This window comes from Bubalus kerabau, chromosome 16, assembly GCF_029407905.1.
Source record: "Bubalus kerabau isolate K-KA32 ecotype Philippines breed swamp buffalo chromosome 16, PCC_UOA_SB_1v2, whole genome shotgun sequence".
In the NCBI taxonomy this organism is placed as follows: Eukaryota; Metazoa; Chordata; class Mammalia; order Artiodactyla; family Bovidae; genus Bubalus; species Bubalus kerabau.
In genome coordinates this window covers 37,961,554-38,033,642 of record NC_073639.1, presented here as the reverse complement: position 1 = coordinate 38,033,642, position 72,089 = coordinate 37,961,554, and the positions used below count along the sequence as shown (strand labels likewise).

Below are 72,089 nucleotides of genomic sequence, written 5' to 3'. Positions count from 1 at the left end.
CTAAAATGAAAATGTGGCATTTTAGAAACATTTGCCAAAGAAAACTTGAGATTTAAAGAAGCATGGAGGAAACACACTTGAATCATGCTTCAAAAAATTATTTGGACTATTTCTGGAAACCGGTTTTAATAAATTTTTTTTTTAACTTGGCAAAGACATTTTATTTTAGATGTTAAAAAGTGAATAGTTTGGTAAATATCTAAACCTAAATGGGTTTAAAGGAAAAATGCTGTTCTAAAATACTTAACTCTGTTGTAAGTTTATGACCCCTTGTTTCCATTCAGTTACCTCCATGTGAATGGTCTAGAAGATAATTAAACTCATATGTCCAACATTTAAAAACAAAATAAAACATCGGGGTCTCCACTAAAAGAACTTCCAATATTGTAGAGAGAGAATGAAGATAATTCGATCAGTTCATTAGATGCCAGAAAAGGAGAACCAACCAACAAACAAAAATGACACAGCACAAAATGGTGTAGTAATTCAAGAATATGAAACATCTCAATGGATGCAAACCAATTAATCATATGACCAGTTAAAGCACAGATTTTCTTATTTTAAATGTATGTACTTTGTGAGAAATGGCAAAACAGTGACACAGGAAGGCTGAAAGTAAACAAATGGAAGAATATGTTAGACATGCTATAGTAATATCACACCAAATAGATTTGAAACCAAAAATAGATTACTAGAGATAAAGAGAATCGTATTTTAATGATAAATCTATTCCCTGAGAATATGTAACAGTTTCAACCTGTGTGCAACTAACAACACATCCTCAAATCCATGAGGCAAAGTTGAAATAATTTCAAGAAGAAGTTAGCAAATTCATGTGGAAGATTTTCACACAACTCTGTGTAGTACTGGTATCAAGCATATAAATTTAATACATGTGCAGACAGAGTGAATAACACAACACATTTGGTCTAATGTATATCTAGAAAATTTCTCACCCAACAGTACAGAGTACTGTTTTTCAAACACTCATGAAACTTATACAGATATTGACCCTAGGAACAGGCTACAAAGTCACAACAAATACCAGGAAATCAATAGGATATTGTCTGATCATTGGCAATAACATTACATAGCAATATATTTTGAATAGATGGATATAACATGTATTTTGAATTTTAGAACAACATTCTCCAATGTATTTCTTGGACATAATAATGATGACATTTAGATGATGATGCAGGTAGCAGCAAAATTTAGCAGAGTGCTTGACATGGGTCATGTACTGTGCCGTGTACACTACATATACAGCATAAAACTCTAGCAGTACAAATATTATTAATAAGAAGGACCATTAAAAATAAATATTAAAATTTTTATATAAACACTTGAGTGAACTGGCCAATTTTCCAAAAGACTGTATGACACCAAAATTAACAGAAAAGAAATTTAAAAAGGAATTAATCTAAAACCATTGTCACTTACTTGGTAGTCAGGGATCTACTCACAAAATGGGCACAAAATGAGACAGTTTAAAAGTATCAGATCAGATCAGTCGCTCAGTCGTGTCCGACTCTTTGCGACCCCATGAATCGCAGCACACCAGGCCTCCCTGTCCATCACCAACTCCCGGAGTTCACTGAGACTCATGTCCATCAAGTCAGTGATGCCATCCAGCCATCTTATCCTCTGTCGTCCCCTTCTCCTCCTGCCCCCAATCCCTCCCAGCATCAGAGTCTTTTCCAATGAGTCAACTCTTCGCATGAGGTGGCCAAAGTACTGGAGTTTCAGCTTTAGCATCATTCCTTCCAAAGAAATCCCAGGGCTGATCTCCTTCAGAATGGACTGGTTGGATCTCCTTGCAGTCCAAGGGACTCTCAAGAGTCTTCTCCAACACCACAGTTCAAAAGCATCAATTCTTTGGCGCTCAGCCTTCTTCACAGTCCAACTCTCCAAGCCAGGCTTCAGCAATATGTGAACCGTGAACTTCCTGATGTTCAAGCTGGTTTTAGAAAAGGCAGAGGAACCAGAGATCAAATTGCCAACATCCGCTGGATGATAGAAAAAGCAAGAGACTTCCAGAAAAACATATATTTCTGCTTTATTGACTATGCCAAAGCCTTTGACTGTGTGGATCACAATAAACTGTGGAAAATTCTTCAAGGGATGGGAATACCAGACCATCTGACCTGCCTCTTGAGAAATTTGTATGCCGGTCAGGAAGCAACAGTTAGAACTGGACCTGGAACAACAGACTGGTTCCAAATAGGAAAAGGAGTTCGTCCAGGCTGTATATTGTTTTAAAGTATAGGTTTCACTAAATTTTCAAAGGATAGATAACATCTATTTAGGACATAATTTCAAAAATTGGGAATCCGAGTTTCCCAACTTACCAAAGCCAGAGAGAGAGAGAGGAAGAAGTAAATACAATATGGGCCAATGCCTTTTGTAAGCAGAGATGCAAAAACTCTAAAGTAGTAACACAGATTAACAAATATTATCTATTTCTATAAAATGTATAACATCTAATTTTCAAAACGTGCAGATAAGTGTTTTATAGTCGACATACGTAACTTGTTTTCAGTAACAAAGTTGCATAATGATGAAAACTTTGCCAAACATCTGTTTTCAAAAATTTCTCTTAATAGCAGGAATTGTTTTCCAAAACAATAATTTTCTCACTTCTTATTCAAAATGCCTCTTTTACATTGGGACATATTAAGGATGTGAGTGTGTTTAAATACTGCTAAGCAGGCATTTTTAATCACAGGAAAGTTAAGAAATTTGGAATAGCTTTTTTTTTTTTTAATAAGAGAAAAACATGTAACTCATCTTCAGATACTCCAACGTTTTAAAAGACTTTACCATGAGACAACCAGTCTCCTTACAGTACTTGAGATTTTTATGTTAGCTTCTCATTTTAGTGCTGCTGCTGCTGCTGCTAAGTCACTTCAGTAGTGTCCGACTCTGTGTGACCCCATAGATGGCAGCCCACCAGGCTCCCTCGTCCCTGGGATTCTCTAGGCAAGAACACTGGAGTGGGTTGCCATTTCCTTCTTCAATGCATGAAAGTGAAAAGTGAAAGTGAAGTCACTCAGTGGTATCCGACCCTCAGCGACCCCTTGGACCGCAGCCTTCCAGGCTCCTCCATCCATGGGATTTTCCAGGCAAGAGTACTAGAGTGGGTTGCCATTGCCTTCTCCTCATTTTAGTACAGATTGTGGCAAATATTTTTCCACTCAATGTAATACAATCTCAAAATTTACTATGATAGAATCCCTAAAGCCCTCTGACCTATAGGCTTAATGATCGAATCTGTTTCAATCTGTATTTTAAATGCTAGTAAACTTGGTTGCTTTCCTATTTTTAAATTAAAAGTAAGTATAAAAGGATGACCTGATGATCCTCTGGAATGCAAGCACCCCTTATTAGGAACTGCTTTGAGGAGGTAGGGGAGTCAGAAATCTTTCTACATCAGGTAAGGCCCAGAGTGGCTAGCTATCAAATGAGGTTTTAGGATTACTGACTCCTGAAAGATGGGAGTGAGAATTCGACCTCTGTTATCAGGAATCCCCATTTCAACCAGAAGATTCAGCACTGCCACCGTCTATAGCACGTAATCAATACTAGTTCAGTGTTCTGGTCTCATGATAGATTCTTTTTTTTTTAATTATTGGAAGATAATTGCTTTACATTATTGTGTTGCTTTCTGCCATACATCAACATGAATCAGTCACAGGTATAAACATGTCCCCTCCTTGCTGAGCCTCCCTCCCATCTCCATTCCATTACACCCCTCTAGGTTGTCACAGAGCACTGGGCTGAGCTCGCTGGGGCACAGAGCAAATTCCCACTGGCTATCTGTTTTCCATAAGGGAAAGTATATATTTCCATGCTACTCTGTCAGTTCATCCCACCCGCTCCTTCTCCCACTGTGTCCACAAGTCTGTTTTCTATATCTGCGTCTCCATTGCTCCCCTGCAAGTAGGTTTATCTGTGCCATCTTTCAAGTCATGATAGATTCTTAAAATACATTCTGAAATATTAGATTTTGAGGCTTTTCTTGAAATATTTCTAGACACAGAAATGTATTATATTCATTCCCACTAATTTAAACACCAATGATAGATTCATTATGAAAAATATAACATACAGCCTTGATTATAGGGCCATATTTTACATAGTAAGGCTGAAACACAGCTTAAGGAAACTGCCTTATTCAAGTTTCTGAGATCTAGCTTAGGGCTAGTTGGAACAGCATGGTCTTTATATACACTAATAGAAATTTCAACTGCTGTAGCCTCAAGCCCCTCAAAGGACTTTCTGAAAGAAACATCTTTTTCTATTTTAATAGTAGACTCCCTGAAAATGAGTTATATGTTAGAATGTCAATTACTTTTATTTGCCTTCATTAGTACTGGTATTGCAAACAATTTGTCTGAGTGGAAGAAAAGAAAGGACTAAAGTCCTTCAATAACCCCTCTCATTAATTCTTTGTGCAAACAAACCCTAGTTTGGGATAAAGCAAGATAACCTAATGGATGTTTTGTAGAGGATGTGCAGTCCCTTTGTTTACCAGTTAAGTTTTATCAAATAAAATGGACCAAGAAAAGCCAAGAAAAGTTTGCAGTTCTATAAATCTCAAGCTATATTTTGAACATTCCTGAAACACCCCATCTCCAGACCTCAGCTTTGAATAGATTTATGAGAGTCAAAGGTCACAGTTCTTGCAAACAGAGGAAACAGCACATAGAGTTTTTGTTTATTTTCTGTCTCTTAAAAAATCAAATATGGCCATCAAGGACATAAAACACTAATACTCAACTACTAGTAGCAGAAGAAGAGCCTGTGGGTGTTTTTGTCTCCTTGGTTACCATGTGTAGCAAAAACAGATGCAGAATAACTTGCAGGTTTCCTCTGTCTTGTTGTAACCAAGGTTTTAATACATTTGTTTTAAATAATAGAGGAATTCCACGGAACATCTGCATGGAGGAAGCAAGTCAATTCAGTTGCTTATGAACTTAGGAATATGGACAGGATGGCTTGTGGCCTGTATAGCAGGAAGATTTCTTTGGCTTCAGACTGAAGGACATTTGTTTTAGTTCTAAAATTTCTATTTATTAGGTCTTGGAACTCTGGAAAAACCTATGCAAGTCTGTGGAGGCTTTTCTTCCTCATCTGTAACGTAATTGATTTCCTCTATCTTAGAGTGTTATTGACATGATTATGAGAAATTATCAGGAAACTTTCTTTTCCACTTTATTTATTTTTGCATTTTAAAGTTCAAGAATAATACAGATTTAAGGCCTTGCAATGGTGTTCTCTAGCTGTGAGTGCGCCTCTCAGAATCTCCTCACCTATATCCCTGCTCTGGGCTGGTTTACCTGCTTTGGCTGGGTGAAATGGGGAAAAGTCTGCTGCTAAGTCACTTCAGTCGTGTCCAACTGTGTGCGACCCCATAGATGGCAGCCCACCAGGCTCCCCCATCCCTGGGATTCTCCAGGCAAGAACACTGGAGTGGGTTGCCATTTCCTTCTCCAATGCATGAAAGTGAAAAGTGAAAGTGAAGTCGCTCAGTTGTGTCCGATTCTTAGTGACCCCATGGACTGCAGCCTACCAGGCTCCTCCGCCCATGGGATTTTCCAGGCAAGAACACTGGAGTGGGTTGCCATTTCCTTCTCCAGGAGATCTTCCCGACCCAGGGATTGAACCAGGGTCCCCCGCATTATAGGCAGACGCTTTACCATCTGATAACTTTAAATTCTCTCTAATTCTTCCCAGTAAGTTGATTCACAAATGTTGCTTGCGAATCAGTTATTTATAACTAATTTTTTTCATGTATTTCAGAAAGAGTAATTGATTTTAGGTTCATGTAGCTTTTTATTTTTTTAAACTCAGAACATTAGTATTTGCTAGAGCTTCTGCCTAGAGTTAAAACAACTTTTGGTTATAGGTAATTCATTGAAATGTCCTACTTTCTCTTTAAATCATCTCCATTTGCCTCTTCCTATTTTTAAGCTATGTATATAGAAACCTTCTGTTATTAGTACCCTTAATTAGGGAACTCTAGCTTCCATAGTAGCTCAGACCGTAAAGCATCTGCTTGCAATGCAGGAGACCCTGGTTCGATACCTGGGTCAGGAAGATCCCCTGGAGAAGGAAATGGCAACCCACTCCAGTATTCTTGCCTGGAGAATTCCATGGACAGAGGAGCCTGGTGGGCTATAGTCCATTGGGTCTTAAAGAGTCCCCGACACAACCAAGTGATTTTCGTCCATTTCCTTTGGATCTTACTTAATTGCCAACCAGCCTGGGAGATGGAGGCTTGGAAAGTCTGGACTCTGACTGTAGAGTGGTCCAGGTTGCAAAAATCCCACTCACCCTGTTAAGAGAAACGAACTGCTTTAGGACAGAGGTCCTAGAGCAGATTTCTAAGACTTGCAGCCAAATGCTTAAATCAGTGAGTCCTAGAATGACTTTAATCTTCCTGAACTACAAGTTTCCCAGGTTTAGACTGGCTCTAAGCTGAAATACATAGTACAAAGTTCATTGATAATTAATTTCTCTAAGATTATCTCCTATATCATTTTAGTTAGACAACTTCCTGATTATGGGCCACCTTAGTTGGTATGGACTCTCGCCCCATCATAATATCTTAAGATATATCAATGCCTCTTGATTTCTATAGCTCAAGAAATAAAAATCAATATCTTCATGTAACATTGGATTTAGCACTTAACAGAATTTAAATAATATAATGGCATCATGCTTACATGTGTGTGTAGTGGCTTCAGATGTGTCTGTCACTGTGTGACCCTATGGTCTGTAGTCCACCAGGCCCCTCTGTCCATGGGATTCTCTAGGCAAGAATATAGGAGTGGGTCACCATGCCTTCCTCCAGGGGATCTTCCCAACCCAGAGATTGAACCCATGTCTCCTGCACTGCAGGCAGATTCTTTTAACCACTGAGAAGCCCATAATGACAACAACCATCACCATAAGTCATTAAGAAAATGGATGTTAATTTTGGGAAAAAGCCTAACTCTCTCAAAATTAACAAACTGTACAAGAACGAGGGGCCAACAAAACTGAAGACTATTTTATTCATCAAATGCCACTAGTTGGTGGTGGAATGCCTTGATCCCAGAGGAGGTATCTTCCTAAAACAAGGATTTGTTCCCTAAAAGCCAGAGGTAGTTCTGACTGGTAGGGATTAACTTCTGGACTCAGGGAACATGCCATAAAACTGAGGGAATTCTGGTTTCTGACCAAGAGACCAGCTCTTTTAAGTGGTCTACAACAATTTTTGTTTTATGTGCCAAAGAACACAAAGTTGAATAAGAAATGGTTCGTGCTCTAAATAGTTTTTAAACTGTGTGGAGGCAGCAAAGCATTAACTTTTCCCTGGAAATTCCTTCTGGATAGTCAAATAGTCATGGTGATGGTGGGATGTGGGACACGTTTTTTCCCATCATTTGGGTAATTCTTGTTGTGGGAGCAATCAGCCATATATTTGGTTATGTTCCTAGCATACAAACGGATGTTCATTCAAGACATTCAGGATTTATTTTTCTCCTGGCCTGAGTCATCTTTTACTATGGCATCCTCCTCATCCTTGGACTCTTTACTCTGGAAGCTTTGAAACATCTTTGTCATAGCTCTTGTGAGTCAGTAGCACAATTATTTATGCATGCCCTTTTTCGTCTACTAGATTCTAAACTCTTCGGGTGTTAAGACCACATATTATTTGTCTTTGTTTCACTTTGATAGGTTTCATTATATTGTCAAATATACATGCAGAGTTGAATATTTGTAATAAATGAAGTCTGACTTTATTTTATCCAGGAAAAATTTATGAAGAAGCTATAATTTGTTATTCTTTCTTCAAATGCATAGTTATAATAAAACAACCGAGTCCTACTGTGTAGTACAGGGAACTATATTCAATATCCTGTGATCAACCATAATGGAAAAGAATATGAAAAAGAATGTCTATGTATATATAACTGAATCACTTTGCTGTACAGCAGAAATCAGCACAACATTGTAAATTAACTATACTTCAGTAAAATAAATTTTAAGAATGTGTAGCTTTTGATAGTTCATTAGGTGAGGTGGCATTTTCTTAGTGGGAGAAGGTATGGCTTTTGTCTTTTAAGACTGTCTATAATATTGAGGTTTTTATCATGTAAAATATAAGCCCATGCTCCTTGGAACTTTTCCAAATTAAGTAACTTATTTTTGAATTCTTGTTTTGAATAGTAAAAGATCAATGTGCAACTTTGTATTTGCATTTTATTTTGAAGTCTTGGTTTCCTGATGGTTTTTAGTGAGCATTCCAGGCAGGATTGTAATGATTGCATACCAGTCCTTGCTTTACATAGATTTTCGTGCTGACTTTATGACGTAGATACAGTTTTAATTCTAATTTTATGGGTGAAGAAACTTTGACAGATTAAATAATTTGTTGGTCATAGAGCTGGTAAGTGGCCTGGGTGGATGCTAACTAACCCAACCCACTCTTTTTGAAACAATGAACTCTGTCACTTTTTTTTTTTTTTTGCTTCTCTCATTGCTCCCTGCACCCCCTAATCTCTTGACCTCAAATGTTGTTCTACCTTGTGACAGAGAGGAGTGAAGGCCTTAGGAGATGTGGGGACACGTGGAGTGCACCAGAGGTTAGCATCACAGACCGCGTTTACTGCCGCACTCAGCCAGGAGTTGTTGGCAGTTTTCAGAACCGTGAAGGCCTCCTCTCAACACGGGAGCCAGTGTATACACAGTCAAGGGACCACACCTGAGGAGGGTTTTCTGTCTATTTAAGCGACTTTGTTCATGGCTCTGGGCCACTGGTGATCCTTCTCATCAGTCAGATATTAAATTTCTCTTTCCGAAACTTCCTGTAAGGCTGTTTGAGGTTCCCCCTCCCCCTCCCCCCATGTTTTACAGGGTCATAAAGATTTCAAGCTCTTCAAAGACAAAGCTGATATGTACTTTAAAAATGATATTGTCATCCTAATTATATTTGTTGTGCTAATTAGAATTTCCTTTGAAAGATTAAGTTACCACTGCAGTTCCTACCCTACCCGCCAATTGTCAAAGGATAAGATAAATTCAGTACTGGCACTTTGACTTTCATGATCTATGTAACAAGAGGTGGATCATAAATTAGATTACTTTTTAAAATTGAAATATAGTTGATTTATAGTTGATTTATTATCCTGTAGTTTTAGGTGTATATAGCACAGTAATCCAGTTATATATACATATTCCTTTTCAGATGCTTTTCCCCTATAGGTTATTACACAAAGTTGAGTTCCCTGTGCTATACAGCAGGTTGTTGTTGGTTCTATTTTATATATATTTGTGTGTATGTGATTTTTGTTATACGATGCAAGTTGTATGGTAAGCCTGCTTCCGATTGAACAAAGATCTTTTCTTCCTGGTTCCATGTTGCATGACTATCAGTAAATATTGTTGGATGCCACCCAGTACTCATGCTTTGAAGGGTACAAGAAATGAATGACAAGATCTATGTATACAAGGCATTTAGCATTATTAAGAAAGGATTCCAACAAATTCTGGGTCATCAATAATTTGGAAGCACATTTTTACTTTTGAAAACTGACTATGAAAAGCTAACAAGAAATAATAGATGGTTGAAGTTTGCACTGAGTAGTGATACTTGAAAGATGAAAGCTTGGGACATTTTTACTTTGGTGGACCTACAAAATGCAAATGGGCTTAGCAGAATTGCAAAAATCAAATATGAAACTTGGTTCTCAGAGAACACACTGCAGGGCTTGAAGATCTGAGATAATTAATAGAAATTAATCTTAAACTTGCTGACAACAGTTTGCAGAGAGGCTGCTGACATGAGTTGGTGCCGTGGAAGACAAAGTTGACATGTAATAAAACTGAACTTAATTCTACCTGCCAAAACATTAGAAAAGTATGCTTATCAAATAGAGAAACATTACTGAAGTATGTATATAAAAATACCCATAATGGGTTTTTACAAAGAATAAAAGCAAATTAAATAGTGAACATTTCATAGATGCCCCTTTAAAAAGTACTCGTTAAATATAGATGAAATTCTTTTGTATGCTACCCTGTCTTACCTATTTAATTTGGAGATTCACCTACCATATTATGTAGCTTGATTTTGTATTTGACATATGAGAAGATGGATCAACTTTTCTATATCGCAACATTTTTTGGTTCACATTTTCAACATGTAATTTCAGTTTAGCTAATTTTTAATTACAGTTTTATTACTTTATTGCAGTGTTTTATTCCTAATATCATGCATTTGTATATTGAAAGCTGAGACAGTGCACAAATGTTGTTAAACATATAAACTGATGGCATAATTTGCCCTTGACCTTGGATCTTGGTAGTTGCTAGAACACTGAGGGGGAGAGAATTTTTTTCTGGCCACTTGGGAGACTACCAAAGGCATTAATTTTAAAACTAGACTGGAGTAATTACCATTACATTTATGTTAGAGGTTAACATTTGTGTTATTTCCTCTTATTGCCTGGCTTTACAGAATGTTATGCCCCACTGCTTTTATTAAATCCAGGTAATAGAGGAAATAACAGTGTTATTAACCTCTAACACTGATGAAAAATTAGTCTTAAGTAAAACATGGTTTAAAATCAGAGCAATTGTGTTAGTCATCTAGCTGGTTCCCCAGTGAAGCACAGTAAGGCTTTGTGTACTTACTGTATTCATATTTATTATTATAAAAGTAAAAACAAAATATAATAAGAAATAAATCTCTGGGGCAATAGGAATTAGATTTTAACACATACTATACTCCTACTAATAAATGTTATTGGTTTGCATGACACTAAACAACTAAGTATAGATTTTTAAAAGTATCACTTTTCTATACTTGAAAAAAGAGTTTTTGATAACTTGACTACTTTCATAGAAAGTACTTTGAAATTTAATATATAATAATCGACCCTATTGGAAGTCTTCAGTGCGATGCTTCTAAACATAAATGTGTTTAAGCTGAGTATTGCTGAGAAAAATTCTCTTTTCCATGAATGTTTGCATTTAAAATATTAATTTTTAAAGTGATTTTTAATATTTAGGCAGAGGAATATTTTGCTTCTCTGGTTGTATTATATATATATATGTATGTATGTATTTATAGTACATGGTCTTGTGGGGATGTTTACTCCATGTGAGATCACAAAGTAACTGTCTCAAATAATTTTATTTTCATAAAATTATGGAAATGTAGACTTAGGTAATAATTTATGAAGCAAAATATTTTTTACAGAAGAGTTTGATATCATAGCTCATTTAGTTATAACCCTAAATGTAATTTATATGTTTTGATTCATAAATATTGTGGTTAAATTTAATATTAAAGCAACAAATAAACTATCAAATACAACATATCTGTATCTATGTGAGTAACTTTAAAGGGTTTTTGATAGTTTGGCTTTTAAATACACCCTTCTTTTTAACTGTTACTAGGGAATTGCCAAATTATTTGAAGGTAATTTTTTTTTCTCTTGGGAAATAAAATGTGTCTTTTAATTGTAAGCATATTGTGTCCTAAACTACACAATATATTTTTAAAATAATGAAGTATTAAGAGATTTAAAAAAATCTATTATTTCCAGCTTAAATAGTTAACAAAATTTATTAGAACAAGTATCATTTTTGAGAGAGGTCATTTTGTTTTATGTATTTATTCAAAGGTTTATGCTGGAGAACATTAATATATTTGAAAGCATTTTGTGAATTAAATGAAATCATACATATAAATATGTAATAACTATGCAAATATGAAATATAATAATACTATTGTCATGACTTACAGTGGAAAAGATATATAAACATCATAAAATTCATAGCATTTCTATATATATTTGTCTAACAGAAAACAGTAAAGAAAAGTGAGCACTGTACTTCTTAATCTTTAGGTGAATATACATTCCAGTGGCATGAATATTCCTATGTGAAGACTTGATAACCCATTTATCTTTTATATTAACAACCACTTCAGTGGTTAAATGAGTATCTCTCAACCAAAAATTACCCTTCAACATTATTGACTAGAAGCTTAGTTAGTACCCACAACAAGCCTGTCGTTAAAGGAAAAGGAGGCATCAGATCTCAACTCTGGATGTGTACGGTTCCCTTATTCAAAACACATTAGTGCACTGTATTTTCTCACTTAGAGAAGCTTTTGTGTCCTGAGCATGTGGCTGTTTAAATGCCCCAGCGGGGCATCCAGAGGCTGTGAAAAAAGGAAAAATTATTTGGAACAATTTGCATTCATTCAAGGGCAACGTTCAGCATTTTACAGCTGGTTTATTGCTATTCTTGTGCTGTTTCAAGCTGTCTTTCATGTCAAAAGTCCTTTCCTGCTCACAGATCATCAGGAAGCTTTCTGCTGCATGCTGTTTGCCCAAGTTCCTCCAGGGCTCTGGGCCTTTGATCACAGATACCATTTGCAATCTAGTTAAAAATAGGAGGCCGCTGAGATAAGCCTTAGTCCTGGCAGTGAGGACTCGCGCTTTCCTTTTTCTTTTTCAACTTTGTTCTCTTGTTTTTTAATATGAAAACACATGATCCCTCACAGAAGAATCGTGTTCAGGAGTTAGAGAACACTTAGAGGTGTAAGAGCTTTAAAGGTGAAGAGAGCTTATTAAAGATGTTCACTTCATGAACTGAGGCTCACCATTTCAGTAAAAATTTAAAGAGAAATAGGTATGTTATTTCCTTTGGGTGTAACCCGAGCAATACTTGCTTCTCTTACATTGAAGATATAATGTTGCCCGATTTTCTAGCTTCTCCTCCCAAGTGTGACTTTGAAACTAGGGGAATATCCTTTTAGTGGGGGAAAAAAAAACTTATGATCAAGGTTATTGTTAACAAACCTAACCTAAAAGAGTTAGGATATAATTGAAATTACAATTTGATGATGACCATTATAAGGATCAAGCCTGACGAAAAATAACTCATATTTTAATTTTCTAGGTTACTTATCATTTATCAGTACTTTCTTAAGTTTGTCTGCTTATTGAAAAGCAAAAGCATGAGGATTTATTATACATGGTTTTTTGTTTAGTTTCCCTAAGAATTTCGATGAGCATAACTTTATTAATTTATGATGTGGGGAGATGGTGTCTTGTTCGTTATTGTTTGCTTAAGCAGTAAATCAAATATGCCACAAGCCATGAAATTAGAGACTTATTTGGAAACGAAACATAATCTAGATGGTAAAAATACAATAACTTTTTGTATTATTTGAATACTAGAATATCAATCTGATACTCAGTGTGAAATATTTAGTATGAAATGAAATGTACTAGAAGGGATCTTGGGAGTTTAATGAATTTCTCTGCCAGCAGGCAGGACCATTTATTTGTTCATTTACCCAAATAGTGATCTGTGCAAAGCCAAATCCTGTAATGTAAAGCAGGATATGAGGGTACTGTCAAAGAGGCTGAAAAGATGTTTGTTTTAATGCCACATCCATTCTTGGCAGTTTGGGAGCCTGTGTACACATTGCAAGGACAAGGAGGAGTGAGCCAAAGGAAAAACTGTGGAAATAAATTTGGAGAGTGGGGGTGGGGAGTGAGATTTGGGGCAGAGAAATCAGTTTATATGAATTTCAGAACAAAAGAGATTTTGGAGTGTTGTTGAGGCTTCAAGTGACACAGTTATGCTGGTTGGAGTACCATGTGATGGGAAGTGTAGTCGGGTGTGTGGGGCTGGGCTGTGAGTGGAGGCTGGGGTGGAGTTTACAGAGCTGGACAGGGGCCAGATCATGGAAGACCATGTGTAATATGTACAGTGAATTATATTAATATTTTTTGTTTAATCACAGTATAATAGCATTTGCTGCTGAGTTTGTTGTATTAATTCATAGATTTAAAATTCCTATTTGCCTAATTTTCAAAATAAAGCAGAAAACTTTCTAAGTTGTTTTGGTGTTTGTGCTTGGATATCACCAAGTGGGATAGCTTACACTGTGGGTCCCTGCTAACTCGCTTCAGTCGTGTCCAAATCCTTGCGACCCCATGGATGGTAGCTGGCCAGGCTCCTCTGTCTATGGGATTCTCCAGGCAAGAATACTGAAGCGGGTTGCCATTCCCTCCTCCAACGGATCTCCCCAACCCAAGGAGCGAACCCACATCTCTTATGTGTCCTGAATTGGCAAGTGGGTTCTTTACCACTAGTGCCACCTGGGAAGCCCCAGCTCAGACTCTAGCAGACACAATGTGTGTGTGTGTATATTAGTTGCTCAGTCATGTCCAACTGTCTGTGACCGCATGGACTATAGCCCACCAGGCTCCTCTGTCCATGGCATTCTTCAAGCAAGAATACTGGAAAGAAAATGAAAGTGAAATCGCTCAGTTGTGTCCGACTTTTTGCGACACCATGGAGGGTAGCCTACCAGGCTCCTCAGTCAATGGGATTTTCCAGGCAAGAATACTGGAGTGGGCTGCCATTTCCTTCTCCAGCGGATCTTCCTAACCCAGGCATAGAACCCAGGTCTCCTGCATTACAGACAGACGCTTTTCCATCTGTGGCACCAGGGATGCCCCCAGCAGACACAATACTCTTGTTTAATTAGAGAAAGCTTTACAGATAGTTTTACATATAACAAGTGTTCCAATCTGTATCTTTAAAATGAGACAGTCGCTAACAAACACATGAAAAGATGCTCAACATCACTCATTATCAGAGAAATGCAAATCAAAACCACTATGAGGTACCATTTCATGCCAGTCAGAATGGCTGCGATCTGAAAGTCTACAAGCAATACATGCTGGAGAGGGTGTGGAGAAAACGGAACCCTCTTACACTGTTGGTGGGAATGCAAACTAGTACAGCCACTATGGAGAACAGTGTGGAGATTCCTTAAAAAACTGGAAATAGACCTGCCTTATGATCCAGCAATCCCACTGCTGGGCATACACACTGAGGAAACCAGAAGGGAAAGAGACACGTGTACCCCAGTGTTCATCGAAGCACTGTTTATAATAGCCAGGACATGGAGGCAACCTAGATGTCCATCAGCAGATGAATGGATAAGAAAGCTGTGGTACATATGCACAATGAAGTATTACTCAGCCATTAAAAAGAATACATTTGAATCAGTTCTAATGAGGTGGATGAAACTGGAGCCTATTATACAGAGTGAAGTAAGTCAGAAAGAAAAACACCAATACAGTATACTAATGCATATATATGGAATTTAGAAAGATGGTAGCCATAACCCTGTGTACGAGACAGCAAAAGAGACACTGATGTATAGAACAGTCTTTTGGACTCTGTGGGAGAGGGAGGGGGAGAGGGTGGGATGATTTGGGAGAATGGCACTGAAACATGTATAATATCATATATGAAACGAATCACCAGTCCAGGTTCAATGCATGATACTGGATGCTTGGGGCTGGTGCACTGGGACAACCCAGAGGGATGGTACGGGGAGGGAGGAGGGAGGAGGGTTCAGGATGGGGAACATGTGTATACCTGTGGCGGATTCATGTTGATATATGGCAAAACCAATACAATATTGTAAAGTTAAAAAAAATAAAATGAGACAGTCATCTCTGAGAGGGACTCCTTCTTCTGGAAAGTCCAGCTCACAGGTTTTTTAAGCTTGGTGTTATGATTACTGTGGTTTTGAGTACCTTGACCTGCAGAATATACTCCCTTGTCACTTTGCAGTGTCCTAAGATGGACATTTTATCTCTGTTTAGAGGTGGTAATGGAATTAGGCATACCAGGTGAAAGAATCAGATTTCACTGAAAGGGTGGAATATACATTTGCACTAATGTCTGGAACGTCAACTTGCTTCTAAATTTTAAAGGACTCTGGGAGGAATCAGTGAAAATTTTGCAACACCATTTTAAGATATATTCTGGTAAAGTCATTTGGTCCCTAAGCCTCAGATGGCTAATTGGATTTCTCCTAATGAGTGACTACACCCAATCACACATGGTTTGGAAATTTATTTATTAATTTCAAGATTGGTATTGTTCAGTCAATAACACTGAGGTACTAAATTCAACTGTCTTTTATTGAGTGGGATTTGTCTAAATTTGTTAGTTTTATGGCTTCTGAAATGAAACTTATTAAAAATGAGTATTAAGAACCAACTTACATAAAAAAATACCTATGTTGCTTAAATATGTTTTTCATCTACAAGTCTATCCAACAGCTTTTATGTAAATTCGAACATTCTTTGAGCTTTTGGGGACAAGCATACTAGCACCGTATCACGTATTTCCCATGTACCAGAGGTGGCCAATGAGTGGTGATTTTGTTAGCTAAAGAAGTTTCTCTTAATAACAAGAAAGCTGTGAGAATAGCAGGAGGAGGGATGAGGAAGGTAAGGCTTGATACCATTGTGTAATTAAGCAAGGGAGAGAAATATTTTGTGAATATAGTTCTGTCTCTCACTTGCCTCTCCTCCTTTTTCTTGTTCCCCAGTTTTGCTTGCTTTTTTTCTCTTGTTCTTTGCTGTAAAGATATATTTATTGCTTATTTTAGAGCTCAGTGTGTTATACATATGTAATTTTCCTTAATGGAACAGCTTATTACTTTTTCTAATGGCTGATCTGTGAAGGGAAATTTATTTTAAAGAGGCTCTTTGTATAGATGTGTCAGGATTCTGGGGTATCTTATGTGGCACTTTGCCAAGAATGAGGGCGCTATATACTAATGAACACTACAGGGCTTCCCAGGTGGTGGTTGTTGTAAAGAATCCTTCTGAATGCAGGACACATGAGACATGGGTTCTATCCCTGGGTCAGGGAAGATCCCCTGGAGGAGGACATGACAAGCCACTCCAGTAGTCTTGCCTGGGGAATCCTGTGTACAGAGGAGCCTGGCCTGGCTATGGTCCATAGGGTTGCAAAGAGTCAGATACAACTCAAGTGACCTAGCATGCATGCACATATCCATGTGCATGGATAAAACAGATTCTATTACGGGATTAAATCTTCTGCAGTAAAAGGGATAAAGGGATCCTAAGAGTGCCCACTGCTTTAAACCCCACAGTTGTAGAAGAATAATGTCTTTTGCTTTAATTATTTTATAGGCGGTCATGGCTCAGGCAGTAAAGAACCTGCTTGCAATGCAGGAGACCTGGTTCAATTCCTGGGTCATGAAGATTTCCTCACCTGGAGGAGGAAATGACAACCCACTGCGGTATTCTTGCCTGGAGAATTCTGTGGACAGAAGAACCTGGGAGGCTATAGTCCATGGGGTTGCAAAGAATCAGACAGGACTAAAGCAACTTAGAATGCACCATGCACATTGAAGGAAGAATAATATATATTCAGTATTTTCCCAAGGGGAAAAATGGGTACCTAAAACCTCCTGTATCAGAGAAACTTCCTTTGAAATAACTATGTAAGAGGTACTAAGAAACAGAAAACTTGGTCCAGTAAATTTAGAAGACATTTGCAATTATACACCACAAGATATCATTAGAGATTTCCCATGAGTAAAACTGCTATAAACATTCAACACATGAAATTCTTAGATATTAGGTATCCACAGATACTGGAGAATTCACACATGAGAGAAACCCTTTAAACGTGAAAAGTGTGAGCCCAAGGTGAAGCTCAGATATTGGTAATCATCCCAGTTGACCCAGAGAAGAAACCCTACATCTGTGATGAATTGTGCTAATGACTTCAAAAATGCAAGGATTCTGGTACACTAATTAGAAACTTAGTTGTTTTACCACTTGGGGAAATGCTCTGAGATGTTAATATATCTGAAGAGAACATGTGTCCATCAGGCTTTGCAGGTGGTGCTAGGGGTAAAGAACCTGCCTGCCAATGCAGGAGACTTAAGAGATGCGGGTTCTATCCCTGGGTTGGGAAGATCCCCTGGAGCAGGAAATGGCAACCCACTTTAGTATTCTTGCCTGGACACTCCAATGGACAGGGGAGCCTGGCGAGCTACAGTCCATAGTGTTGAATAGAGTTGGCACAATTGAAGCGACTTAGTGTGACAAGGCATGTGTCCATCAGAAGGGTATGGGTCAGTAATGGATTGGTGGACTTGGGAGAGTTTAGGTTGGCTGTGTCTATCAGAGGCATGGCATAGAGCATGAGGGAAATGCCTCCCTGGTGGCTCAGTGGTAAAGAATCCACCCTCCTAAGCAGGAGACTTGGGTTCCATCCCTGGGTTGCGAAGATCTCCTGGAGAAGGAAATGGCAACACACCCCAGTATTGCCTGGAGAATCTCATGGACAGAGAAGCCTGGTGGGGCTACAGTCCATAGGGTCTCAAAAGACACAACTGAGCAACTAGACAACAACAACAACAACAACAACAACAGAGAATATCATACTTATGGAAAGAGATACTTGTTACCACTAATATGACAATCAGCTAACTACTTTCATTTAATCCGGTTCTATGATCATCTTCAGATTATAATTTGACTTCCAAGTACTTGCTAGTTTGAAAAGAAAAACTTCAGAAAATGTGAATATCTAGTCTTTTTGGTAGTTTTATCTTTTTCCTCTTAGCAACTACAGTGAAAAGCATCAATTGTACACAGTTTCTTGTGAATTATATTAGTCCAAGGTGTTAATGTGTAGTTCAGACAGTTTTTGTCACTGGTGTGATCACTGCACACAACATTTTGAAACAGATCCAGGATTTTGATGATTACTGTCTGAAGCTTCATCTGGGACTAAATGACTGATTTGTGCAAGCTGGAATATGTTGCCTCTTCCTCTGAGTAGAGTTGGAGATAGTGATGACAAGGGAATTTGGTGGGAAGAAGCCAATAGGTTATTTGTGGCCACTGTAACATCACTAGGTAATAATCAGAGATGATAGGAAGTATTCCTCCTGGGTGTATCTACACAAGGGTCATCCCTTTAAGGACACATATACCAAGAACTCATCTGACTTCCCTTTAGTGGTTCAAATCTTTGAACTTTCTATCCAATTTTCACAAAGCATTTGTTTCCAGACTTGACCATCAGTGAAGCTTAGAGGTTTACCTGTGTTTTCTGAACCTTCTCATTTCAATAGGCCTTTATTTCCTGAGCTCTATTTTTCCTCTGTATATTTCAGTCCTTCCCTGCCTCCCTGCTTTGTTTGAATAAACAGCAACTTTCAGGCCAAATAGAAAAGAAGATGGAGAATATCCTGCAAAAATATGAATGAAACAAGGACAGGACCAGTTTTGGAGCTCTTACTCCCTTCTGGAATTCTTGTTACTCATGAGCATAACTTAGCTTACTTATGCCTGTATGTTCACACACCTTTTCCTTTCATATCCTTTCTTTTTTAGTACATGTCTGTTCAGGATTTTCACTCTTTTTAACTGGGGACTTCTTCCTAATCTTACTTCATAAACAATATAAGATTTCCACTTAAAAACAAAAACAAAGAAAAAACTTCTTCCAGATTTTCTGATAAAGATAGGTGTGTGTGTGTGTGGGTATTGACCTTATATCTTTGAAAATAATACATTGATTTATGTTGATTAGATCTCTTCAAGAAAATTAGAGCTACCAAGGGAACATTTCATGCAAAGATGGGCTCAATAAAGGACAGAAATGGTATGGACCTAACAGAAGCAGAAAATATTAAGAAGAGGTGGCAAGAATACACAGAAGAACTGTACAAAAAAGATCTTCATGGCCCAGATAATCACAATGGTGTGATCAGTCACCTAAAGCCAGACATCCTGGAATGTGAAGTTAAGTGGGCCTTAAGAAGCATCACTATGAACAAAGCTAGTGGAGGTGATGGAATTCCAGTTGAGCTATTTGAAATCCTAAAAGATGATGCTGTGAAAGTGCAGCACTCAATATGCCAGCAAATCTGGAAAACTCAGCAGTGGCCACAGGACTGGAAAAGGTCAGTTTTCATTCCAATCCCCAAAAAAGGCCATGCCAAAGAATGTTCAAACTACTGTAAAATTGCACTCATCTCACACACTAGTAAAGTAATGCTCAAAATTCTCCAAGCCAGGCTTCAACAGTACATGAACCATGAATTTCCAGATGTTCAAGTTTTAGAAAGGGCGGAGGAACCAGAGATCAAATTGCCAACATCCGCTGGATTATTGAAAAAGCAAGAGAGTTCCAAAAAAAACATCTATTTCTGCTTTATTGACTATGCTAAAGCCTTTGACTGTGTGGATCACCACAAACTGTGGAAAATTCTTCAAGAGATGGGAATACTAGACCACCTGACCTGCCTCTTGAGAAATCCGTATGCAGGTCAGGACGCAACAGTTAGAGCCGAACATGGAACAACAGACTGGTTCCAAATAGGAAAAGGAGTATGTCAAGGCTGTATATTATCACTCTGCTTATTTAACTTATATGCAGAGTACATCATGAGAAACACTGGGTTGGATGAAGCACAAGCTGGAATCAAGATTGCTGGGGGAAATGTCAGTAACCTCAGATACATAGATGACACCACCATTATGGCAGAGAGTGAAGAAGAACTAAAGAGCCTCTTGATGAAAATGAAAGAGAAGAGTGAAAAAATTGGCTTAAAGCTCAACATTCAGAAAATGAAGGTCATGGCATCTAGTCCCATCACTTCATGGCACATAGATGGGGAAACAGTGGAAACAGTGTCAGACTTTATTTTTTTGGGTTTCAAAATCACTGCAGATGGTGACTTCAGCCATGAAATTAAAAGAGGCTTGCTCCTTGGAAGGAAAGTTAGACCAACCTAGACAGCATATTGAAAAGCAGACACATTACTTTGCCAACAAAGGTCCGTCTAGTCAAGGCTATAGTTTTTCCAGTGGTCATGTATGGATATGAGAGCTGGACTATAAAGAAAGCTGACCGCTGAAGAATTGATGCTTTTGAACTGTGGTGTTGGAGAAGACTCTTGAGAGTCCATTGACCAGCAAGGAGATCCAACCAGTCCATCCTAAAGGAAATCAGTCCTGGGTGTTCATTGGAAGGACTGATGTTGAAGCCAAAACTCCAATACTTTGGCCACCTGATGTGAAGAGCTGACTCATTTGAAAAGACCCTGATGCTGGGAAAGATTGAAGGCGGTAGGAGAAGGGGACGGCAGAGCATGAGATATTTGGATGGCATCACTGACTTAATGGACATGAGTTTGAATAAACTCCAGGAGTTGGTGATGGACAGGGAGGCCTGGCGTGCTACAGCCCATGGGGTCACAAAGTCAGACACGACTGAGTGACTGAACTGAACTGAACTGAGGTTGATTAAAAGGGAGAGGTGAAAGGTGAAATGGAAATAGAAGAAGTAGTAATAGTTTGCTTACAAGAGATTTGGATTAGATGTAAGGATTCAGCTTGAGCAGGATGAGGGAGCCCTGAGTATTGATGTGGGTAGAGAGCTGCTGACCATGTGCAGGAACATGAAAGGAGGCTGGCCAGGGAAACATCTCAGTTTGAGACACCAGGACAAATAAGACCTCATTACAAATCTTGGTGACTGTTTCAGAATGTTCACTTGAATGTGCACTGCGTCAGTGTACACATGTTTAAATCTCTCCACCCAGGTCCTCCGTTTTAGTCAAAAGTATATCCAACTCTTTGGCCACTTGGTATGAAGAGCTGAGTCATTGGAAAAGACCCTGATGATGGGAAAGATAGAAGGCAGGAGAAGGGGATGACAGAGGATGAGATGGTTGGATGGCATCACTGACTCAATGGACATGAGTTTGAGCAAGTTCCAGGAGATGGTGAAGGACAGAGAAGCCTGGCATGCTGCAGTCCATGGGGTCACATAGAGTTGTACACAACTGAGCAACTGAACAATAACAACGCATCCAACTTATCCAGTGTAGAGTTACTGCTGGTCCACAGGCCTATAAACTCCTCAGTAATCTAAAGGTCTCCACTTTTGGGGGAGCTTAGGGGATAATTAGGAAGGCTTAACATTTTTCTATTAAAAATTACACACTTCAATGGCATGTACAAATTTAGTTAGCTGAATGCAGTTTAAACAATCCTACCCCTGCCACAATGGGTGAAGATGCACTTTTGATAATATAAAGTAGTAAGATTAGCTGGTATTTGCTGTCACCTGTCACTAATTCATCAAGTAGATTCTTGTTTGTTCTGAATTCTGATCAAGATCCCCAAATATGGGATTCCATGACACAGTCTGCCATGAACTTGACAATGTCCCTCTCTGTTCTCTTTTTGCCTGGCCAAGCCTATTTTAGGATCTCCTGACAGGGATCTAACACCTACGTTATAAACTTTTAATTTTTGTTCTGATATCTTTGATTCATTCTGCTACTATTCTTCTCTGATATTTTCATAATTCCTTGGTTCTTTTCTCCTTTCCTTTATCATCTTTCTTAGTGCCAGTATCCTCTTCCACCCGCATAATCTACCCGTCTTCACTGGTCATGTTCAGCCAGAATGTGCTGGCACTGTACTTGTTTACAATATATTTTTCATTGTAATATAAACTGTTATGGCAGTTCAACAATATTCACATAGTCTAATTTTTTGAAAAGACTTCCCAGGTGGCTCAGTGGTAAAGAATCTGCCTGCCAATGCAGGAGACACGGTTCAATCCCGGATCCGGGAAGATCCCACTTGCCATGGGTCAGCTAAGCCCATTCACCACAACGATCAAGCCTGTGCTCTAAAGCCTGGGAACTACAACTACTGATCCCACGTGCCACAACTCCCGAAGCCCATGTGCTCTAGAGCCCATGCTCCGCAACCAAAGAAGCCACAAAAGTGAGAAGCCTGAATCCCTCAACCAGAGAGTAGCCCCTAAAGAAAGCCTGAGCCCAGGAATGAAGACCTAACACAGACAAAAAAAAAAAAAAAAGGGGTTGTGACCCTATACTTTTTTTTTTTTTTTTAACACGGGCAGGTCTGCCCTATGTAATGTCTCCTCATTCTTGCCAAGGATTTGAGTTTGTTTAGAGAGTTTCCCCATGCCTAAGGACTACCAGAATCAAGGGTTTTACACACTGGGATAATAGTAAATAGCTTCTGTGTGACATCCTGGCTTTTGAATAGGGACAAAATAGGTATCAGGCTATAAGTCTGGTATAATTTTCTTAAAGACATAGAAGAAAGATGACAAGGTTTTCATTGTCACAGATTTTGTGTGTCTTTGCAATTCCCTGGTCAGTGAATTGTGTATTTCCCTTTTGCTACATAGTCTCTATTGGATTATTCTGATACAGCTTGAAAGTTGGAAAAAACAACTTTCTCCATTTCTGGAAATTAAGAATCAGAAAGATTCTTTAGGCATCTTTATGATAGACTTCTTTTCTCTTTGTTCCTAAGCAAAGGAATGGGGATATTGCTTTATTAATCATAATGTGAAATTATTTAACCATACAAAATAATATTATATGACCCAGCAATTCCACTGCTGGGTGTATACCTTCAATAATTGGAAGCAGAGACTCAAAGAAATATTTGTACATCATTGTTCTTTAGCAGCATTATTCACAGTGGCCAAGATGGAAACAGCACAAATGTCTGTTGATAGATGAAGAGACAAACAAATTGTGTTATATATATATTTAATGGAATTATTCTTCAGCCTTGAAAAGGAAGAAAATCCTGACACATGCTAAAATAAGAATGAATCTTGAGGACATTATACTAAGTGAAATAAACTGGTCACAAAAGGAAAATACCATGTAGGTCTACTTACATGAGGAACCCAGAGTAGTCAGATCCATAGTGATAGAAAGTAGAGTGGCTGTCAGGGACTGGAGGGGAGGGAGAGAAGGAGTTATTGTTTAATAGCTAGAGTTTCAGTTTTGCAAGATGAGAAAAGTTCTTTAGATGGATGGTGGTAATGTTAGCACAAAAATGTGAGTGCATTTAATGCCACCTAACTGTACATTTAATGGTTAAGATGATAAATTTCATGTTGTGCGTATTTTACACTTATTAAAATTTTTTAAGACTTCACTTCTAACATGTGAAACTAATTTTAGGTTGCCTACTATGTGCCAGATTTTGAACTAGATACTTTACATACATTATTCCTGATAAATATTATTATCCTCATTTTGCAATTGAAGAAACAGAAGTTCATAGGAGTTAAAATAATTTCATGAGATTATGCAATAAAGCAGCAGAAATGAAATCTGAAAACAAGCCCCTGTAGTCTTCATCACCCCACATTACTGCGTCCTATGTGGAACTAACAGACTCGTGAACACACAGAGTTCTCTATTTTCATCTTGGTATATAATATGTATTATTCATTAGCTTAAATTAATTGTGTTAATTACCATAAATACAAACGTTGAGGCCAACCACTTAATCAAAATGGCAAAGTTAATCCACGTAATCACCTCGTAGTTTGTGGCATGGATCAATTCTCATTGCTAAACGAATCTGAGAGGAAGAAAGAGCCCAGGTACAAACAGCTTTATTGGTTGTCTCAGGAAGCGGGGAATTAGTCTGATGGCTTAGGCTTCAGGCTTTGTAATTACATCCCTGGCATTTCAGAAATGGCAATTTAAAATTTGCATTCCAAAAGGGCCGAAGACCAGTCCGTCACCTGACATTTTTTTCTCCCATGGTTTTGGGATCACTTTAAAATGATATCTTGTTGAATCACTAGAAGGCTTTTCTAAGTGATATATATATATATATATATGTCTCTGAATGAACTTAATACATTGTGTAACAAGAACCATCTGTCTATAGGCAGAAATTGGGTCACTGGTAAACGGAATGGACAGCCTTGCTGGAGTGCGCACTTCCCGAGTAGTGGGCACAGAGGCAGAGTAATTGCCTAGGTCCTGGTTGTTGTGTGTAGATATGTTCACTGTGGGCCTGAGGGGAACCTCCATTTGGGGTTGGAGTTTATTATTAGGTGAGGAAATTACTGGACACCTCCAGCTGCCATTAATCAGCCACAGAGTCAGACTGGAGCCAAGTGAGAAGCCCTTGGGTGGGTTCTGCCTGGTGCTATGGAAATACAAGAAGACAGAGACAAATGTTTCCCAGCCTAGCAGCACTAAACCCTGCCCTTTCACAGTCCTTAACATGCGTGTTCAAATTGATTTAGTTCATTTACCCCCTCAACCTAACCATCTATTTTCCTTGAAGACTGACAGTTTTATGTGTTGCTACCATGTTATTATGTGTTGCTGCTCTGCCGGTAGCTATAGTGTTTCAGAAACATTTACCTCCAGACATAAAGGATGAGTGAGGACGGGGGGAGTGTGGAGAAGGGGAGCTGAGGTTGCATCATTTTAATTCCTCTTTTATGAGGTGCAAACATGCCTATCATGGCACCGGCTTTCTCTCTCCTACCCTCCCTCTCTTTTCTTTATTCCTTTTCTGTGTCAATGATTTCCATGAAAAAGCCTTGAATAAAATTTCCCACTTGAGAAACACATCTGTCAGGTGATGTCAACGCCTGGCTTACTCCTCTTCCTGTTGGGTTGCAAACATGGCATTCTCTCATGGTCCTGGAATGCTGACATGGTCGAGTGGCGAAAGCCAAACACAGGTAGGGTCAAGCTGAAAAAATCGATGGGGGCTTTCTGTCCTCAGCTGAGCTTTTGGCGGGAATGGGAAGACTCTCCAAGCGATTTATTGTCTCTGCTGCCCTGTCAATTCAGAAAAGGGGGATGGTGGAGATAAAAAATGAGACAGCAAACGGCATTCTGTCAGCTGCAGGGACTTCAGTCAAGACATTCCAAGTGCTTGTCTGGTTAGAGACATTTGCCTGGAGGATAAGCAGGAATTCAGATCTGACCCTCACCCTCAGCATTTTTGGAACTGGATGAAAGTGCCTTATCTGAACATGTAAGAATATTTCTGGCCAAAGACTAAAATTCAGAGTTAAAATAAATACTCCGAGAAGCAAAGGAAATAGTGAGGTTAAAGGTTTGATCAGATATGAGCCTCTAAGCTCACTGACTTCACCACAGCCTAGTTTTATTCCATCCGGTTTTCATGTGCTAATCTATGTAACAGTACTCAGAAAGACTCTCTTTTTACTCTTCCTGCTTTTGTTTTGGAGGGTAGAAGATGACGATTCCATCGATTTATGTACACCAATACAAATGAAATAAGCAAAATAAAATTAGATGAGCCAGTTTGAAGTATGTAACTAGAGACGAGCATTTTCCACTCTTTACTGTATACCACTATTTAGTTATCTATAGTATCGGATTCTATTGACTAGTCCTAATTATTACCCAGTAATAGAAAAGGTTTAAAGTCATGCCCTTAGAATGAATTTGCCATTTTATGATGAAACAGAATCTTGGGGAAGGACACTTAGTAGGGAGATATATACTTTACATACACACACACATTAAAAAAAAAAAAAAATCATTACTCTAGCACAGATTAAGCTTAAGGATCAGGGTTTTAGCCACCTAGTGACTTTCTGGGTGGGCCCTTTTGGGGCAGCTGGGGGTCACAAAGAGGACACATTCCAACCACCACCCCCCCCCCCCCCCCCCGCCACCCGACCCCGCAGTGGGTGTAGAGGAGGGTGTGTGTGGTGATATTTGTGCCATGAGCATTTGGATGATGGTCCCTTGTGTCCCCACAGTTCTGAGAGCTTGCATGGTTGACTGTTCTTCATTGGAGGTCACCTCAGTGATACACGATCTTCTGAAGCAGGACACCTGTAGGCCCTTAGGGAAATGAAGCATGTGATTACTTTAGCCAGACATTCAGTCTCCATTTGATGATTATGGGATGACTGAGGAAGCCTTACTGACATCCACAGGCCTTTCTTCACTCTTGTGCTCAAGGGTTGTTGTGGGTTTGGTGCTTGGTGCATTGATTCAGCCCTGTCTTGCAAGGTCTGGGTGGGCAAATGAATTACACACACTTGCCATCTGCAGCAACTGAGCTTTCCTTGATGGGAAGCCATGCAGATAGCACTTGACAACACAAATCTGCTCGGTATAAAGATGAAACAGATCACAAAAGTACTGCAGGGAGTTTGTTCTTCTGAGAGTAAACTCCCAGTTATTTAAAATCTCTTTTTAAAGGACCTGAGAACATATATGCACAAACTACTCATTCACTGAAAAAGTTACCTTTGTTGTTTTGGAAATGTGATACAGAAAGTTTTAATAATACTACTGGGGAATGGAAGATTGTACAACCATTTGCTCCAAATACAAAATTGGGATATATGTTGTAAAACATTAGCTCTGTCTTTCTGGTAACCATAACACAGATGTTTGTAATCAACAATGTTCCAGAAAATTGGAATAAGTGATTGCCACAGTAATCGCTTAAATAATTAATATTTTAGTCACCGTTAGTCATATTTTATGAGTCCATCTTTTCCCTAACAAAGTAAACCAAAAATGAATCAGTAAAAACATCTCTACTTGAATCATACCAAGGAGTCTGAGCAGAATCTAGAAAGATAAAGAACTGATAAAACTTGTCATCTTGATCTGCCATTTTCTTCATTGTGGCAGAAAATTATGGGGTCACACAGAGTCGGGCACGACTGAAGCAGCAGCAGCAGCAGCAGCATGGCTTTCTGGTGTATAAACTAAACTTGAAAATGATCAGCCATGTATAAAAAATACCTATAATCAAAGCCTTGGACATTTTCTTTATTGGCTTTATCTTTTAAATAAGCATACCACTTCAACTGTAAACAAAGTCTCTTGGTGGCTATTTTTATTTGGATGAAATTATGTTTAAAATTGTTTAAAAATGCAAGTTGTCTTTTTATTTTTTTATTACATATTAAATCATGATGTGTGTGTGAGGGTGAGTGTGTCCTAGTTATAAAGTATTCCTTTAAGAGATTTGGATCCATAAACACATTTGTTGAATGTTATTAAGTGCTCTTGGGCTTTCCAGGTGGCTCAGTGATAAAGAATCTACTTGCCCATGCAGGAGATGTGAGTTCTGTCCTTGGGTGGAGAGGATCCCTTGGAGAAGGAAATGGCAACCCACTCCAGTATTCTTGCCTGGGAAATCCCGTGGACAGAGGAGCCTGGTGGGCTACAGTCCATGGAGTGTTAAAGAGTCAGACATGACTTAGTGACTAAAGACAACAACAAGGGGCTTTATGCTACCAAATAAAGATTTGTGTTTCATAGGGGGCAGATGGAGAATAATTGAAAAAGAAAGTTAAATTTTATTCTCAAGTATAAAGGATCATAACACAAATATGCTTACCTCTAATATTCTTTCCAATATATAATGTTTCCTGAAAGGGTCAATGTTGTCTTTTCTTGTTTTTTTGTTTTCCTACAGGAAACTAATAGCTATAGAAGGGGATCTGCTCTATTGACCAAAGGAAAACGGCCTTGGGCTTGCATTAGAGTCAGTGAATTCAGAGCTAAATGTTGAGGGTGATGTGCTATACTCTGAAGTCCTAAGGCCAAGGCTTTCTGTTGTAGAACAGTATGTTTCAACTTGGCTATACTGTATAGCTTGTTGTTTAGTCACTAAGTCACGTCCAGCTCTTTTGCAACCCCGTGGACTGTAGCCTGCCAGGCTCCTCTGTCCTTGGGATTTTGCAGGCAAGAATACTGGAATGGGTTGCCATTTTCTTCTCCAGGGGGTCTTCCCCAGCCAGGGATTGAACCCCCGTCTCCTGCATTGCAGGTGGATTCTTTACTGCTGAGTCCGCATACGGTAGGTAGTGCAGTGTATAAACAAAAGAAAGAGGATCGAGGTAAAGATGGCACTGCTAAAGAAGATGCAGTCACCTGGATAATTCTTTTTAGTTAAATACTTGTAACTGAGTTACATTTACCCTACAAGAGGAGGGAAGTGATTTGGGAAGACTTTCCCTGTAGACACCCACTATCAGTCATATCAAACAGCATCTGACATAGTAGCAACACACTATAAAAATACAGATTGCTCTATAGAATTCCAGAAAATACAATCTAGTGTGAAAATGTAGAAAGTGATTACTTTTAGCTAGGTTATTCTTAAACCTTAAAGCATACTATTCCACATCCTTCAGAATATCAGGCAAATGTAAGAGCTGGTCATCATGATTCCACCTCATTATGTTATTCATAGTTCACTGGACTCTATGTCTCAGTTTTTATTTTTATTGAGAACTTACATACTTGCTTTTTTATTCAGTTTGATTTTAAAAATTCACTTTGCTTCCCTCCAGTCATTGAGTCATTGTTCTTGCTTAGTCACTAAGTCATGTCTGATTCTTTGTGACCTCATGGACTGTAGCATGCCAGGCTTCCCTGTCCTCCACAATCTCCTGGAGTTTGCTGAAACTCATGTCCATTGAGTCGATGATGCCATCCAACCATCTCATCCTCTGTTGCCCCCTTCTCCTCCTGCCCTTAATCCTTCCCAGTATCAGGGTCTTTACCAATGAGTCAGCTTGTCACATTGGGTGGTCAAAGTATTGGAGCATCAGCATGAGTTCTTCCAATGAATATTCTGGGTTGATTTCCTTTAGGATTGACTGGTTTGATCTCCTTGCTGTCCAAGGGGCGCTCAAGAGTCTTCTCCAGCATCACAGTTAGAAAGCATCAATTCTTCAGCACTCATCCTTCTTTATGGTCCAGCCGTCACGTTCATACATGACTACTGGAAAAACCATAGCTTTGACTATATGGACCTTTGTTGGCAAAGTGATGTCTCTGCTTTTTAATATGTTGTCTAGGTTTGTCATAGCTTTTCTTCCAAGGAAAAAATAAAAAGTATAGATTTAGTTCCTTTCCAAGCCTTCTTGAATGCTTTGGGGACCTCTTGTACCCTCAGAAGGACTCCTGGAAGGGCTGAGGTATAGTGAAGGAATTTTTTATTTCTTTGGTTTTTGCCTCAGGAATTTAAACCCTGAGCTTTTATAGTCTGACTATATGCAATACCAAAATTTTATAATTTTGAATATAATACTTATGAATAATTTTAATATATTATTATATAATATATAATATAATAATTTTGAATAATTTCTCCTTTCTAAACCACACAGTTTAAGAATGAAGACTTGATAGTTTACTGACAGACCAGTTTGAGATTATATATATATATATTTATATTTATTTATTTGTATATATATAATTTATGTATATAACATAATGCAGTTATCTATCATTATACACAGATTATATATACTCCTCATTGGGTGTGTGCTCAGTCATGTAGAACTCTTTGCAACCCTGTGGCCTGTAGTCCCCCAGGCTCTCTGTGCATGGGATTCTCCAGGAAGATATTGGAGTGGGTTTCACTTCTCCAGGGGATCTTCCTGACCCAGGGATCGAACCCCTGTTTCCTATGTCTCCTGTATTGGCAGGCAGATTCTTTACCACCTGCGAAAGAATATATTCACATTACATATAAATATGTATGTACGATTTATACATACACACACACATACCCTCACTTTCCCTTGGTGTGTAACCGTATAATACCAGGAACAGAGTGAAATAGATATCCTTTGTGTTTAAAAGTTACTGTGCTGAATTTTGTATAATTCAACAAATATTTAAATAACAACAGTATACTAGATGTTAGCAACAGAGAGAACATAGGATATATAGATTTGTGTCTTTAAGGTACTTATTGTATCATTTAGGAGACTGGAAAGTAATTAAAACACTTTATTGTGTGACAAGGTAAACAGTGGAAGTGCTACAAAAGCATCATGTCCATGCTGCTTTACTACGGGTGTACAAATGGTGCTAGAGGGGTTAAAAATGTACAGAGAATTTGTAAGAGAAGATTTGACCTACCAGGTTGCATTTGATTTGAGATTTTCTTTGTGGATGCTCATCAGATTTATACAACAACCTTAAAACTCTACATTGTTTTTCTTAATTATGTTCCTAACTAGAAGGAGATCAGTCCTGGGTGTTCATTGGAAGGACTGATGCTAAGGCTGAAACTCCAGTACTTTGGCCACCTCATGTAAAGAGTTGATTCATTGGAAAAGACCCTGATGCTGGGAGGGATTGGGGGCAGGAGGAGAAGGGGATGACAGAGGATGAGATGGCTGGATGGCATCACTGACTCGATGGATGTGAGTCTGAGTGATCTCCAGGAGTTGGTGATGGACAGGGAGGCCTGGCGTGCTGCGATTTATGGGGTCCCAAAGATTCAGACACGACTGAGTGTCTGAACCGACTGAACTGAACTAGATATAAATTTTTTTTCCTTTCCAATTCTGACATTTTGCTATCCTTTGATAAGAGAAATTTGATGTAATTGCTAGTTTTGTAAGGAGTACAAAATTTAAAGAATACACCAACTCCCTTGAGTCCCATCCCTATTTTTTGTTGTTGTTGTCGACTTTGGCAAATTTTATAGAACTTAGTCCAATCTCTTTTAAGAGAAAGCTTCAGAAATTCTGTGGCTCATTTATTAAATTATTACCCCCCTTTTTTTTTAGGTACTCAATTTTGATGTAGTGATTATTACATAAATGAATGATTTCAAATCTGCTGAGTTTTGGGTAAGTCTAGATTATAACAATGTGAATTATGATATGTTTTATCTTATATTTTAATTATTAAAACCAAACTGGATTAGCCTGTAGGAAATCTGGTCAATTTTCATGATAAATTGACTTGGCCATATAACGCATAGTTCAGCTACACAGGTGTACAGTCTGCTATGTTTGCTAAGGGATGTATTGTAGCTTGACTGCTTTACCTGTAGATTTGCATAATGAAAATCTACCTTGCTAAGTTTCATTTATGTCTCAGATGTATTTTGTTATAAACATGGCACATAGTTTTTTGTTTCACATCCAGGTTTTGAAGAACCTCATGAATTTGTGTGTGTGTGTGTGTGTGATCCTTGTAATAAATCCCTTATTTAGAAAAACCCCATTTTCTTTTGGTCATAGTTCAGATAAAAATTTCCTTGGTGGGTGTTTAAAGTTAAGTGCTGACTTTTTTTATTGTGAAGAGGCTGGATAGCATAGTGGCTAAGAATATGTGTATTGACGTCATGTGTATTAATTGCTTAGTTGTGTCCAACTCTTTGCAACCCCATAGACTGTAGCCTGCCAGGCTCCTTTGTCTATGGAATTTTCCAGGCTAGAATATTGGAGTGGGTTGCCATTTTCTTCTCCAGGGGATCTTCCTGACCCAGGGACTGAACCTAGGTCTCCTGCATTGCAGGCAGATTCCTTACCATCTGAGCTATAGGAAAATCCATAGGCTATAAGTATTCTTTTTCTGTTGTCATAACTACCTGTTACTATGACATGAACATGAAGAGAGGGCTTCCCGCATGACTCAGTGAGTAAAGAATCTACCTGCAATGCAAGAGACATAGGAGACCTGAGTTTGATCCTTGGGTCAGGAAGATCCCCTGGAGGAGGAAATAACAACCCACTCCAGTATTCTTGCCTGGGAAATCCCACGGGCAGGAGGAGCCTGGTGGGCTACAGTCCATGGGAGTCTCAAAGAGTGGGACATGCTAAGTACAAGCAGGGACAGATAACATGAACAAAACCAATATATACAAATGTATGTTTTCTTTCTTCCCTATCTATGATTGAGATAGAAAAACAGGGAAATGTAGAAATCATTCCACCGAAAGTTGCTCAGTCATGTCTGACTCTTTTGTGAGTCAGACTGTAGCCCACCAGGCTCCTCTGTCCATGAGATTTTCCAGGCTAAAATACTGAAGTGGATTGCCATTCCCATCTCCAGGGGATCTTCCCAACGCAGGGCTCAAACCTGGGTCTCCTGCATTGCAGGCAGATTCTTTACTATCTGAGCCACCAGGGAAGCAATCACTTAAGCATGACTCTAATCCCCAGTAAGGTCACCATTTTGGTTTAACTTAGAAACAGAATACATGCATACTAATAAGGACAAAGGATTAATTTGAATCTTAACTGTGTTGAGGACAGTTAAGGACACAAACTGTGTTGAGGACACAAACTGAGTTTGTGACAACAGATAAAGTGACTATGAAACTGGATGGAGGCTGTTTGATGATTAGATTGGTTTTTAGAGCTAAAATAGGTGTGTGTTTGGGAGGGGGGGGCGGGTGTGTGTTCAATTAACCTTATAAAAATCCATCTCTTAGCCACGAACAGCCAAGGACATTTTCTGAACTGGAAAAGCCCTGTGTTGATAGAGTTCCAATGTGGAGAATATCTGTTCCACAGTCACGGAAATAAAATTTATTCATCAAGCTTCAGCAATGTGTAGTTCTTAAGGTTTTAGAAAGGAGGTAAAGGAGTGTTTCCAGATGTTTGAAAAATATTGTTTTAGGCAGGATGTTTAGCAAATGAGTTTTTACTGTGGTTGTGCTTACTTTTGAGGAAGTTCAGAAATTTCAACTTAAATAGTAGATGGGAAGCCCATCTTGAAATTCAATTTCAGGTGAGTATTACCTTCTTTTTAATTTCCTCTCTTAAAGGGCTGGTGACATAGAAACATACTTCTAAACTGGTTGGTATGTTTCAGAGACAGTGTTGGACACAGAGAAGGCTAGTTGCTAAATATCATCAACTTTTTGCTTCTACTGTATTGTCATTATTTGTGGCAATTGTCATTATTCATAATTATCAGAAATAATGAATGGAAATGATGAATTAATACTACATTTTAATTCCTTATTAGAATATTGGATAATTATTTGACAGAGGGAAATTTATGTAAATTAAATGTCTATTACACTTTCAAGATTTTATATATAGATGCTTACTACTATGTAATCATTTCTGTGAATTGGAACAAGTTAAAGTTACTGGATAAATGCAAAGTAAAGATTATATTAAACGCTGCTAAACTTACTTTATGCACAGAGCAATATTATTGAGAGAGAGCTGAACCCCAAATTTTGGTGTGCTAAATATCCCTTCAGGATTATGATACCATTAGAACATCATCTGGGAAATATTTTACTAAATTTCATCAGTATTTCAAAGTTTTCAAGTGGATTAATTTTATGAATTCATGATTATTATATTTATCTAGTACAATTTTTAAATGTAGCTAATTTACTGAGTTGTAATGAATAATTTTCAGTAATCTCTAATTCAGACATTTTGGTACATTCTTTCTCTATTTTTCCTGATACTCTAAAATTGAGGAAACTACAGAAGATTACTACCCGTTCATGCAGAAAAACCCAAGCTGGAAAATTAACAGCACAGCTGGAAGGGCTAATGAACTTAGCATTTAAAATGCTGGGAGATGCTTGCAATCTATCCTTAGATCCCAGAGGTGGCTCTTTTGACATAATCAATCCAATAATGAGCTTTCACATGGCTGGGATGTTTGTCCATAGCGCAACTTGCAGGCTTTCCTCATGATCATCTCTCATCAGTCATCCTTTGCTTCTGACAAACTGCCTTTCTTATACTCTTTTTCAAAAGACAAGTTGCTAATTGACTGGCAAGGTAGCTTGGCCTGGGTTAGAAACTCTGTTATTGAATTCCTGTAGTGGGAGCGAAAACAAAAATACCGATGGATACCCATGTTATGCCTACAATTAACAGAGTAAACATCTTAATAGGCATAGAAGACACAAACAGATGTTCTAATTGCATGTCTGTGAGAACCTGATGTTTACTAGTTCCACTCTAGCTTGGCCTTTGAGACCTCAGGAAGTTTCCCTCCCAGTGGGGATTTCAGTGATTTATTGATTTCAGGACAAGGAATATTTCAGAAACTAGCAGGATTTTGCAGAGGTTAAATACAGCCTTACAAAGGTTACCATTAATTCATGCTTGAAGCGAATGCTTACTCTGCTTTAACTAGGCTAAGAACGGTCAGATTTGCCACATTCCTGCTTAAGTGGGGAGAAACATGGATGGGATAATGGAAGGGATTTCTTAAAAGAGAATATGGAAGTAAAACAGTATCAGCACATTACTTTCCCCCCTAAGCTGAACACAAATGAAGGAGGGATGGATAATAGTGAACTCCTGAAAATTCCTGGTTGAAACACTGATTAGTTTTGATCAAACAGTAAAGATATAGACTGGTACTGGAGACACTCAGACTTGAGTAATGTAATAAGGCTCAGAAACTTGAAAGGTTTTAAATACTTAGGAAGTGCTCGATTTACTACTCACCTTCATCTTACAAATATTTTCTGATGTAATTATTTGGCCAGTGTTTACCACAGAGAGTCTAAAGAGTAATTGATGAGTATTCTTGTACTTTCTTTCTTCCTAGTCATATAATGGATATTGCTAAACTGATATGTCTTCCTTGGTATAAATAACAATACTCAATACTTATCCAGAATCATGTCAGGTACTGTATAAATGCCTTAAACAGATGATCTCATTAAAAGAATGGCATTACATCAGATGAAAAACATGAAATCATTGACAGACTGTTATTTTGTAATAATTATCTTCTTAATTTCTTTTTTAAGTCATGTTCAATTATTATTTGCCGTAGAACCTGGTTACATTTTTTCTTCTTTAGATTAAAAAATATAGCAGAATTTTGTAATGAAACATATCTTCTGCTTGAGACTTTGTGGATGTAGACCTGCACTTGTGACTGCTGGGCTTGGAAAGTGTGGTTGGTCTGAATTGCTGAAGACTTAGGATGCAAAAAAGAATTTAAAATATTACCTTAATATTTCTAGATTGATTGCATGTGAAAATGGTAATATTTTTGATATATTAGGTTAAATAAAATGTGCCATTAAAATTATTTTAATCTGTCCTTTTTCCTCTTTTTAAAATATGGATTACTAGAGAATTTGGAATTCCCAGATGGCACTAGTGGTAAAGAATCTGCCTGCCAATGCAGGAGACACAAGAGCCAAGGGTTCTATTCCTGAGTCAGGAAGATCCCCTGGAGTAGGAAATGGTAACCCACTCCAGTATTCTTGCCTGGAGAATTCCATGGACAGAGGAGCCTGGCAGGCTACAGTCCATGGGGTCGCAAAGAGTCAGACATGATTGAGCACACATGCAGATAGAATTTAAATTTTAATAACTGGAATTACTTATCTGTTGGGCAAGTTTCTCAAGTCTTGGAATCAAACTGGATACCACCAACTTCATTTCTTATTCCACACTGATTTTTGCATGTATTTGCTTGTTATCACAGCAACCATAAGAAAACCCATCTTCACAAAGATATGACATCATCAAAGAATGTAATGTGATCTGACATTGAAAGTGTGATGTACCTTGACCTAGCCGTTCTCATGATGTCTAGTACATGTTTTTCTATAAATTCCTCAAGCATTTAAAATATTCAGTGTCACCTCTGAATGTTAATTGCAGTTTCCTGGCAGGTTTGACACACAGTTTGGGAACCGTGACTATAATCCAATCAGAAATGTTAAGGCAGTCCAAATTCCAGTTGGAAAAGAATTTCCAGACAGAGCATTTCAGAAGGGAGTGAGTTTATTAAGAAAAAAGAGCAGAGATAAAGTAGACAGGGTGAGTACAGCGGGCCAACCTCCTGACAGACCAGGGAGAGTCGACAGTGATCATGAGTTCATAGCCAATGTTTATAGCCTCAAGAAAAAGAAAATTCCTGCTGGAAGGTTGGCCTTAGGTGACTGGTTGGGGCACTAGGGGGTGTTTACTGCTGTGGGCATCTTTGCCTCATTTGGAGTCAGGAAGCTTGTTGGTGATGATCAGGGGGCTTTTGGCAACAGTTATAAAAGGGCTCTATTAGCTTCAAAGGTGACCTTGGTTCTGGGCTCTGCTTCTGTGGCCTTGGGGCAGGACTCAACAAGAAACATGACAATTTGGGGCTTTGCACATATCTCACATCTCAGTAGGATTATAAATTCTATGATGTTACCAGAATACATAATCTAATTCATCTTTAAACCCATATATCTATCCATTCACTTAGATCTTAATCATTTGGGTTTTATTCAAAATGTGCAAAACACTTTGAGTGCTGGGTGCTGGTGATACAGTGGTAAGAACACAGGCAAAATCTTGGTCTCATGGAGTTTGCATCCTAGTAAATAGAAACAGGGAAACAGAATGAATAATTCCAAGGAAACAAATAAGGTCATTGTAGACAGTTATGGGTGCTTTGGAAGAAGTGATCCCATAGAGCTCAGCTGGGACTGGACTGGGCAATGCTGCTTTTGACAGGGTGACAGAGAATAATTCTCTGAATTGTCTAGCACAGGGGTAGCCGACATGGAACAGAATCTGAAAAGAGCATTCTGGGGAAGCAGCAGCAAAGACCTTGAGAGTGGAAATAACTTGGGTGCTTGCTGAACAGCAGGAAGGAAACGTTTTTTGGCAGAGTAAGGGGAAGGCTGATGTTAGAAGCTGGAAGGGTTGGCAGCAGCCAGATCATGTAACATGTTACATGCTACAGTCATTAGTTTCAATTTTTGTTTTCCAGAAGCCAGGCTTAAGGCACCTAGAAAAATGCTTTGTATAAAACAGGGGCCAAGTAAATGATTGTGGCACTAATGTAAATAGACAAATACTAGATGCCTAAAATGGATACAAAGTCCAGCTTAAAAAATAAAATTAAGAAATCTGGGACACAAAGAACATTATTGCATATTTCAGGCCAAGAATATGCCTAAGTCAGGTTTTTTGGCCTGCCCTACTTCAAAAAAAAAAAATCATAGTTATTTTTCTAGTTTTAAATTCTTCCTGCTTTGAGGCTGGCATTTCTTGTCTACCACAAATTACTTCCCTCTTTGACCTTCAATTTCTACTCAGATTAAAGTTATCATTTCTGGTAATCCAAGTAGTATGCTTCTTGTGGTTTCTAGTTTCTATTGAATTAAAACTATTTTCCTTTCTATATCTCCTTCTTCTTACTCAGTTTTCTCAGTCTTTTTGATCGATTTGATCTTCTACTCTTCCAGAGATAGACTTCTTTTATTACAGGAAAGATAAATGACCAATTATTTATTTTCTCATTTGAGATTAATCATGATTCATTCATATGAGGTTGTGAGGTTTGAGAGGCTCCATCTGGGGACCAACCAAGACTGAGATCCTGTTGCTTGCAGGGTTACCTTGATTCCAGGGTAGCCTCCAAGTTCACTCTCAGACAGCTCATTCCAGAGCTCATGAAACGGAAAGACAGAACAAATGTTAGACTGAATCACGAAGTTTCTTAAATAAATTGCAAATGTACAGGGCTAGCAAAGGAAAAGGGACTGAGTAAACTGGCACAGTTTGGAACAGGGAGGAAGCAAATGGAAGGCCCATCCTCCCCAAGTCCTAGATTATGTCATATTCGCAAGCTCGTGTGTGCTCACTCAGTTATGTCCAACTCTTTGCAACCCCACAGACTGTAGCCCGCTAGTCTCCTGTGTCCATGGGATTTCCCAGACAAGACTACTGGAGTGGGTTGCCATTTCCTACTCCAGGGGATCTTCCCAACCCATGGATCAAAGCTGCGTCTCTTGTGTCTCCTGCATCAGCAAGTGGATTCTTTACCACTAAGCCACCTGACTGTGGCCGTCCCCATGGGTAGTGCAGTTACAGAAACCAGATGCGGTAGCCAGAATAGCCTCCAAAGAGGTTCTTGCTCTAATACCCAGAAGCTGCCAATATACTGTCTTACACAGCAAGAGGGATTTTGCAGATGTGACTGTGTTAAGGAACCTGAGGTTCCTTGATTTAGGAATCCTCGGTCAGTAACAGTCCATTTCTGAAGGGTAAGACTAAAATGTATTAGCTGAATTGAATTCATTGAGTCTTTGTTTTCATTTAGAGGTTCTTTTCTTCTTCTTAATTTATATTTGAAGAGTGAAAAATCATTTTTAATAGATTAAAAAATTATTAAAAACATAATTAGAAACATATTAACAAGGTTTTACAGTTTAATACAGCAAATGGTTTGTTAGGCTCTCTTTGATTATATAGAAACTATTAGACAAGCCAGTATTTTCAAAAAGTTAGTCCCTAACTAGAAGTTTTCTTAAAGAATTGATCAGTGGCCACTGTAATAAAATTGTTTTCTGTGGGCTGGAAGAGTTCAGTTAAATGGGTCAATTTTATAGGGGGAAAACAGTTTTTAAGCAAATTTTATGATAATTGAACTGGATAAGTACTAATTTGATTCATATTTACTATGATCGCCTAAGTGGACACTATGTGCTAGTCTGTTACAATGAAAGCCTGACATTTAGTTTTTGGTTCATGTGTTCACTGGGTTGTAATTTTCTTGGAGCTCAGTCCTCAGATAATTAAATAAAGGCCACTTTAGTAATTAGTCCATGAATGTGTTAAAATTATTTTATGGCCCATTAGTTATACTTTGATGTATAGCATTTATTAAATAGACCAAGGTTAAGGCAGCAGGGAAGAACATAATAGAGACTTTATTGCTACTAAGAATTATAAAAGATAACGACAATTTGTTATAAGGTTATTAAATGCAGCAGTAACACAAAACCTGAAAATTATTTAAAATGTCATTTAGCACTTTTTAATATGAGATGATATGGGAAATAGGAAGGAACAGATTGACTTTTAACTCATGGTAAAATCAGAGATGCAGCATGCACAAATGCCCATCCCCAATCCAAATAAGCAACACCCTTAACTAATACAGTATAATATCTCTACATCCTTATGATATTAGACACTAGCTAAAGGATTTTTGGTATGTGGGAGCCTTAGCTTTAGGTCTCAAATTTGAAATTCTACAATCTAGAATTTATAGTTAGCTCTTTCATTTTAAAAATAGAGAGCTCAGTTTTGCCTAGAGCAATTGTAAACTATATTGAGTTGAACTTCACATAAGGGGCTGCAGGTCTGGCTCCTACTGTGGAATAGCGAAGACAGTTGCCAGCCATCCGCATGGCTTCCTACTCTCACTTTAATGTGGGGAGAAGATGTGGGGAGATGGAATGGAAAAAAAAAGAGAAACCAACTCATAGAGCTTTTGCACCCTAGTCCTGGCTTCTAGTTCACACTGTATGGACAAATGTATCACTCCTACTCTCTTCCTAATACTTACAACTTCAAACTCTTTTCCTGAGTGAAGCTCCAAGATTATTTTTCTCCTGTTCCAAAAATGTCTTCAATAACTCTTTACCTTGTACTGAATTGATTTTAAAGATTAAATTGACTCCTGGCATTGAAGGCTTCAGTAAGAAGATTTTTCCCCTCTCATTTCTAATCATCGTGCCCTTGAAGTATGCTCTCCAGTCTTCTAGGTATGTGAGGGGAGTGAGTTGGTAGAAAAATCCTCAACATGAATGTGCTGGAATCACCGCTGACATGACCTGTGTGGGGTTACATGGAAATGAATTTCCATCTAAGTATTTAGTAAACTTTTGCATAATGTTATTAACATCAGTTCTGTAGTGTGCTGTCTCAGCTCACCAGTGGTGCTTACCTCACACACGTAAGGCAACATCCTCTATTTTGACTACCTTCACTTGACTACCGTCAGCATTGTGAGAAAGCTGTGCTTACAGAGGAGATAACTCTTGACTCTGGTTTCTTCTTCATATATTGATTGGTCCCATGATGTCTTTAAAATCCATGTGTCTCAGAGTGTCCTAATTGTAGAGACAGCTAGAATCTGTCCTCTACTGCAGTGGTCCCCAATCTTTTTGACGTCAGGGACTGGCTTTATGGAAGATAATTTTTCCACTGACCTGGGGAGGGGGATGGTTTTGGGATTATTCAAGTGCATTACATTTATTATGCACTTTCTTTCCATTATTATTACATCAGCTCCACCTCAGATCATGAGGGATTAGACCCCAGAGGTTGGAGACCCCTGCCCTAGAAGGAGAAGAGGGGGTTGACTAGTACCACACCTGCAGAAGCTTTACTTCTCCTGAAAGAGCACCAAGTGTTTCAAGCGGATATCTGGCCTGATAAACAAGCAACTTTCAGAATGTAAAGTCCTTATGTTCTAATATTGCCACTCTATGCTGTGTGCCTTTGAGCAATTTCTGAATCTCAGTTCTCATCTTTGAAAAAGTAAAATAAAAACCAAGATTAAAGAGATATTTGAATAAAAATATTTGGATACTGAACTGAAAAATACTTTGTCTATAGTTTTTTTTTTTTTGTTTTTTTTTTGAGAACTAACATAAGTCAAATCCAGGGAATGAAAAGTAGCATGGGCTGAAATAATTTGTATTTTGGCATGTATAAAGACAGATGTTGATGATTGAGCCCTCACTAAAAAAAAAAGTTCTATAAAAAGGCTCTTTATGTAGATTCACAAGTGCCTTGTAATCATTTAATTCTACTTCAACATCTTTTCTAGTTTGGAGGAAGTGGCATGGAAAATTTAGTAACAACCCCGAGTTAACAATGGAGGTTATATAAGTAGATGTTTCTGCTTTGAAACTACAAATATTACTTCTGTCATTCTGAAAATAGGTCAAACATGGCTTTTAAATGTTACCTGATGGGGACTGCCTGATAGATAATGCTTTCATGCCAATACTTACACTTTTAATAAAGATAAATGACAAAAGACAAGCCTCTTTTGGAAGTATCCATTACGTGTTTAGAAATGTGTTCTTTTCCTTTTTTTTTAAACTAGCTTATCTTCCAAAAGAAATGTTAAATATAAATATTATTTAGCATCAGCCAGGTGTTCTGTATGATACCAGGTGCTGTGAAGGATTCAGAGACATTTAAACCTTAACAAATCTAGGAAAAATGGCATCTAAGCCTCAGTTCCCCAGAAAAGAAAGCCTGTGGTAAAGCTTAACATGTGAATGTTTTCTTGGAGAAGTATAATTCCGGGGGAAGCGAGGAAGAGGGGGAAATGGTGGATGTGAGTTAGAGAAGTGGGGGAAATTAAATAAATACCAATGTTACTTAACCATGTTGGTCAGAGCTTAACAGGGAAAGCCTGCACAAATAGGGTGTCTCTGGAGAAGCAACATGACATGCTGTACCCTGAAACAGTTTCCGAGGAAGGTATAACAGAGAATTTGTCAGCTCCTCATCTTTCCCCTCCCTCCCTCTCCTTCTGCCTCTTGAATTCCCTGCACCTCCAGCTTCTGCTATCCAGCCCTTCTCTGCAGTCCCCAAGTGAGCCAGAATCTCTGTGAGCACTGCTGGGCAGGACTTAGGTGTTGGGAACTGTTGAGTTCCAACTGTCCAGGTGCAAAGGCGACCATCCTGCTGGAAGACGAGGAGGTGCTGGGGCCAAGTGCCCAGGCTTTCAACTAAGAGGAAGCGAGAAAAGTGGGCAGAGGCAAGCGAGGGGCAGGTGAGAATGGTCCCGTCTGGGGAGGCGCATAAATTGGGCCTCCAGAAAATAATATTTTCAACTGGGTGATGGGTTAAAAAAAATTGCTTTAGGTGTTCAGAGAACTGAGAGATCACTGGCTCTTTTGGAATTGTTTTTGAACCTTTATTTTAAGAAAGAAGAGGAAACAAACATTGAAAGTATGCCTGTGCAATGCCAAGACGAATTTGTTTTAAAAGAAAGTGGGAATAAACACCGGATACACAATCTTTGAAGTGGAGAATACAGCATATTCAAAAAGAAACTAAGGAACTTGGAAAGGAAGAGTGAAGGGTCATGTGTACCGGATACTAAAATGGATTTAATCACAAGTAAAGAAAGATTTGTACAAATGGTTAGCCAGATAAAATAATTTATGTCTTACAGTTCATATTCCTGGTGTCAGGAAAAGATCCTCTTTTATTACTTTGACAATCACTCTTATGACACACAAGAGAAAAAATACGGAGTCGACCAAAAATAAATTCCTTGTTTCAAGCATGATGGTGAACAGAAATAGCTAGCCTTTGTTAAGCTTTCTGACTTATTTATGGATTTCTCTACAGCATGGAAAACACTTTAGTTACTTTCTTATTGTTCTATAAGGAGAGACAAGCACTAATAGATTTTTAAGAAGTGTAACTTCAAAGAATTGTATAAGATGGCATTTGGAGAAAAAGATCTAGTGACCCTGGCAATGTTACAAGTAAATAATTAATTCAAATGATCCTAAATTATAAAAATAAGGGAAACCATAGGTCCACCTTTTTGTTTTAGGCTCATCTTTGTCTTCCCAGAAAATTTTGTATTCTAGTCTCTTAAGTAGCACTTCTTTCAGGGTAATAATGCATTGTTTGATGTTGAAATATGTAGCAAAGTCTGTTTGAAAAAGCATTTTGTACAGGTAAACAGGAAGTCATTCACCGTTCAAAGAAAACTTGTAAAACTAGTTGCTAATGCCAAACGGTGTAGAAAAGCTGTGATTTTTGTTAGTTTTGCTTCTATGGATGTGGCCTTGCAGGTCCAGGAAAGGTTGGGGTGAGCAGGATCACGGGAGGCAGCCTGAAGTCTTCTGTCTTGGTGATAATATAGCAGTCTCTCTGCAGTGAGTTTTGAATAGTAATTATTGATCTAATTATCTGTGGCTTCTGCCTCTCAGGAAATTCTGCTCTTTTGGGCTTTGTATAAAGCCCCTGTAGGATTGCCTTTACCAAATTGGAAACTGAAGGTCAAAGGTTCTTAAACTACTTCTTTGCTTGCATAATATTTACACGGGCAACACACCCTGGGGTGGCGGGGTGGGTGGCATGGTTTCCTTGGAGCGGCTGCTGAGAATCTTGGAACCATGCACTTTACTTGACAAAATGCCTTGAGAGAGTGATGCGTTCCTTCCAACCCCTTCCTAGCGAGTGTATTTGTTGTAAAAAATCAAAGAAACTCTTCAAGATTGTGCAGCATGATCTTGGCCAGTTCTGAATATGAGAAATCTAAATGTCTCAGAAGCTTTCGAATACAAAAACCTCCTCATTTACCTACTGCTTTTTTCAGTAAGGTATGATATTATTTTCATACTATGGCAGTATCACATTGTTCAGTCTCATATGAGAAACTAAATGCTGTAATTATAAAAAGAACCTCACATGTGTCATGCTTTAGGGATTTTCTAGAACTGGAACTAGACCAGAGCAGTTTTCACAGTGGCTACAGATCTAGAACAAATACTCTGGTGCTCTGAAAGCCCAGGTAGCACCCCAGAAACCCAGACTCCAGGTTGCAGATCCCAGTTTTGAACATTATGAAACTTCCTCCTAAACAATAGAAAAATTGATTCTGTGGTCAGAAAGGCTGTGCTGAGAAATAAGGCAGGCTAAAAATTTGAATTTATGCAGTTTGGAGAAGGCACAGAGATAATGTCAACTTTAATTCCTGTTTTTCTCCAAACACAGAGAATAGGCCAGAGGTCACGGGTGGAAATTAAAGAAAAATGGAAAACAGATGTTAGGAAGCTCAGTATAGAAATGGAAACACAAGTAGCACTGAATATTATTAAAGAAATAAAAAGACTACTGCTTAAAAAAAAAAAAAAACCAGAAAGCAAGGATCTTATGAAAGTCTGTTTTCATAATGATATGTTTAAAATAGTTTGACTTTTTAATATTTTACCAAGTGATTTAATTTCATGTATTCTTTTCCTTACCTTTAGAGACATGATTTGTGAGCAAAAGACAATCTTGAAATCCACCCATTTTAAGCTCCATTTGAAAAGATGATGCCTGAAAAAATCTCTTCTTAGCAACTGGAAACATAGGTATTCCTCTCCAACGCCACCTCCAAAATCAAACTTCAGCAAAAAAAATTTTCTTTTCTTTCAACTGGTAACTGTTGTTACTTTTAAAAAACACATTTATTCTCAAATGATCTTTCTATTAGGACACTTAAGTTTCTCTGACATTAATGAGAACCATGCAGATTTAGTATGGTGAGAAATAGGTACTTATGCAGAAATTCATTTTAGATTATAAAATCATGATGACTCGCTAATGAATTGTTTCCTTTTTTGGTATATAAGGAAGATTATGTGTTTTGGCATGTTTTGACTTTTATATATTATCTTCATTTAAAATAAATGAACATACTGTAAGATCAGCGGAAATACATAAATGTGAGTATGATGTCTTGAAATCTTATAAACAAACACACAATAGACATCAAGAGTCTGTCCTGCCATTTTTTCCTTTGTTGTCTTTAGAAAGTCAGATAAGAGTAATAAGAATGAAAAAGAGCTACTGTAAGTTGATTAACAAACAATTTCCAGGACTTCCCTGGTGGTACAGTGGATGGGGCTCTGCCTGCTAATGCTGGGGACATAGGTTTGCTCCCTGGTCCATGAAGATCCCATATGCTGCAGAGCAGCTAAGCCTGTGTGCAGCAACCACTGAGCCCACACGCCTAGAGCCTGTGCTCCGCAACAAGAGAAGCCACTGCATTGAGAAGCCTGTGCACCACAATCAAGAGTAGCCCTGCTTGCTGCAACTAGAGAATGCCTGCACACAGCCACGAAGACCCAGTGCATCCAACATTTTTTTTTTTAAAAAGCAATTTCTAAAAGCACACAAAAAATGAAAAGGAATTATTAAAAAGACATATTCCTCAGCTTATCTTTTCACCCCAAAGCCCCCATGGATGATTTTCTTATGTCTCTATGCATTTGTTTAGTATTAACCAATTGACTTAAATGTTGACAAAGGGGGCTTGGCATGAATCTGCAATAGGTATGTAATTAAGAGGATGTAATTAAGGATCACTGCTGGATGCATTTACACTAGAGATGTGATTACGAAGAAAGAAGAATGTGCAAGAGCCAAGGCATGAATACCCAAGGTGGGAAGGTAGACTTGGAAATCCAGAAGCTGAGTTCCTTTGAGGGACTTCCACAGTCATCCCAGCCATGCACTCTAAGGGCAGTGGAATAAGGAAGATCAGCCTAGAGCAAAGCATCTTCCCTTGTCCTCTTTTGCTCTGATTCTAGCCCGCCAAGTGAAGTCTGTAGCATACCATTTTTATGTGCATTCTTATTTTCTTATGAATAGACACATTAACATGACAAGTTTAACCACAGTTCATCTTATTTATGAGCCTCCGGTTGAATGTTAATAGCCTGAAGTCAAATATCAAACACAGGAATTTAGAGCAAAAGATTTTGCAAGTCCTGCTTACTAACTATTCAGTAGGACCATGGTCCAGCCAGTCCTGTTTCTTTAGCTGTTTTAATTTTATCAACAGTGAACTGTTACCATACTTACAAAATGCCAGGCACCCTCCTAAGTACTTTAGATATGTTAACTCATTTAATTCTAATGATAACCACATGAGACAGCTATTATTATTATGTCTCCATTTTAAATCTGAGAAGGTTAGGCTCAGAGAAGTTAAGTAATTTGCCCAAGGTCACACAGCTGGTGAGGAGTGGCAGAGCTGGGTATGGACTCTGAAATCTATGCTCTTAACCACCATACTACTGCATGAGGTTTTCCACAGTTGCAAGATAAATCATTTTATGCTCATCTTTTATTGTTGAAAGAGGTCAAAATTACTGGATTGGGAGTATGCTTGAGCGGTTTATGTTGTACAAATAGTGATGGGGAGTTTCCCCCATCTATAAGTCTGTTGCATGTGTTGTATACATGGCTTGCACTGTGCCACACATCACTAAACATACTACCTAATCTCACCATGCAAGTTTATTGTTATCCTGTCTGTAGTGTGAATAGCGCATAGCCTTAACGTTAGCAAGATAAACTGATTCTTAATAAAACAAGACAAGATTAAGTTTGAAGACTAATTAAAAAGAAGGACGCTGATCTCATGTCCATTAAATTTCTAGTGTGGTCTATTTGGAAAATATCCAAAAAGCTAATATACGTGTTTCACTGAAGAGTAATAAAAATTTAGGACTGGTGGGAAATTAGGTAAGAGTAAGGGTGAAAAGAAAGGAAGAGACACCAAATACGTAATCGAGAAGACTACAGAAAAATTGGTTTGCTTCACATTATACAGAGCCTTCCTATAGAGGAAAAGGTTAACCTTAGATCCATCTTTCCTGCATATCAGTAATCTTTATTATTAAGACACAACAACTTTATTTCATAATCATTTTCTTCCGGCCAACCAGCTGTGGTTACTCAAGGCAGATTAACTAGAACCTGATGGATTTCAGCCCCTGTTCAGCAATGCCAGCCAAATGCTATAATTACACAGGATGCAGGCTGAGATAATGTCGACCTTGTACTTAGAGATAGACCTAGATAAGTTAGACTGTCAGATTTGCAGGCCAGGCTTTTCAATCACTGGTATTGTATCTGTGAGGAGAACGGGACAGAAAGGAAAGAAAAAAGCAAAAACCAAACTTCTCATCATTTTAGTTGTCTTAAACAAAAGTATCTAGTAAGGACTAAGCCTTCAAATGAGAGGAGTAGATTCACCAGTTTAGAGCTTAGAGAACGGGGGGAGGGTGTGCCTCTCTGAGGTGCCCGGAACCTCTGTCCTTTCTGAGCCCTTATTTTCTGCGGGTAGCATGTGTGTGAGAGCCTTTCCATTTGGCAGTTTGCATGGCCCACTGCTGATGTTATGAAATTTACATTAAGTTGGAAAAACAGTCCTTGTCATATTTTATCCTTTTGGAGGAAATGGATTTCCTTAATAAGAGCACTGCTTTATTTCCCTCGTGAATTCCGATAGAGAACACATTCCTGGATGGCGTTCTACCAAAGAGAGAGGCTGGGAGGGAACAGCTTATTATTCTAAAAATTTTAATGACCCAGAAGCAAAATATTTTTGGTTTTTATATTATGGGCATAAATGCTTAAATTCAAATATCAAATGCCAAGGCTGCTGAGATATAACTGTTGGAAATCAACCAAAGATGAGGGATCCAGGGGGTATTTGTTAATGATTAATGAATAATTCCCGAAGTCATTTGGTTATTATTAACTAGTTCAAAATGCCTCATGTCTACATCCTTGTAACCATGTTAAACTATGCAAAAGTTTCCTTGCTTTAATAAACTTTAAGTTAAATGTGAAATATTTCACACATATCAAATGTTCTGCCGTGTTTTCCTTCTGGTTTAGTGCTTTCGGAAGCTCTTCATATTGAGATGTTTGTACCTTTGCCCAGGGACATTCTTTCCAAGGGGTATATTTGTCCCCATCCACTTTCTCCTGGTGAACTCCCAATCATCTTTCAAAGCCTGCATCAGAACTCCCCCTCATCTTTGCCATTTTCATCACCATGTTCCTTTTCCTTTCTTCTAGTAATTAATTGCTCCTTCACCTTTGGGTTCATGGTATAATTTTCCTGCCTCTATTACCCAATGTATCACATTATGAATAGGACATTTCTTCCAGCTAGACTTTCTTCTTCAAGGACATAGAGGCTTTTTTGTCTTTGATCACTAGCACAAAAGCAGCAGGAGTACAGTAGGCTTTTAATAATGTGCATTGACTATATGGATGCATCAGTAAATAGTAAAACAAGTCATTCTAAAGAGAGAGGTTGGTAAATGTCCATTGACAGAGGAATGGGTAAAGAAGATGTGGTACGTACATGCAGTAGAATATTACTCAGCCATTAAAAAGAATGAAATAATGCCATCTGCAGCAACATGGATGGACCTAGAGATTGTGATACTGAGTGAAGTAAGTCAGACAGAGAAGGAGAAATATGGCATCCCTTATACGTGGAATCTAACATTTTGATATTTGGCAAAACTAATACAGTTACATAAAGTCTAAAAATAAAATAAAAAAAAAAAAAAAAAGAAATGACACAAATGAACTTGTTTATAAAACAGAAAGAGACTCACAGACTTAGAGAATGAACTTATGGTTGCTGGGTGGAAGGACGGGGGAAGGGATGGTTAGGGAGTTGGGATGGACATGTACATACTGCTATATTTAAAAGGGATAACCAACAGGGACGTACTGTATAGCGCCTGAAACTCTGCCCAATGTTATGTGGCAGCCTGGATGGTAGAGGAGTTTGAGGGAGAATGGATACATGTATATATGGCTGTTCACCTGAAACTATCACAAATTGTTTGTTAATTGTCTATACCCCAATATAAAATAAAAAGTTAGTTAAAAAATTATATGATGATAGGCTTAATCTAATTATAATCACATTGCATGTAAATAGTATAAATACACTAATGACAAAGCAGAGATTGTCAGGTGGGAGGAAAAAAACAAGATATATGCTATCAACAGGGACAAATTTTAACCATTTATCTGTGCTGTCCAGTATGATACTTACTAGTCACAGGTAGCTATTGATGAATACAGTGCTGCTAATGCAAACTGAAATGTGCTTTAAGTGTAAACATGCACACCTAACTTTGAAGATTTAGAATGAATAAAAATGTAGAATAGCTCAATAATTAATTTTGTGTTGATTATATTATGAAATTAATATAATTTTATATATTGGGTTAAGTAAAATATGTTATTAAAATTAAAAGAAATAAAGAAGTTAGTCTTTAGTACAGCTGCTGACTTTTGATTCTTTCAAAGTATCAATGAAGCAAGACTTTTCTCATCTGTAAAGCCCGCCGTAGAATAAGAGGCACTGGAAAGAAAGTGTTGCTCTTAAGAGTGTAGAAGACTTTTCTTCCCTGTTCTTCATTTCCTCTTCATAGAGAGGAGGAGCATTCCTCTCAGTTCCCCGGAAGAATTTGTAAAAGAAGCATTTCTAGCTTCTCCCCACTCCTTCACTCACTCCCCTCCACTGATGGTTGAAGATGGGGAAGAAACAGAGCAGGGCTGGCTGTTTTCTGGGTCCTCATGATATTGCTGCTGCTCTGCATTTTACCCTCCAGGAGCACTGCAGGGGAAGCTTGCACTGGGGGGTGGGGCTTGAGTACTTTTAATGCAGGGTTATTTGTTAGGCCTGCAGAGGAATGGGGCTTATCAGTAAAAAACTTTTCATCTTCATTGGTAACAAAGGTGCTGTTTGACCTCCATGTTTCTGACTCCTATGTCCATGTTTCCTAAGTAGATATTTATTGCTTCCCCCCCAGATAACTCCAATACAATGTCTCTAGTTGTGCATTCCCAGAATATTGGGGAATTATAAAATTTCAGTGAACTCATTATAAACACTCTGAACTTAATTTAAATTTAATATATTAAAATACTGAATCATGGCAGTAATATCAGATAATCTTATTTCCTCAAAAAATTGTTTCAGAATCATTAAAGCATGTCTTTTTCACAGAGTGACATCAGATTTACAGAGGCCTAAACCCTCATTCATTACAAGTACTGAATACAGCCCTCCTTCTGGTTGATTAGGCCATTTGATTTCAGCTTGACTATAGTGATGGGAAACTCACTAACCCTTGGACTTCCTGTTTGGTTGCTGGATAACTCCACAAATTACAGAGTACTTTATTTTATTAAATAAACATTTGCTTCTTTGTAAATTTTACTAGTTCTACTCTCTGGTGGAATAAAAGCAAACTTATTTTACATTTTTTTTTCCATGATACATCTTTAGATCTTTAACATATTTCCTTGAAATCAAGGACCATGTGTGTTTTATCTGTGTACCCGCTTCTCTGTTTAATATTAATAAAACAAACATCTTTCAAGCACCAGGCACTGTGCCTGGTGTTAGTCACAGAAAAGTGAATAAGACATGGTTCCTTTCCTCATAAAGCAAAAATATACATGTAAAGAAGTGTTTCCAAATCATTGTGTAAATTGTTGCAATGAAAACATACAAAATGCAAAGGGACTCAAGAAAGGGCATATCTAATGTTGCACAGGAGAAGAGTCTATACAACACAGACATAGGAGAAAGGGGAATTTCTTAAAAGAGGAATTTCCAAGTAAAAAAAGAAGGGAAGAACTTTCCAGTCAGTGACACCAGCAGGTACAAAGGCACAGAAGAACGAAAGATTGTAGTGCACGTAGTGAACCTAAGAGTCCAAGGTGAGTGTGTGAAGAAGTGGATGGCCGAAATGAAGGTGCTCAGTATGAATGGCGTTTTGTACCTTCAAGAGTATGGATGTTTACCTACAGGTGAAGGAAAGTCACTGTAAGATTTCAAATAGGAAAATGACCATGTTAGATACTTTAGAAGGCTCACATAAGCTGTTGTATAATGGAAATGGTATGAAATTAAAAGCAGGAGGGCTATTTAGAAGATTTTTGTTTCTTCTTTTAATTTTTGTAATGGTCCAGCTGACTGCTGAATAAGAATCCGTGAAATTGGAGAGAAAAATAAATGATGCATAGCCTGTAGAATAAACAGGATTTGTGGCTAGATGAAGATGGGGTGGGGGAAGGAAGAGATTTAGGAAGTAAGTCCGGCTTGGAATGGATTTGGTGTCTTTGGGGTGTTCAAGTGAAAAAAATCCAGAATACAACAGATACAACGGAAGTGTGTGCTGAGACTAATAATGTCAAGAATTGGAATTCTTTTAGCAGATGAGTAGTGCTTAAACCATGGGACAAGACAATGCTATGATCAAGACCCCAGGGAACTGTAACACTTCAGGGACTGCCAGCAACACAGACAGGATTGCTTAGAGAGGTAAGAAGTAAACCAAGAGAAAATAGTTCTACAGGAGCCAAGAGAGAAGAGATTTTTCTGGAAGTAGGGATAACCATCATTATTAGAGGCTGCAGAAAGTTCATGTAAAACAAGGACTGATAAACTGCTGGTGGATTTCTTGATCAAATCATTATTGATAATCCTTAAGAATGATGTGAGCAAGTTGAGCTGTTGAAGAAAACAGAGATGCTGTTTTCCAAATAGTGGCTTGGTTATGTGTTATGTAAATAGCTAAATAAAATATATAGGTATTTGAGCTTCTTAGGGTCCTCTATTTGTCTATTTGGTTTATTATTTTGCCTTGTCACTTTTTTTTTTCATTTTTTTTCTTTTTTTTAATTTTTATTTTATTTTTAAACTTTACATAATTGTATTAGTTTTGCCAAATATCAAAATGAATCCACCACAGGTATACCTGTGTTCCCCATCCTGAACCCTCCTCCCTCCCCCCTCCCCATACCCTCCCTCTGGGTCGTCCCAGTGCACCAGCCCCAAGCATCCAGTATCGTGCATTGAACCTGGACTGGCAACTCGTTTCATACATGATATTTTACATGTTAAGACCAACAGATTTTCATAAGATTAAAACAGATATTAATCTTCATATTTAAGCGGGGAATATTTGAATTATATACCAATAGTAGGGTTTATGGAGAAGGAAATGGCAACCCACTCCAGTGTTCTTGCCTGGAGAATCCCAGGGATGGGGGAGCCTGGTGGGCTGCCGTCTATGGGGTCGCACAGAGTCGGACACGACTGAAGCGACTTAGCAGTAGCAGTAGGGTTTATCTTGTAGGTCTGTTTTCAACATCTCCTTTTATTGATCCTGGTGAGTCACATGGTTAAGAATCCACCTGCAATGAAGGAGACCCAGGTTTTATCCCTGGGTCAGAAAGAGCCCCTGGAGAAGGGATTGGCTGCCCACTCCAGCCAATCTTGCCTCGAGAATTCCATGGATAGAGGAGCCTGGAGGGCTACAGTCCAGGGAGTCACAAAGAGTCTGATATGACTGAGTGACTAACACTTTATTGATTCTAAGGAACTGAGCGATATTTGCCGCTGTCCCAGTCCTACCAGAGTCAGTGTGGCCCACCAGAGTCACTGCCCATGGGAGGAAGCGTGAAGACCATGAGCACCTCCGTCCTGTCCTATGGTTTGCATGAAAAGCCACCACTAGCCTCTGATCTGAAAGGTCTCCAAAATGTGAACCACTGAAATATCTTTCCTCAATATAAAAATCATAACATAAAATATTAAAGTGAAATTTTCTAGCTGCCTGTAGAATTCTTTGTGGAAAAATACAGGTAAATTAAAGTGGAAAAGTATGATACTGTCTATGAAGTTTAAAATTCAGTCTAGTAAACTAATGCTACTTTAGAAGCAAAAAATCGAAAAGAATGAAAGGATTAAGGAATATCTTATTCTTCCCTTTCTAGAATTATTTGATGGGAGGATCCTATCAATGGCTTGATAATAGTAACAGAAATGTCTGCAAATTAACTGTTTGAAAAAAATACTGATATTTGTTCAAATTGCCAAGTAACGTTCAACTTTTAATGTTTATTTTGGGTTTTGTCAGTTGGGGAAAAAAAAAGAACAAGTTAAATTTCCAGGAAATTAGGTTTTGTTAAAAGTACCATAATTTAATTATCTTATCATTGTGCAGACTGATATTCAAGAAATGGTGAGCCATGTAAGATGTTTTCTGGCTATTCTACAACTCAATTACAGCCATCTTTAAAGGCTAAGAGAGATTGGTCAGAAGTAATACTTAATTTCACTGCAACTTTGACTTGTACTTATTTTCAGCCTGATTTGGTAGGAATTGGCTGGAGCTATTTCAATGCAAATGATCCTTATTTTTCTTTTTTGACCCTATGATCTCTTCTTGAAAATAAATCTCTTCAATGACAGGCTCATTTAGAGTTGGACTTGAATATTTCCCTATTGCCTTGCTCTTCAATTGGAAATCTGCCTGAATGGGCCTGGGGAATAGCAAACTTCTGACTGTATTATAAGGTCACTACTTTTTGGAAAGATATTCTGGTAACCATAGTTTTTATTTCCTATTAAGCATTTGATTTGGCCATTGTGTTATATATCTGTTATGTAAGGATACTATTTTATTTTGTAGAAAAACCCCAAGGCAGGGTTTTAGTAGAACAGGTGTTCATTTCTCAATTATGGAAATGAAATCAGGGAGTAAGCACTTATGGTGAGCAGGATGGCATGTGTGGTGTTAGAAACCAAGACTCCTTGCTCTTGCCATTCCATTACCCTCAGCATTCTAGTTCATGCTTCTACCTCATATTTCAAGAGGCCTGTTTGTGCTCCTCTTGTCAGTGTTCCAGCCAGCAAGAAGTAGGAAAGGCTGAAGAAAAGGTGGGCCTCTTCCTGCTAAGGATGTTTCCAAGAAATTACACTCAATAGTCTCATGTTTAGGTTGCATTGACCAAAGGACTACATTTGGCTGCAATGGAGTCTGGGAAATGTAGTTTTTATTACAGGTGACCACATACCTAGCAAAACCCTGAGGGTTATGTACTTAAGCAAAAAATGGGAAATATATCTTGCAGAACAACAGTAGTTTCTACCAGTTTTCCTCTTCCTGCTCAGCCTGTCACATGATCCCCTCCATTAAATCTCAGTTGATGATTCTACTTCACCACAGCTTTTTTGGATATTAGCCATCTCTTTTCTTCAGCTGTTAGAAAAATGACTTCTATGCTTTTGTCTTTATATTTCTGTTCATGATGTTTTTCTCATCTACTAAGTAGTATTCCTAATGGACCAGGGTCTCATGTATCCCCAGTCCAGAGCAAGATTACACACCATAAAGGTATTCCATAAAACCATGACTGAAAGTCAAGAGGTACAGAAACTGGAGATAAAAATAAATATTAGGTGATATTATTTTTGCCTGAATAAGGTTCTTTAGAAATATAAAACCTATCATGTCTTCCTGGAAAGCTGTGTTGCTCCACTGAACAAGTCTCCTGGGTGATAGACTGTGGGGCTTTCCTCTGTCAGAGGCACTGAGGTTTTCCACTTGGTTGTGAGATCACAACAGGTCCTCTGCAGCCTGGAAGGTGAGACCTGAGGGACAGTGTCCCTGGATGTAAACCAGGGAAGTGCTTGGGAATATCTGTTCACCATAGCAATGCTGGAACATCACCTTTATGATGGGATGAATAGTTCTTTATCCTCTCAACGTACCAGGGAAAGATGTGAGAATGAATGTGAATGAGCTGGTAATCTGACTTGTACGTTTGATAAACTGATAAACGGAGGAACCATGCATCTAAAGGTAATGATGTAGCTAAACAGAAATCACTTCTCTTGTCTTGCTGTTCTCTACTGCTAAGATGTTAATTAATATTCATAATGAGCTCTAAACTCCTGGAAACCTAAACTTAAAAAAAATTTTTTTGGTATATATATTATTAGAAATACTTATTAACTGAGAGTTCCTAAATCAAGCTAGGATTGTTTTAGGTACAAATTAAAAGCCCATATTTGTGGTAAACATTTTAATAATGGCCATTAATTAGTGCTATAAGACACAATACAAGATGCCCAGTTAAATTTGACATCAGATAAACAATGAGGTTTTTAGTATATGTATATCATATGTAACATCTGGGGCATATTTTTACTAAAAATGTGTTGTTTTTCTGGAATTCAGATTCAACTGGGCTGTCTGTATTTTAATTTGCTACATCTGGTAACCCTCCCTTTAGTGACTCAAGTCTCCTTCTGTCCATGCCACTTTGTCAGATGGCACAGTAGCTCCTCTCTCAAAAGGTAGAGTCTATTTCTTCGCTCTGTTGAAATGGGGTTAAGTTTGTAACTTGTATTGATCTGTAAAATGTGGAAGAAGAGACATTGTGCAAATCGCAGCACCCAGATCTAGACTTCATCCATGGGACTAAGCAATTGTCCAAGGACCATTTATTGAATGCACAACCTGTTCTCACTCATTTTCGATTACCAAATATTTATAAATGCCTGGGTCTGTTTCTGCATTTTGAATTAAGTTCCACCATTTCAGCAATAGGATGTGAAGATGGGCTTCCTTGATGGCTCAGACAGTAAAGAATCCATCTGCAATGCAGGAGACCAGGGTTCGATCCCTAGGTCAGAAAGGGAAGGAAGGGAATGGTGGACAGAGGAGCCTGCTGGACTACGTGGACACGACTGAGCAACTAACACTTTCACACATTTCAGCAATATTATATTGTCTTAAATGATTCAGATTTATCATAAGACACAATATCTAACAGAGCCAATACCCCTTGAGTCCCAGACAAGGAGGGCTCTGCCCCATGACCCATGTTTTAGAAAACTCATCACAAATACTCATACACAAAGGTATTTTGTTTTGTTTTCATCTTGATGTCCGTAAAATCTTTTTTGAAGGTTGACTAATCACTTGAACAAAAGAGAATTATGGAAAGGATTCATGAGCCAAAACAATCCCCCAAGGAAGATAAGGGGCCAAAAGCCACAAGTATATGTATGGGAAGGAGAAACTCTGATTTGCTTGAAAATGACAGAGTGTCTACTTTAAAGTTCACTGCTCCAAATCACTCAAAATAGTATCCAACCAGGGTTCCCCAATTAACTGTACTTATTCCTTCTCTCTTTTTTTTTTTGGAAAGTAGTTTTGAAAAGTATTAGAATTGCATGGATAGCCTGAAGTGGGACTTGAGAAAGGAATCTGTCTACCTTGTGATACAGAGTCAAAAACTTTATGATCACTTTTCCAAAGTTTCACCTCCAGAATCTTGTTCTAAGATGTACCCTGGATTTGTTTCAATCAGATGTGGTAAGACACAGAGACATGGAAATGATTGTCACGAAGGAAGAAATTTATACTCACAGATGCCCAGAAACAGGAGGCATGGCATGCCATGAAGGGTCACACAGGGAAGCACCAGGGCTGGTCAGAAGGCAGAGGAACAAGCAGGAATGTGGGCAAGAGCCTTCACTGTGGTTTCCATGGGAAGCAATGCACAAGGCAGGGTAAGCAGGCTAAACAGGTTTCAGAATGTTCAAACTACCGCACAATTGCACTCATCTCAAATGATAGCAAAGCAGTGCTCAAAATTCTCCAAGCCAGGCTTCAACAGTACATGAACGGTTAAATTCCAGAGGTTCAAGCTGGATTTAGAAATGGCATAGGAACCAGAAATCAAATTGCCAGCATCCATTGGATCATCGAGAAAGCAAGAAAGTTCGGAAAAACATCTTCTGCTTTATTAATATTGTGTGGCTCACAACAAACTGTGAAAAATTCTCCAAGAGATGGGAGTACCGGACCACCTTACCTACTTCCTGAGAAATCTTTATGCAGGTTAAGAAGCAACACTTAGAACTGGACATGGAACAACAGACTGGTTCCAAATCAGGAAAGGAGTACATCAAGGCTATATACTGTCACCCTGCTCATTTAACTTACATGCAGAGTACACCATGCAAAATGCTGGGCTGGATGAGGCACAAGCTGGAATTAAGATTGCCAGGAGAAATAATCAATAACCTCAGATATGCAGACGACACCACTCTTATGGCAGAAAGTGAAGAAGAACTAAAGAGCCTCTTGATGAACGTGAAAGAGGAGAGTTTAAAAGCTTGCTTAAAATTCAACATTCAAAAAATGAAGATCATGGCATCCAGTCCCATCACTTCATGGAAATTAGATGGGAAAACAATGGAAACAGTGACAGTCTTTTTTTTTTTTTTGGCTCCAAAATCACTGCAGATGGTAACTGCAGCCATGAAATTAAGATGCTTGTTCTTTGAAAGAAAAGCTATGACCAACCTAGACAGCATATTAAAAAGCAGAGACAGTACTTTGCCAACAAAGGTCTGTCTAGTCAAAGCTATGGTTTATCCAGTCGTGCATGGTTGTGAGACTTGGACCATAAAGAAAGCTGAGCGCTGAAGAATTGATGCTTTTGAACTGTGGTGTTAGAGAAGACTCTTGAGAGTCCCTTGGACTGGAAGGACATTAAACCAGTCAATCCTAAAAGAAATCAGTCCTGAGTGTTCATTGGCAGGACTGATGCTGAAGCTGAAAACTCCAATACTTTGGCAACCTGATGGGAAAAACTGACTCATTGGAAAAGACCCTGATGCTGGGAAAGACTGATGGCAGGAGGAGAAGGAGGTGGCAGAGGATGAGATGGTTGGATGCCATCACCAACTCGATGGACATGAGTTTGAGCAAGCTCTGGGAGTTGATGGCCAGGGAAGCCTGGCGTGCTGTAGTCCGTGGAGTCTCAAAGAGTTGGACATGACTGAGCGACTGAACTGAACTTAGTGTGAATAATTTCAACAGGCTCTGGGGTGGAGGGATAGCCCATAATTGCCTGGTATCTGGCCCTGAGGTGATTCTGGGGCACAGCGATAATGGCTCAACCTGTAAGAGTTTGATAAAGGAGATAGTAGGAGAGTATGGACTCTGGATTGGTTGATTTGCATACTTCAGGGGAGTCATTTGCTAGCTCTAGGAATCAGCTCATCCTGGGAGGGGCAGTCTTTCCAGTGTCTGGAAGGACCACATTTCAAAGCATCATAAATTATAGATTATGTATGCCATTTTCCCCTCTCAACAAAATCTTACTCTTAAAGCCATATGTTTCACAATTTTTGAACCTGAAATAAGCTTCAAAAGATTATTGGGGAGTTTAAAACTGAACAAATAATTAATCCTTTCTTGGATGAGTTTAGCCCTTTCTATGAAGCATATCTCATCCTGAGTGGGTGGAAATTTTAAGAATGATTATTAATGAAAATTTCAAGAGATAGTTTAAAAAATAATATTCTAAAATAAAGTAACTTTAAACCAAGATTCAAATAACAGCTAACAAATTACTCATTGCATGTTTATGACTTGCTTTATTGCTACTAATGTGCAAGTTGTATGTACAAAGATAGAATCCGTGCAAAAAATTCATGTGCAAATTGAATGTGATGTTGACTGCAAGTTCAATATGGTACAGATAATTTTGTTTTTGGTACGCTTATAACTTTTTATGACTCTAGTGCACATGTCATTGAAAAATATTCTTAGAGATAATGTTATTCAACATTAAGGGTCATTATCAGAAAAATTAAGGGTCATTATTAGATTCAACTTTTAGGACTGTTTTGAAGAGTAGAAGCTGGAATCATCTGAAGACTTATTCATTCATGTATCTGGTCCCTAGGCAAGGAGGACTGGCAAACCAGGAATGCTTATACTTGGCCTCTGCATGTGGCTTGCCTTCATAATAACATGGTGGCCTCAGAGTACATACTGTCACTGCAGACCATGACTGCAACCATGAATTAAAAGACACTTGCCCCTTGGAAGAAAAGCTGTGACCAACCTAGAGAGTGTGTTAAAAAGCAGAGACATCTCTTTGTCAACAAAAGCCCATATAGTCGAAGCAATGATTTTTCCAGCAGTCATGTGCAGATGTGAAAGTTGGACCATGAAAAAGGCTGAGCACCAGAGAATTGATGCTTTTGAACTGTGGTGCTGGAGAAGACTCTTGAGAGTCCCTTGGACTGCAAGGAGATCAAATCAGTCAATCACATAGGTTTTGAGTTGTCGTGTTTTCATTGCATTTGTTCTAGAAAATTTTTGATTTCCCTTTTGATTTTTTCAGTAACCTGTTGGTTATTTAAAAATGTGTTGTTTAATCTCCATGTGTTTGTTTGTTTGTTTGTTTACAGTTTTTCCTTCTAATTGATATCTAGTGTCATAGTGTTATGGTCAGGAAAGATGCTTGATATGATTTCAGTTTTCTTAAATTTAGTGAGGTTTGATTTGTGGCCCAAGATGTGGTCTACCCTGGAGAATGTTCCACATGTACTTGAGAAGGTGTACTCTGCATTTGGATGGAATGTCTTGAGATCCATCTCATATAATGTATAATTTAAGACATGTGTTTCCTTATTAATTTTCTGTTTTGATGATCTGTCCATTCATGTGGTGGGGTTTTAAAGTCTCCTACTGTTATTGTGTTACTGTCAATTTCTCCTTTCATGTCTGTTAGTATTTGTCTTATGTATTGAGGTGCTCCTATGTTGGGTGCATAGATACTTACAATTGTTATGTCTTCATCTTGGATTGATCCCTGGATCATTAGGTAGTGTCCTTCCTTATCTCAAAGAAGAAAAAGAATAAAAGGAATCCAGATCAGAAAAGAAGAAGTAAAGTTCTCACTGAAGATGACATGATATGGTACATAGAAAACCCTAAAAATACTATCAGAAAATTACTAGAGTTAATCAGTGAATTTAGCAAAGTTGCAGGATACAAAGTCAATACACAGAAATCACTTGTATTTCCATAAACTAACAATGAAAAATCAGAAAGAGAAATTAAGGAATCAATCCTATTCACCATTGCAAAAAAAGAACAAAATACCTAGAATAAACTTACCTAAGAGACAAAAGAACTGTACACAGAAAGTTATAAAACACTGATGAAAGAAATCAAAGATGACATAAACAGATGGAGAGATATTCCATGTTCCTGGGTAGGAAGAATCAATACTGTGAAAATAACTATACTACCAAAAGCAATTTGCAGATTCTATGTGATTCCTATCAAATTACCAATGTCATTTTTCACAGAACTAGAACAAAATAATTTCACAATTCATATGGAAACACAAAAGACCCCAAATAGCCAAAGCAGTCTTGAGAAAGAAGAATGGACCTGGAGGAATCAACCTTCCTGACTTCAGATTATCCAACAAAGCTACAGTCATCAAGATAGTATGGTACTGGCACAAAAACAGAAATATAGACCAATGGAACAAGATAGAAAGCCCACAAATAAACCCATGCATCTATGGGTACTGTATTTTTGACAAAGGAGGCAAGAACATACAAAGGGGCAAAGATAGCCTCTGGGGCAAAGATAGCCTCTTCAATAAATGGTTCTGGAAAAAGTGGACAACTACATGTAAAAGAATGAAATTAGAATACTTCCTAACACCATACACAAAGAAAATCTGAAAATGGATTAAAGCCCTAAATGTGAGACCAGAAACTATAAAACTCTTAGAGGAAAACATAGGCAAAATGCTCGACGACATCATTCGAAGCAAGATCATCTATGACCCACCTCCTAGAGTAATGGAAATAAAAACCAAAGTAAACAAGTGGGACCTGATTAAACGTAAAGCTTTTGCATAGCAAAGGAAACTATAAGCAAGGAGAAAAGGCAACCCTCAGAATGGGAGAAAATAATAGCAAATGAAAACTGACAAAGGATTAATTTCTAAAATATACAAGCAGCTCATACAACTCAATCCCAGAAAAACAAAAAACCCAGTCAAAAAGTGGGAAAAAGACCTAAACAGACATTTCTCCAAAGAAGACATACAGATGGCTAACAAACACATGAAAAGATGCTCAACACCGCTCATTATTAGAGAAATGCAAATCAAAACTACAATGAGATATCACCTCACACCGGTCAGAATGGCCATCATGAAAAAAGTCTACAAACAATAAATGCTATAGAGAGTGTGGAGAAAAGGAAATGCTCTTGCACTGTTGGTGGGAATGTAAATTGATACAGCCACTATGGAAGATGGTATGGAGATTCCTTGAAAACCTAGGAATAAAACCACCATATGACCCAGCAATTCCACTCCTAGACATATACCCTGAGGAAAACAAAACTGAAACAGACACATGTATCCCATTGTTCACTGCCGCACTATTTACAACAGCTAGAACATGGAGGCAACCTAGATGTCCATCGACAGATGACTGGATAAAGAAGTAGTGGTACATATACACAATGAAATATTACTCAGCCATAAAAAGGAATGCCTTTGAGTCATTTCTAATGAGGTGAATGAAACTAGAGCCAATTATACAGAGTGAAGTAAGTCAGAAAGAGAAAGATAAATATTGTATACTAACACACATATATGGAATCTACAAAAATGGTACTGAAGAATTTATTTGTAGGGCAACAATGGAGAAACAGCCATAGAGAATAGACTTATAGACATGGGGAGAGGGGAGGAGAGGTTGAGATGTATGGAGAGAGTAACATGGAAACTTATATTACCGTATGTAAAATGGATAGCCAACGGGAATTTTCTGTACAGGGGCTCTGTATCAACCTAGAGAGGTGGGATGGGGAGGGAGTTGGGAGGGAGGTTCAAAAGGGAAGTGATATATGTATATCTATGGCTGATTCATGTTGAGGCTTGACAGAAAACAACAAAATCCTATAAAGTAATTATCCTTCATTTAAAAAATAGATTAAAAAAAATCAATTAGTCTTAAAGGATATCAACCCTGAATATTCATTGGAAGGACTGATGCTGAAGCCCTAATACTTGGCCACCTGATGCGAAGAGCCAACTCATTGGAAAAGACCCTGATGCTGGGAAGGACTGAGGGCAAGAGGAGAAGTGGGTGATAGAGGATGAGATGTTGGGTGGCATCACTGGCTCAATGGATATGAGTCTGAGCAAACTCTGGGAGACGGTGAAGGACAGGGAAGCCTGGTGTGCTGCAGTCCATGGGGTTACAAAGAGTCAGACATGACTGAGTGACTGAACAACAACTCCGGGTACATGCTGGCTCAGGGCTCCAAGTGCACGAGCTCTAACGAGGTAGAAACTATGGCATCTAGTCCAGTTCTTTCACTCAGGTAAAGAAACAGATCTAGTCACCTTAAGCAAATCCCCTTATGGTAAATAAGCAAAATGGTTTCTTATATTCATAGGGGGATGGATAAATATATCAAGTAATCAGATAGGCAAATCTTCAGACTCCAATGCTGAAGAGAAGGACACAGGAATCTGTTTTTATGTTCAGGCTATGTTCCAACTAAGAGGGCAGAAGGACCTGCTGAACAAGTCAGGTCAGAGCAGTTCTGAACAGAATCAGTTTCTGGTGAGGGGGTCTGAAAAAGAAGGGGAGGCTTAGTGTTTACATTTGCTTCTGTTCTGTAATTCCTGTGTGAGCACGTTCACATATGGCCTACAAAACCTAAAATATGCTAGACTTTTATGGAAAAATGAGTCATGTAAGGCAAGGCAGCACCATCCATCCAGAAAGGGAAAGCTTAGCTAACTAGACTAGAACCAATACCCTCTAAGCCAAGCAAGCCCAATTTTATTCCAGGCAAATAGTTAGGCCTAAGATTTTCTGGGATGACAGGTATTGTCTCAAGTAGAGTGCAGAGAAGACACCTGAAAAGTACTTAGAATCAGGAAACATGATACATGTCCACAGGCATAAGCACCTAATTTTGGAAGTGATTTCCTATGTTAGACTCCCTCTCTTGTGCAGCAGGAAGTTCAAGTTAACAGATGCTGCAAAGATGAAAACAGAACCCTTAACCAAAGAGCAAGTATAGCTTTTACTTATTATTACCCAGGTGAATTAAGCAAAGTAAAACATGATACTATGAAGTTAATTTAAGTAAGAGATTTGTGTGTCATGGTAAACAGTTCAATTTGTCTGTTCAACAAACGACCCCTAAATTAGCATTGCAAGATGACAGCAATTTTATTATTCTTGTGAGTTCTGTGGGTCAGGAATTTGGAAAACAGATGTCACTGAAGGCTTGACTCTGCTCCATGATGTCTGGGTCCTCAGCTGGGAAGACTCAAACGCAGGGACTGCCTTTAGATGATGAACTCTGGCCAGTGATGATGGAGAAGAGGGGAAAAGGTTCATCTCTGTAGTTAAGTAGGTATTGTAGGAAAAAAAAAAAAAAAAAAGCAAGATCCTGGGAAATGACTTTCACTTCTTATTTAAAGCACTTTTCTTCTATGGCACCATTATAATATGAACTTATGTAGAAATGGGACCACCTTTTCTGACCTACCCTCACAAGTCACACAGTTTATTTTGTTTCTCATTCTATTGGTTCCATATTTAAGGAGGTGGTTCACAGACTCCACTTTTGATTAGGGTAAGGGCTATGTGAAGATGAGAATATGAGACAGAATAGATTTTTGGAAAATCCAGTCTGCTACTGTATCTGATTTCTAGTTGTCTGTGAGATCAGCTATTCAGGTTCCATAAGTCAACATGACTCAGGGATACTTAAAATAGGACCTGAGCATTTACCTTCATCACCCTAATTTCATTTTCATCCCTGTGGTCCTTCATTTTAGTAATATTCTATAGTTGTAAGGCTAACAAAGAGTTGAATGTCAATCTTCATTCTCATATAGCTTTATGTATGTATTTGTGTGTGTGTATTTTATAGCTTTCCAGAGCTGAAGAATACAATGTATTGAATATATAAAGGGTATTATTAATTAAATCAGCATGCTACATTTACTTTGACAGAGAGTTTAATAATCAAGAAATATTTTTCCATCTAATTGAAAGTAATAATCATGTTTTAGATTTCAACAAAAACAGGAGTCATAGTAAGACACTTAAAGAAATTATGTAATTTTGTGATTATGTTTCAGAATCTGAAAAATGATTTTAGGAGATGTAAAGTGATTTATTCAATGGCACCCCACTCCAGTACTCTTGCCTGGAAAATCCCATGGATGGAGGAGCCTGGTAGGCTGCAGTCTATGGGGTCGCTAAGAGTCGGACACGACTGAACGACTTCACTTTCACTTTTCACTTTCATGCATTGGAGAAGGAAATGGCAACCCACTCCAGTGTTCTTGCCTGGAGAATCCCAGGGACAGGGGAGCCTGGTGGCCTGCTGTCTATGGGGTCGCACAGAGTCGAACACGACTGAAGCGACTTAGCAGCAGCAAAGTGATTTATTCAGCCAATGTTTGTTGCAAACCACTTTTCCTTCAGGTGGTGTTAGGTTGGTGCAAACAGAATTGCAATTTTGCACTGCTGGCATTTGTATTTCATATTGGAATAAGTTAGGGCTCCCCTGATGGCTCAGATGGTAAAGAATCAGCCTGCCAATACAGGAGACCCAGGTTTGATCCCTGGGTCAGGAAGATCCCTAGGAGAAGGAAATGGCAACCCACTCCAGTATTCTTGCCTGGAGAATTCCATGGACAGAGGAAGCTGGTGGGCTATAGTCCATGGGGTTGCAAAGAGTCAGACAGGACTGAGCTGTAACACTACTAATACTGCTACTATTGGAATACATTCTTAAATAAATGTCGTTATGTTATACATCATTTTAATGTGCATTTCTTGCTTTATTATTATTTTTTTTGCTGATGACATTACTTGCTGCTTATTTTACATTTATTTTAGACTATAGAAATGTTAGACAAAAAGTAAATTCAAGTGATTTTTTTATTCGAGTTCAAAATAGGTTGTAAGGCAGCGGAGACAACTTGCAAGAACATTTGGCCCAGGAGTTGCTAATGAATGCACAGTGGAGTGGTGGTTCAAGAAGTTTTGCAAAGGAGACGAGAGCCTTGAAGATGAGGAATGTAGTGACCGGCCATCAGAAGTTGACAATGACCACTTGAGAGCAATCATTGAAGCTGATCCTCTTACAACTACTCAAGAAGTTGCTGAAGAACCTAACATCAGCCATTCTATGGTCATTCAGCATTTGAAGCAAATTAGAAAGGTGAGAAAGCTTGGTAAGTGGGTGTCTCATGAGCTGACCAAACATCAAAAGAAAAATTGTCATTTTGAAGTGTCTTCTCTTATTCTATGCAACAGCAATGAACTATTTCTTAATCGGATTGTGATGTGCAATGAAAAGTGGATTTTAGATGACAACAAGTGAAGATCAGCTCAGTGGTTGGACAGAAAAGAAGCTCCAAAGCACTTCCCAATGCCAAACTCGCACCAAAAAAAAGTCATGGTCACTGTTTGGTGGTCTGCTGCGCATTTGACCCACTACAGCTTTCTGAATCCTGGTGAAACCATTACATCTGAGAAGTATGCTCAGCAAACCAATGAGATGCACCAAAAACTGCGATGCCTGGAACCAGTATTGGTCAACAGGAAGGGCCCAATTCTTCTCCATGACAACACCCGACTGCATGTCGCACAGTCGATGCTTCAAAACTTGAATGAATTGGGCTATGAAGTTTTGCCTCATCTGCTACATTCACCTGACCACTTGCCAACCAACTACCACTTCTTCAAGCATCTCAAACAACTTTTTGCAGGGAGAATGCTTCCACAACTAGCAGGAGAAAGAAGATGCTTTCCAAGAGTTAGATGAATCCTGAAGCATGGTTTTTTATGCTACAGGAATAAGCAAACTTATTTCTAGTTGGCAATGAGGTGTTGATTGTAATGTTCCCTATTATAAAGATGTGTTTGAGTCTAGTTATAGTGATTTAAAATTCATGGTCTTAAATTGCAATTACTTTCATACCAACGTAATACACTGGGCATTGGGCCTATGATGGACAATCAAACCTGAAACAATGCCTTTTTTTCAGGAAGCTTCTAGTCTGCCTGGGTAGTAGATGTGGGAATGGGTAATGAGAGTTGTCATATAAATAAACACATAGATGAACATACAGTTACAAATTGTGATAAGTAAAGGGAAACAAAAAGATTGAGGACCGCATAAGAGAGAATTAAAAGAAGCATTCATTTAGATTAGATGAATCAGGGAAGAAATTTGAGAAACTGACATTTGTTAATATCTGGTGATGATAAATCATCACTACTGTGGCAAATTTAGGAGAATAAGTTTTTTGATAGAAGGAAGAAGGCTCTGAATCAGATTAAACTTTGTTTGATTTTATTTCCCTTTCTTTTATTGTTTTATTTTATTTTACTTCATTTTAGGAACTGTAAGATGAGGAAATACTGATGAGTTTTAAGCAGAGAAGTGAGATCTTCACATTTGCAGTTTTAAAAAGCTCTCTGGCTGCTGCTGTATACAAAATAGATCAGAGCAGCACACAAATGGAACTAGTTTTTTCTAGTACACTTGTGAGAATAAAAACAAAACAATACTGGGGAAGTAATTTATCAAGAAGAAGAAAAAGAGGACCTTCTCAAATTTATAATTGCTTAGAAATCACTCAATCCATAATCTCATCTGAGAAGTCTGAAGGATAGTATGAGTCTGGGAGAATGGCATTGAAACATGTATAATATCATATATGAAATGAGTCACCAGTCCAGGTTTGATGCACGATACTGGATGCTTGGGGTTGGTGCACTGGGACGACCCAGAGGGATGGTATGGGGAGGGAGGAGGGAGGAGGGTTCAGGATGGGGAACACATGTATACCTGTGGCGGATTCATGTTGATATATGGCAGAACCAATACAATATTGTCAAGTTAAAAAATAAAAGAAAAAAAAATAATACCATAACTAGAAAATTCCCCATGCTACTACTTCTTGAAGTTTCTGAGTTTTTACCTTTGCATGTACTGTTAATTACAACTCCGGAGAAAGCCTTCCTCTCTTTCATTTTTGAAATCTTAACCATCCTTCAAGTTGCAAATTAAATGCTTCCTCCTCCAGGAAAGCCTGATGTCCCTAACCGAATATGTCCTCCTTCCTGACTCCAGCTCTCTTGAGCTTACTTTTAAATGTTCCCTATGTCATTTTTCTATTGAGTGCAGACTTAAATTTGCTTGTAGAGTACACTACTCTGGGATCCATTCACTGTTGGAGACCCCAGTGCCTACAGTGTCTGAAGGAGAGGTGATATTCAACAAATGAATTAATATACAACTGAAATTTACACAATGAAATTGATCATAAAGAAACATGATTTTCTGTTTTTTTCAGGACTGAATTATATTATGATTTCTTTTTCATCAGTCATCTCCTACAATCAATTTCCTAACATGTATCAACAGTGTCTCTATAAATGTTTACTGACTTAAATTTAAATATGACATTTTCAATTTATCTTGAGTGATTAACTAGGATTTACTTAGTAATATGAACTCTTTTCTTACCATTATTCTAAAGAAAAATTTGTATGGTTAAAACTGGCATTAAAAATGACACAAACTCACAAAACAAGTGAAAATTAATCTTAAATATTATTTTCTATTCTTAGATACCACCTAGCTAAGTAAATTGTTTGAACTGGTGCCCTTTTATGAGTTCAAGTTATCATCCTATCATGACTCTAAGTCTGTCTGTATCATTTGGATTTCCAGTTCAACTGAATCACTAGGGGATTACTTGCAAGTCTAGAATTATGAAGTATTATTTAATATTATTTGGTGTTTAGAATTAAATCAATACACATTTGAGATTAAAAAATAAAAAACAAATCAAGCAGTGCTTGTTCAATAGAAACAATACAAAATATATTCTATTTAAAATAAAATAAGATGCTTAATCCAGGAAGATGTAAAGTTCATATCCTTGTAAGCTCTTTATTTGGTTCATAAGGAGCTATGACTAAATGACACATCCACAAAAAATCTTATTAATGTTTGTTCAGGGCTTTTTCAGTATAATCTAAGCACCATAAAACCTCTTATAGATACTATCTTGAAGTCTACTGTTTTAAGTGTTATGAGTATGATTTACAGTATACTTGCAGTACTGACATTTGCTTCTAAATTTATTAAACTAAATAGAAAAGAGACAGTGCTCATTTTTGTGCAACAGTACATAAGGAAATAAATAATAGGGTCATTAAATTGTCTTTAGAATTTCTTCTTTTTGCATAAGTATTATTTGTATTAAATAGGTCTCCAGCTCATAATTTCTGGTTATGGCCATTTCTGCAGTTCAACTTCGTGATTTTATAATGGCTTAAACATAGCAGTACTCAGTATGGTAAAAAAAACAAACAGCTATTTAGTGGAATAAGGGTTGAAAAATGCAATGCAACAAGTCACAGTGCTTTGAATCTCTTCCTGGTTCCCTCACTCCCAATTACATCATCTTTTTTTTTTTTTCTATAATAAAGAATACAACATACGAAAACCTGTTTTCTTCTTTTCTCAGTAATCATGTTGGTGGATCAATTAACCTTGTTGTTTTGTTCCCTCCTCTCTTTCCATAGATTGCTTCCAAGTATAAGAAATGATAAAATCAGTATTCCACTGGGTCACGAGCAGTGCCTCAAGACTTAAGTCAGTGAACTTATTGGGTGATTTGCTTTAAAATTATGGCTATTATTCAGTTTTATTTTTGTCTAGGCCAATTGCAAATTAGCATGTGGAGGAAGGATTAAGTATTTTACCTGCTTGCATCAGAAGTACGTAAAGAGAACTCCTGGATAATATCAGGTAATAGATAATTAGTTTGGCACTCGACCAGAGTGAGGTCCAGCCATGAATATTTTATTACTTTCGAACACAAGTGAGCATTCAGCTGTTGGGTCAACTCAGATACCTGAAAAACAGCTACTCTGGCACATTTACAACCTTGTGAACAAATTTATGCAATTTTACATCCCTTTGCTGATTTACCTGGAAAGACCATTATGTATGATAATGAATTTAACAGATGAAAATCAGTAAATGCTTTTGCATACTGTCACTTTATATCCTAAGGAAAGATTTGGCATTTTCTCACTTAGGCATGTCCAGCCTCATGTGATATACATATTAGAGATGTAACCTTTCTTTGGATTGAAAACTTCCCTTGATTAGTTTTCCTTTGAATATTGTATGTATTGAACCAGAGTATTTCTATCCCGAGTCAAGCACAGATATTAACCAGATATCTTTGAACAGTCAGGCTAAAATGGTGATGCAGAAGTTATTTATTTTTTTTTCTTGTACTTGAAATTTGAAGGATAGCTGAAGCTATAATGGGAACATTCTCTACATGAGGTTAGGATTGGGGTGAAAAGAGGAGTTGGAGTGAATAAAGAAAGTTGCGAATAGAGGATCTTTTCTTCTTTCAGTATCTTGTATACTTCTGGAATGAATTCCAGGTTATTCATTTAGACATTCTAAGATTCACCAGTAAATCTAAAGTAGCTAAACAAACCCACTTATTGAGAAGGAGATCACTGAAACAAACTGCAGAGAAGACTAAGAAATAACAAAGAAGAAGCAAATAATAAAATTTCCAGAAGAAAATAAAACAACATATATCCATAGCAATTGAAAATCCTCATGTACAAATGACTAGAGTAGGAACATGGAAGAAAGTTGACACTTGGGAACCCCACTGAGACAGTAGGAAAGAAGAAGGTGAAGACCAAAGAAGGAATGAAACAAAAAAGGTTGGAATTTCATGATAGGTTCAAGTTACTTTGTTAAAGAGTGACTTTGTCACACCACTGGGATTGTTAGCTCTTTGGTTTTTTAGCTACCTTGTTGATATACAAAAAATGAAATGAGATTTAGAAATCACTTGGATATCTTTTATGTTAAAATAATTCCTGAATGTCATTCTTTTTGTACTTTTTAAAGCATCACAAATAAGCATTAAGATGAGTGGTCAAGGAGACAAACCATTGGATTTGAATCTTGACTTTACAACTTACCTTCTCAAGATATCCGAGCTGGTATGCCCTAGTTTGCACTTCCCTGGTGGCTTAGTCGGTAAAGAATCCTCCTGCAGTGCAGGAGATGTAAGTTCCATCCCTTGGTTGGGAAGATCCCCTGGAGGAGGGGATACTACTCCAGTATTCCTGTCTGGAGAATCCCTGGACAGAGGAGCCTGGTGGGCTACAGTCCAGGGGTCACAAAGAGTTGAACAGGACTGAAGTGATGGAGCACACGTGCATGCATGCATGCCCTGGGTTTCTCATCTGAAAAATGAGAAAAGAAGGGGTATATAGTAATACCATCTCTCTCTTAGAATTACTATGTGCCTTAAATGAGTTAATACATGTTAAACTCTTGAAAATAGTGTTTACAACACAGTATTATCTTAATTGTATTATTTTGGCATGAAATATTGTAAGACAGTATATATTGCTGTTCCCATCTTCAGACACATATAAATTATTTTTCCTTTATAAGGAATCTCAAGGAACTTATAGGTTGTAAGGTATTTCCTTGATTTTTTTGGTCCTGTTTATATTTAAACTGAAGGGAAGATGGTTTTTTTTAAAAAAAATTATTTAAATTATGAAGATGATGAGACAATCATTTTCTTGTACATAACTAGAAACAAAAGGAGATAGTTGGGTATTGTCAGCATAAAATTTTCATGTATTACATTCTCTGAATTCAATTTTCCTTATTTTAAATCTCTATGCACAAGAGTGGTCAGGGAAAATGCTTGGAATGAGTTTGATTAGAAATTGAAATAAATCTGCTGAAAATCTAAAATTCATGTTGGTTTATCACATTCTTTCTATAAGCTCACATGCCTCAAGGAGTGATACCGGGTGATTAGAATGGCTGGTTTATGAAAGCAGCTGGTGTGGGTTTAACAGTTTAAAACTGCACTGAGAGCAGAAACCAATACCACATATGTTTTAGCTTAATCACATATGAGTTAGCTTAATCTCTTGATATGAATTGAACTTATTTGGAAAGAGTTAATCAGAAGTCACAATGCATTCATGTATGCAACAGTGATTGGCCATAGCATTAACTGACAAAGAAAAGTACATGATTGAAAAAGAATGTTATATGCAGTTTTTGTTTCTAGAATTCTCTGTGTGACTAGCAACAAAAAAGTTTTGCTTTTTTTCTCACAACAGTAGAAAAAAAAAAAGGCATGATTGTTAATACTACTATCTTTGCTTCTATTACTTCCACCCAATCAACACTACAACATAATAGCCTTGATTAAGCGGCTACTGTGATAGGCCCATGTTAAGAGCATTCAAATATATTCTCACATAATCCTTACAAGAATCTTCCAAGGTAGTCACTTAACAAGCTCATTTTGAGTGATAAAATTTAATAGAGCTGTGAAGTTATTAAGCCAAAGTTACCCAAATAGTAAGTAATAGGGTTGGGAGTTGAATCCAGTCTTGTATGGTTACAAAATCACATGCACTTTCTATTGTATGAAAGAGTCCCATAATTTTGTATTTCACATGTCTTTCATTATGGAGTTGATCAAGATGGCAGAACAGGAAGATATAGAACTGCCCCCACCCACTCCCCCTATGAAAACATCAAAAAAACCTCTACATGTGGAATAATTCTCCCTGAAAATTAACTGGAGACTGGTGAAAAGATTCCTATAAAACAGAGTTGGGGAAAAATATTTGTAAATGATATGACCAATAAGAGGTCACTATCCAAAGTATATAATTAGCTCATACAATTTGATATCAAAAAATAACCCAATTAAACAATGGGCAGTGGATCTGAACTGACATTTCCGAAGGCATGTAGATGGCCAACATGTACATGAAATGATGCTTAACATTGCTAATTATTAGAGAAATGCAATTTAAAACCATGAGATATTAACTTACACCTGTCAGAATGACTAGCATCAAAGTGTACAAATAACAAATGTTGGTGAAGGTGTAGAGAAAAGGGAACTTTCGTGTGCTATTGGTGGGGATGTTAATTGGTACAGCCACTATGGAAAGCAGTATGGAGGTTCCTCAAAGAATGAAAAACTAAGAATTAATTATTACATGATCCAGTAATTTGAATCCTAAGTGTATATCCAAAGAAAATGAAAACATTAATTTGAAAAAATAGAGACACAGATGTAGAAAACAAACTTATGGTCACCAGGGGACAAGTGGGAGAGGGATAAATTGGGAGACTGGGATGGATATATGCATACTACTATATATAAAATAGATAACTAACAAGAACCTGCTGTATAGTATAGGGAACTCTACACAATACTTTGTTATACCTATTCAATATTCTTTAATGGTCTATATGGGAAAAGAATCTTTCAAAAAGAGTGGATATATGTGTATGTATTACTGATTCCCAGGTGGCGCTAGTGGTAAAGAACCCACCTGCCAATGCAGGTTAGATGGAAGAGACATGGGTTTGATCCCTGGCTAAGGAAGGTCTCCTGGAGGAGGGCACAGCAACCCACTCCACTATTCTTGCCTGGAGAATCCTATGGACAGAGGAGCCTGGCAGGCTGCAGTCCAT

The 72,089-nt window shown here is 38.0% G+C and overlaps 1 long non-coding RNA gene across 1 annotated transcript; it reads left to right on the top strand.

Annotated features, from left to right (window-relative positions):
- Nucleotides 1-32,965: 32,965 nt before the first annotated feature.
- On the top strand, nucleotides 32,966-40,817 carry LOC129630176 (uncharacterized). Its single transcript, XR_008703584.1, has 3 exons — nucleotides 32,966-33,250; nucleotides 39,907-40,004; nucleotides 40,531-40,817. It is a non-coding gene; the product is annotated as an uncharacterized LOC129630176 (long non-coding RNA).
- The last annotated feature ends 31,272 nt before the right edge of the window (nucleotides 40,818-72,089 follow it).